Source organism: Ipomoea nil, unplaced genomic scaffold (assembly GCF_001879475.1).
Source record: "Ipomoea nil cultivar Tokyo-kokei standard unplaced genomic scaffold, Asagao_1.1 scaffold1043, whole genome shotgun sequence".
Lineage (NCBI taxonomy): Eukaryota > Viridiplantae > Streptophyta > Magnoliopsida > Solanales > Convolvulaceae > Ipomoea > Ipomoea nil.
Genome location: NW_017617471.1, coordinates 8,357,514 through 8,429,602, shown reverse-complemented (window position 1 = coordinate 8,429,602; position 72,089 = coordinate 8,357,514). Strand labels below are relative to the sequence as shown.

Genomic DNA, 72,089 nt, shown 5'->3' with positions numbered 1-72,089 from the left:
TAAATTATTTAAGTGGCAGTTTTTCCCCCTGATATATTAAATGGACATATTTACCCTTAAAATAAATATTTCATTTATTTTTCTTCTCCAACAAATTATAACCACGATTTGAAAAAATAAAATACATTAAGTGTTAAATTCAAAATATTTTAAAAATAAAAAAAAATAAAATTTTAAAAGAAAGTTTGAACCAACCGTTCAAATTGGATCCAAAATCGTGAACCGACGGTTCAAAATAAAACTCAAATCGCGATTATATATACTTATATGTGAGAGTCAATATAAATGCGGGAAAAAATATACACTATTTGCAAATATTATAATTCTAATTTAAGCTATTGCTAGTAGTTGTTCCGATTTGAACCTCCGGTTCACGGTTCAGGATCCATTTTTTTCCAGTTCACGATTTTAATAAACGGAAACCCAAATATTGGGTTATGTTATGAATCATAATCGAAATTTTTTAATTTGATTGCTATAGTGTTTGGTTCAGTTCGAACCGAACCGTGGTCATCCCTACGTATAAGTAATAATTTGGTGAAGAAGAGAAAAAAATAAAATATTTGTTTTAAGGGTAGAAATGTCCATTTAATATTATCAGGGGGAAAAACCACCACTTCTATAATAATTGAGGGGACAAATGTGAATGCATGAATAACTCAGGGGGAAAAAGTGCTATAAGCATATAACACAAGGGGAAAAAGTGTCATTTTATTGAGTCATCAGTGATAATCAAAATTATATTTAAAAAGACTAGGGAAAATGGCACTTTTTCCCCTTGAATTATATGGTTATAGCACATTTTCCCCCTGAGTTGTTCATGTAAGCACATTAGCCACCTCAATTATTTTAAAAGTGGCAGTTTCTCCCCCTGATATATAAAATTGACATTTCTACCCTTAAAGAAAACATTTTATTTATTTTTCTTCTCCAACAAATTATTGCTTATACGTAGGGATGATCACAATTCGATTTGAACTGAATCGGACACTATAGAAATCGAATTGAAAATTTCCGGTTATGACTCAGATCCAGAACCCAATATTTGGATTTCAATTTATTAAAATTATGAATCGAAAAAATTGGATCCTGAACCGTGAATCGACGTTTCAGGTCCGGTTCGCGATTTTGAACCGTCTTTATTTTAAAATTTTTATTTATTTTTTATTTTTTAAATAGTCTAAATTCAACAATAAATGTATTTTTTTTAAGTTCGGAACATGAACCTGCCGTTCCGGTTCGTGATTTTAATAAACTCTAAATATCAGGTTTCGATTCTAAATTGTAATTGACTTATTTCAATTTAGTTGCTATAGTGTCTGTTCGGTTTGAACCGAATCGTGGTCATAATTTGTTGGAGAAGAAAAATAAATAAAATATTTTAAGGGTAAAAATGTCCATTTAACATTTCAGGGGGAAAAATAGTCACTTAAATAATTCAGGGGGAAAAAGTGCTATAAGTATATAACATAAGGGGAAAAAGTGTTATTTTCCCAAAAGACTATTTAATTTAATATATACAGAGTAATTGTTAGGTCATAATTTTTACTTTCCCTTCTAACTATCTAAAATAAAACTCCTCTTTTCTGTTACTTCTTATTACAAATTGGAAATATTTATTTATAATTATATTGAAAATAATCAATTCTATTTTATATTGATTAATTTTCATATACAGACACTATATTAATTATTTACTTATTTTAATTTTTACATTGGGCATTAATTTAGTCACACAATGCTGTACTACAACTAGTTAATGAAAAAAAAAATAAATAAATAAAAATAAAACTAAACACCAAAATGATGAGCCTCTTTTCATACTGTGAAGATCAGCTCTGTAAAATGGTTAAAAGTAGAAGAAATGTTGAATAAGAAAGAAGTCTGAGATTATTGTTATGCCCAATTCAAGAATCCAAAATGTGTGAATTCTGAAATACAATGCAGGATGGATGCAACTAATACAGACACCCAGCAACCTGAATCTGGGAGGTTTGAGGTTTGAGGTTTGCCCACATAAGACAGAAGAATCATATGTTGATTCTAATTACACATTTTTACAATGTGACGACTGACGACATTATAGAGAGCGCGCCAGAAACCGATTCCAGCGTTCCCTCAATGCAGCATGCACGAGATTCTGCCCGTCTATCCCCGAGACAGCCAGAACGCCAAGGTCTAGATACACGACGATGTAATGATCTTAAACGAAAGGTTCCATCTGCACCTTCGGTAACCATCGGGAGCGATTCAGATATTGAGCTCTTTGGTGAGTGTGCGACGACTATGTATGACCTGCATTACAAACATAATCAATACTAAATTTCATAATTTTATAATTCATAGTCGTTCCCATGGTCACTCAACTGGGCTATAATGCACATGGGCCAAATCACACTAAAAGATTGAATCCAACCAAATAGCTAGTCTAACCCTTTGACCTTATAAACCCATATATCTTAAACTTATTTTATCAATGTGACTCTTAACAGGGAGGAAAACGCCACAATGAAGCAAATTGTGTACCTCTAAAATGCAAAGCGAACAACTTGCAAGGCTAGATTTGAAGCCCGCCACTCGAGTAGCAGTACTGCTGTTCTTAGTCCTGCTGCAGTCTAGGAGTACCTTCAAAACCCGTAGAAAAATAAATTATTGGAAAATATCATTTGGGGTAAGGAAAACGGCGACTTGTATAAATATTATCAATCACCTTGATCAATCCTCTCACCCAGCGTTTTGGTCAGAGCCGCTACCTTGCATGAATTGAGGAGAATGAGTAGGTAGTAAAAACTGCGGTTGAGGCGCAACAGGCATCGCAACACCTAACATTACCAAAAATAATTCCCTCATGTTAGATACTTACAAATTGTAAATCATCAATTTATTTATTTTGGTCAGACCACGAGGTGTCCTGAGCAGACCCTAACTGTAGGAGGCACTTTTAAGCCCATACCATACTCAGACTAATCCCCGTTCGCACCGGGTCGGCCCAATTCAGGGGCAAAGTGCTGGCCAGATTGGTTTTTCCAGACAAGAGGCGGTCCGAACTCCCGACCTCTCTTAAGGGACGAGAGTGCACAGCCACTCACGCCAACCAAGCTGGTTCAAGTGGAAGTTTTTTGTTTTTCGGGACATCTTGATCAAATGCGGGAAATAATTGGACACCAACATAACAACGTTCATATAAAGAGATTCTACATTTCTACCTGTAGGATACGGTGCTTGAATAGTTGGAAGGGAAGAATTCGTTACTGGACTGACATTGGGTGCACCAAACTGCACGACCTGGTGGCCAGGCATTGCGTAACCATGTAACGGTGTATAACTTTGACTTCCCGGAACAGCCTGGCCGAGCTGGTTGTAAGGGAACACGGGTGTGTTAACAGCTCCGGGTACATATATCGGAACGTACTGCTGACCTCCATAAGCATTGTAAACGCCCTGAGACAAATATTGTCAGAAAAAGGTAAGATTCAAAAATACGTTGTAATCCTAAGAAGAAACCAGAACTTATAACACTTATGTGCAGTGCTGCTGACCTGAGGATAAATATAATCTCCGCCATATGTTGTGTACCTGCATTAATAATATCGAGGTAATAACATCTTCAAAGGTTAAGGTGTCGCAATAAATAGTTTGAATATGATTCAAGCATGTATATTATCCTCTATATTCAATTAGAGGAAATATTCTAGCACATAGGTTATCAAGAAGGTCTTAAGGCTAACCCAATGGGGTAGCTCAAGTAGCAAATGAGCTCTCTTTGTGGGGAAGAATTTCGGGTTACCCCGGGTCTGATTCCCACAAGTGACGATTCCCCTTGGGCCAGCTCCTGTGCCCCTCGGAGCGAGGGGGGATTAGTCGGGTGGACCTGGACTGTAAGACGTCCAGAGAAAGACCCGGAACACCCCGTGGTGCTCTAAAGCAACAGTTTTTTTTGTCGGTCATCACTCGAGAAAACTCATGCAGTAACAAATCTTAAAAATTCAATTAAGGTTAATCGGGTTGGTGCTTAATAAGACTATTGAATAACACGTCCTAAATATGACTAGGAAAATTGCATACATCATGCACAATAGCTTACCCGTAAGGAGAATATATAACGCCTTGTTGGTAGCCATAAGGCACAGCTTGCTGGTGGCTAAAGTTTCCAACATATGCCCCCCGTGTTGCTGGAAGGCTTCCAGGATAAGGAGCGGGTATCCTTACACGTCCTTAAGTGAGGATAAGGGTAAAAACACACAGACAAAATAAGTTATAACTCACAATAGATCAAAAAAGTCGGGCAAAAGAAACACACGAGCCAAAGTAGGATAAAGAATCTTCTATTCATATACAAAAGTTAGCAACGATTCGATTGCCCCCATCTTAGTCACAAACAATCTTCCCAAGCATGCAAAAACAATACGGTCCAACAAGGAGTTATGCATAAACAAGAGTACATAAGAAAACTATACAATCCTATTGTCATTGTCAATAGGAAGCATGTTAGTTAACACGAGAGATTGGAATCAATATGTATTGTGAAATCCAATTCGTTTGATTATTCTCCCGGTAAATACTAAATTACTAAAACTTACAACAATAGACTATGCTATGGATTTTCGAGTCTTTGATACGAGAAAAAAACAGTGATGCCTAATTTAGTGATAGAGCGTGTAGCAGAAGCGAGGAATCTTACCAAAAGGCAGAGCAGGGCGGGGTCGTCCTAGAGAAGCCAAATTACAATTTGCCCGCCTCCCATCAATAATTGGAGTTGGATCAGCACATGCTTTCCTAGCTGACTCGGGGTCCCGGAAGGTCACCTAAACCCTCCATACAAATACCATTTGGAAACTATGTCATTCAATTATCGTACCCATTCACAACTCCACAATACTTCCTCCTAAAGCCATATTATGATTGAATGAATGTACCCACAAGAAAATGGACATTGTACAGTGAAAAACCAAGTAACCTTTACTTCTTTTTTTCTTAAAAGTAAATTTAGAACGGATTAATACACATTTAACAAGATTCCAAGAGCAAGTTATTCCATTAGATCCTCAAAAGATAACATAAAGATTAAAACTTTGAAGAAGAAAAAGGCTGAGAAGAAGAATGGAAGACTCACAAAGCCGTAGCCTTTGGATCGGCCAGTATTCTTATCAGTGATGACAACAGCTTCGAGGATATCACCGAACTGCTCAAAGTATCGTTTCATGGTTTCGCTCTGAGTTTCCCAGGCCAGTCCTCCAACAAACACCTTAGTGAAAGTGGTGTCCCCAAAGGGGAAATTTAAGTGGTGAAATCCGCCGCCGCCGCCGCCGGCGGAGGTGGAACCCGAACCCGGAACCGGTGGCTGCTGCTGATGATGTTGATGCTGGTACGCCATCACCACCGCCGGGCTTTTAGCTACAGGCACAAGATATATACAGAGAGAGAGAGAGAGAGAAAGCAAGAGAAGATTCAGAGAAGAAAAGGGTATTAATTTGAAGTGATACTAAAGTTTTTGATCCAATGAAAAGTCCAACCCCCCCATATTAACACCAAACAAAAAACCCCCCCTAGAAATGATCTGGAATGGTAAAGCCCATAAAAATTTCTCAAGAAATAAATCAAGAATTCGAACAGGGAAAGACAGAAGCACGAGGATCAAGAAAAATAGAAGGAGAAAAAGGAAAACAGGACAGGAAAACCACAAGGGAAAAAGGAAACCCTAGAATTGAGGCTGAAAAAGCAAGGAGTAGGTCAAAAGAGGGAGTGGGGTAAGCTCGTGGTGGCAGTGGGGGGTGGGGGGGTGTAATCAACTCTACAACACAGCAGAATAATTTGAAGAGTGTAGGGAAAAGGTAAACAAACAAGCACATGAACAGGCAAAGCAAAAAAAAAAAAAAAAAAAAAACAAAGAAAAAAACAGAGTAACAAAGTTGTATTTACAGTCTTTACAGAGGTAAGAGAAAAGGTTTGATGAGTGTTTTTTGGGATCCTAAGAAGAGGAATAGTAAAGCAGGATGAGAGGGAGGGGGAGGAAGAAGAAAGAAGAAAAGAGTCATCATTCTCATCTCCGCTACAGCAATAGAAGAAGAAGGTGCAGTCTCTATCTAATCCACTCTCAAAAACTTAACGGAAAAAAAAGGGATGTATAGTTGTATACCATGTAAATGTCATACGGAGTATTAAATAATACACAATTTAATTAGTATCCTATAAATATAACATAATTTTTTTTTTGAAAACCAATATAACATAATTTAATTATTCGAGTGTAGAAAAAAAGACGCGAGCCTTTTTTACATTTAAAGAAGTTTAGAATAAGTGTCAAATATGTCACTGGACTTATTAATTTTATATAATTAAGTGATTGAACTTAAAAAGTGTGTAATTATACAACCAAACAAACAAATTTTGTGTAATTAGAGTAACTTTATGATTTCTTTTAATATAGCTTAAGTTGAAAACATTTTAATCTTTCATCGTAGCACATATCGTGTAATTAATATGATCAAAGTTTAAGGGAAATTTTTTGAAAAATGTGACATATTTTATAATGTTTAATGGTCTAATTGTACATTTTTAAGTTTTGCGGCCCAATAGGACAAAAATGATAAGAACACCCATATCAATGGATATTTTGTGATTTTTGGAAGAGTGTAAGATGATGTGGATGAAAGAGAAGCATGAGAGGGAATGAATTTTATCTTCCTCTAGTGAAGGGTTATTTGTGGACCCCAAGGAGAGAGAAAAATTTTAACAAATCTGCAAAAGAGCGCGTTTCGCGCACTGATTGCGTCGCACTAGCTGACGCGTAAATTGCGAGGCACTTTTTTTCCTTTGCCGTTAGACTTCAGTTTTTTTTCTCTTTCCCTCCTCTCTCTCCTAGTGACTCCTAAAAAACTGTGGAAAAAAAATAAATATGGATGCTCTGAGTTTAGTTGTATACTTAACACTTTTTTTCAAGAAATTCATTATCATTAGAGCATCAGAGAGAGAGAGAGAGAGAGAGAGAGAGAGAGAGAGAGAGAGAGAGAGAGAGAGAGAGAGAGAGAGAGAGAGAGAGAGAGAGGGGGGGGGAATATTTTTTTTTTTTAAAAGAAAGCAACCGTAAAAAGGTCAGTTTGAAATAAGTGTCAAATATGTCATTGAACTTATTGATTTTGTACAATTAAGTGACTGAACTTAAAAAGTGTGTAATTATACCATCAAACAAATAAAATTTGTGTAATTAGAGCATTTTTATGATTTCTTTTAATGCAACTTAAGTTGAAAATATTTCAATCTTTTATCACAATACATATTGTGTAATTAATATGTTCGAATTAAAAAAAAAAATTGAAATATGTTTCAATTGTACATATTTTACAATGTTTAATGGTGTAATTGTACATTTTTAAGTTCTGCGGCCCAATAGAACAAAAATGATAAGAGCATCCGTATCAATGGATATTTTGTGTTTTTGGAACAATGCAAGATGATGTGGATGAAGAAGAAGTGTGAGAGAGAATGAATTTTATCTTCCTCCAAGTGAAGGGTTATTTGTGAATTGTGGACCCCAAGGAGAGAAGTTTTTTTAAAAATCTGCAAAAGAGCGCGTTTCGCGCATTGATTGCGTCGCGCTAGCTGACGCGTAAATTGCTAGGCACTTTTTTCCTTTGACGTCAGACTTCAGCTTTTTTTATTTTCTTTTTCCTTTTTTCTTTTTTCTTTTTTCTCTTTCCCTCCTCACTCTCCTAGTGGCTCTTAAAAAACTGTGAAAAAATTAACTGATATGGATGCTCTAAGGGTATCATCAATAGTGGGATTTTTGTAAGTGTGATTTGTAAAAAGAAAATGGATGATGAGGTAAAATTAAATAATAAATAAAAAACGAAATGTCAGCCAAACAAAATAATAATAATAATAATAATAATAATAATAATAATAATAATAATAATAATAATAATAATAATAATAATAAAAGACTCTAAAAGCGCCAGACTAGGCACTTGTTTACCTTGCACGCAGGCCAGGCAGAGAAGCAAGGAAATATGGTGGGACCCACAATTTCTAAAAAAATCAAGGGCTTCCTGCAACATCACCACCTCTCACCTGTAAAAAACTTGTAAAATCCCCCTAATAGGAATGCTCTAAGTTTAGTCGTATACTTAACATTTTTTTCAAAAAATTCATTATCATTAGAGCATCTCCAATTGTTTAGTTTTTACACAATATTTTAGGAAGCCATGTATGATAGAGAGAAAGAGAGATGGAAGAGAAAAAGAAAGGGAAAAACAACATTTGACAATTTTATTTTTATTTTTTATTTTTCTAAAGGAAAGTAACGGTATAAAGGTCAGAGTGGCCGCCAGATGGTGCTGGAGCAAGTAGTGCTCTCCAATCACGCTCCTACACGTATTTTTTTTTTTAATTCTCCTACAAAAATCAAAGACTTTAGAAGAGAAGTCAAAATAATCTCTCTTCTCACCCTCTCTCTTCCACATCGGTCATGCTTCATCAAAAACTACACCAAAATCCACTTATGGGCTTACTCTAACATAAAAACATAATTTAATTATAAATATTGTGTTTTATAATATGAAAATACAGAGATATATCCTATAACAAAGACTATCCTATGCCTGAGTAATAGCATCTAAGTATAACTATTGTAGACTAGTCTATTACCACACAAATACAATCATATACTATAAAGGGAAAAGGGTCAAATAAGCCAACGAACTTTAGTTTAAAAGTCAATTAGGCCCCTAAACTTTTTAAATGTGCAATTACACCCATCAACAATTCATTTAAGTGCAATGAAGCCCAAAAACAAGTTAATGACCTGCTATCACAGGTCATTAGGGTTCAAGTCACTTTCCGACGAATTTTTCAACAAAAAAATGTGATCAACAACCGACCCAGATTTGCCAAAAATTTCGCCGGTTACTTCTTTTGTCGAAAATTTCGCCGGTCACTTTTTTTTTGCCGAAAAATTCGCCGAAAGGTGGCCTAAACCCTAATGACCTGTGATAGCAGGTCATTAATTTGTTTTTGGGCTTCATTGCACTTAAATGAATTGTTGATGGGTGTAATTGCACATTTAAAAAGTTTAGGGGCCTAATTGACTTTTAAGCTAAAGTTCGAGGGTCTATTTGACCCTTTTCCCTACTATAAATAATAATATGGAAATAATAGCTATACTAATATAGTAAATTACGGAGTATCTCTTTAATGAATCATCACTACTCTTTGTATTTTATAAATAACATTTGTATTTTTTTGTTTTTATAAATATTTAGTTTAGTAATAAGGTGCCATTGGTTTCAATGTTTAGGATTCAAATTTTATTTTTAATTTTTATTGATGGCTTAAATGTAAACGGGTAAAATAATAACACAAGAAAATGAAAGATGTCTGCACCGGGTTTTGTATTGATTACCTTTAAATTGTTATTGCAAACAGAATGTGTGTTTTGTGCATGGAAGCACATAATGATGCCTTTATTAATACAAATTTATAAACGTATACTCCGTAATAGTTACAACATACTGAGGCAATAACCACTCAGTCGTTTAGTGGGTATTAGGCCATCATTATTCCTGAAAATCCCTCTCATCACTCTCTAAAATGAGTCACACTTTCACATCATCAAATTTACAAATTATTTACTATTTATTCTATATCTCTGTAAATTTCTCTCACTTTAAAAAATAATCACACTTTCATTTTATATTATATAATAATAATAATAATAATAATAATAATAATAATAATAATAATAATAATAATAATAAAGAATTTTTTTTTAAAAAGTATGATTTTACGGCAGCTTTTGTTGCCAAAAGGCAACAAAAACTGCCTGTTGTAAAATTAAAATACAAAAAAATTGTTGTTGACAACTTTTTATGTACTTAGCAAACTTGCTATACACCTAAGATTATCGATAAAAAAAAAAAAAAAAATTTATGCAGTATGCCAATTCATCTTGCAAATGGATACGTTCGCCAGAATATGTTAGTCTTAACTCTATGTTCATTGTTCAGTAATCGATCTTAGTTTTTTGAACTTGGCAACAACTTACAATAGTGTTTTTTTTTTTTTTTTTTTTTTTTTTTTTTTTTTTTTTTTTTGGTTCTCCACTTGCTATGTTAACTAAGGTTTATGGGTCAAAATCCACAAAGGTCTGAACGTATTAGGCCAACCCTAATATTGGCTAAGCTTTGGACCTTAACACGAATTTTCTACTCATTTTTTAAAAGTTTTTTACCTATTGTCTAATTATTATCTCATTATATCTGCATAGGGTTTAATTTCTGCGTGGACATGTAAATCTGCACCACTAAGTATGCATGAATGCACCACCATATATTTAGAAATGTATCAAGGTGTGATGCACTTTTAGGGTGCGTTTGTGCATTTCACCCTAGTGCATTTATGAACACGTGATGGTGCATTCATGCATACCTAATTGTACAGATTTGCGCACTTGAAGGTCTGTCCATATTTGATCAATATATATATATATATATATATATATATATATATATATATATATATATATATATATATATATATATATATATATATATATATATATATATATATATATATATATATGAATTTTCGTGCGGTTGGCTACATGAGGTGGCGTTGTGAGATGAAATGAGAATCATTGATCTTGTCAAGATCAACATCCAGGATTTTAACAAGAATTTAAAAAAAAATGCGGTGACAATTTGATCTTTTTGTATCTAGGTCAAATTTAAGGTGCATAGTTTTTGTGTTTAAGGTGCGTGGTTTTTGTGCTCTGTGTTTAAGGTGCGTCAGTTGTTGAAACTTAAGTGCGTCAATCTAAAGTTTTAACTGCGTGATTTTTTCTTCTTAAATTGTGTGATTTGTGTGCTTAAAGTGCGTCAATTGTTAAAACTTAAGGTGCGTCGGCCTAAGTTCATCAATACCATATTGAAAAATTCATTTTAATTTGTCATACACTCATATGACATCACAAAATACCCTAAAAAAAAAATTAAAAACAACTCTTATTTCTTAAAATATAACTTTACATGCACTTATGCCACTTGTGTTACTAATAAAATTTGTCATTATTATGATACTCTTATGAATCTTATAATTAACAACGTTAACCTTTTAAATTAAAATGCTTTTTTTTTTTGAACAAATACTGCAATATATAAGATCAGAGCAAATACAACTATGACTCTATCATACACTCCATATTAAATGCTATCAATTTGAAGTGTGGAGGATAATCGAGTGTCGTCAACTTTTTAGTTAATGCTTGACAAGCAAATCCTGGTATAACTTAATTGATATTTGCACACAAGATTAAGTGCAAATAAGATTTCCAATGGCTAATGATGGGTTGTGGGTGTATTGGGTGAAAACAATGGCGGAGCCACAATGGGGGCAGCTGCCCCCACTCTCCATCCAGTCCTATTTATATATATTGTATGTATATATTTCTTGTATGTACATAGTTAACTTATAAATATTAAATTTACATAAATTTAACTAAAGAATGAGTTAGTTTAGATGGTAAGATATTTAGTTTTCCTAATTCTAATTGAATTTTTTTATTTGTAACATTATTTTTTTTTAATCTCATATTATAATATTTTTTTGAAACATCTCATATTATAATATTAATAATGATATTAGGGATTATACTATGTTTTCTATTATATTTCACCCTACTGACAAAAATTTCTGGATCCGCACATGGGTAAAAAAGAGATTGGCGGGCGTGACACGTGAGAAAGGCAAGCTACGCATAAGCATTTGTACTTTGTCCTAACATTGTATTAGCTGTGGATGGACCACTCTATGTAATAAGGAATTTGGATGATGATATTTTGTGACTATGGAGTCAAAAAAAAACACGAATAGTTTGATCATTCGAATACGATAATGTTTGGATTCCAAACAGGTAAGCTAGCATGGGATGTTTGATTTAGATTATATATCATGTAATCTCGATACTGTTGATGTTTGAATGTTATATATTTACATTTAGTTTTTGGATAGTATTTTAAATACTGTGAAATTTTAGATATAATAATTTATTTCTTAAGATTGTGTTTTGGGTTATATGGTGAAAAGTCTCATAAAATTTTAAATAATATAATGTAAGTTAAGATTGTGTTTTGGGTTATATGTTTAAAAGTCTCATAAAATTTTAAATAATATAATGTAAGTTAATCAAATGTGATGTAAACCGTAGTTTGATAAGAAGATTAGATATTGTAAGGAAGTTTAGTCACTTAAATACTTAATAAGATATAACTTGAATCAAACGTATTTAATACTTGGCATGCATGCTCGTGATGTGAACCATGGCTTATTCGTGTGATGGTAAGGTTAAGTTTATTGTTGACTATTGTCTTAAGATTAATGAGGAAAAGATAAGGTGCAGGAGATTGTTTAGGTATTCGGATAGAGCTTGGATTGCGGGATTTGCATATAATATAAATGTTTGTGAAGCGGAAGAGAATGAAACTTGGGTTGTGATAATGGTCGGGGTTACAAATTGCATGGGAAAAGGACATCAATTAACTTGTGTGAAGTGCAATTCACCATGAGAAGTAAATTGGTTAAATGGACATAAAGGGAAAGATATAATGTGGGGGGCGATTATTAATCTATTGAAAGAGAGTGTAGATTATTGATGAGAATATACTAGGATATTCAATTGGAGCATATTAGTAAGAGCAACTAATCTATTTTCTTATCAAAACTTCTATTTTGTATGCCTATTGGTTGCATGTAATCGAGAGATCTTTCCTTCATCTTTGAAAGATCGTGTAAGAGAATTTGTTAGGTGTCATACATCCTAGAAGGGTCATAGTTCCCATGCTATTTATGATCGGATTGCCCTGTAGACTGTAGTAGATAAAAAAAATACATGTAACATTTTTTTTTGAATGCGAATACATGTAACATTTATTTTAATTAAATCATATGAATTAAAAGCATTAGTTTAAAACTAATCTGATCAACACTTTGTGTTGTAATTAAGCCAGTTTGATGCGAACGTGAATTAGTCTGACTATAATACAGATAAAATTTAACTAGATTATTTACATTCAATATAATCAATATATGTGTAGTATGAAAAATAATGGAAAATTCTATTCACACCCCCCTTTTTACTATTTGCACCACCTATATAATAGGTCAAACCACTTTATAGGTGGTGCTAACTAAAAAATGCTATTTACACCCCATCATTTAATGTGGTCAAAAGTCTAATATTTATTTTATATTTATTTTTATTTTACAATCAAATTATTAATTAAAAAAAAAAAAAAAAACTTGTCGTCACCTTCTCCGGTGAGAAGGCAGCCCAGTGGGTCGCCTTCTCCGGTGAGAAGGCAACCCAGGTAGAAATCTGCCTGGGTCTCCTTCTCCGGTGAGAAGGCGACCCACTGGGCTGCCTTCTCACCGGAGAAGGTGAGTATTTTTTTTATTTTTTTTATTTTTTATTAATTAATTAAATTTTAATCAAAGTATTAAATGCAAGTTTGACAAGGTGGTGCAAATAGCATAATACACATAAACTAACATAATACACATAAACTCATAACATAATACATATAAATTCATAACACAATACCGATAAACTCTTAATTTAATACACATAAACTCTTAACATAATACACATAAAATCTTAACATAAAAAACAACATCGTTTTGGGCAGGGCGCACGATATAACAATTGTCTTAATAGGGGTTTTCGCCTCTATATTACAAGAACGAAGATGGAAAAAATTTTTGAAAAATGAAGATAGGGTCCTAGGGATGAGTAATATGTGTAATTTTAGAACGGGGACGAGCATAGGATACCCGTCCCCACCTCATCTGTCCCGAATAATTATTATAAGGTGGAATGAAGGAATTAGGGAAAAAAATTGTAATTTGGTGAAAAAAAATAATAATGTGGAAATAAAGTAGGAATTCAAATTACATTGTTTGGTATGGAGGAATAAAATTATTGAGAATGAAAAGGGAAAAAGTTGAGTAGTTATGTTGTGCATCCGTATGCACCATGCATGGTGCATACGGATACAAAAACGACGTCGTTTTATTAAAAACGCGCATCTCCCCTTAAAAAAAAAATTCAGGTTCGATTCTCAGCAACAACATTATGTTGTTCATTCATTCTGGAATTTTAATTCATAGATTATGGAATTTTAGTTCATTGATTCTGGAATTATAGTTCATCGATTCTGAAATTTTAGTTCATAGATTCTGGAATTTTAGTTCATTCATTTTGGAATTTTTAGTTCATAGATTAGATTATGGAATTTTAGTTCATCGATTATGGAATTATAGTTCATTGATTATGGAATTTTAGTTTATATATTGTTGCTGGGAATCAAACATGAGTTTTTTATTTTAAAGGGGAGATGCGTGTTTTTAATAAAACGACGTCGTTTTTGCATCCGTATGCACCATGCATGGTGCATACGGATGCACAGCATAATTTGCCGAAAAAGTTATATAGAGACTAAAATGTCTGTTGTGTAATAATAATATAATAATAATCAAGAGTAAAAAAAAGTCTTTTCTTTATTTTTTTCCTTTCCTTTTCCCATTGAATTGCAATTCATATGTGGAAGGGTATGATTTGCAATTAAGTGGGATTGCAATCTCCTTCAATCAAACACGGTAATTCGGGTGGCCAAAGAATTATGTTGTAATTGAACTATAACTTCATCCAATCAAACACCCACAACATGTTATTCACATTTTCACAAATGATGAACCTAGTGTATAAAGTTTATGAACCCAATTTATCCATCTTAGTAACAAGTCAATTTTTACATTTGCTCTCTTAAGTTTAAAGGTTACTAAATGGATATTTAACCGTATGACAAAATCTTGAACAAAATTAATAATCAAGGGACTCATTTATTGTCAAATTCAAAGTCAATGATAAAAATTGAAAAATATCAATAGTATCACAATAATAACTCTTACATACATACATATAATAATATCACAATAATCAATGACTAAAAATAAAATTTAAAATTTTTTCCCTCTCAAAAGTCACTATGATCAGCACTTTGCCTTATATTTGGGCCCCGGTACGAACTAGGATTTTTTTTTGAATGCTATTGACTCTATTACAATGTAGTATATGTTCATAAATACATTCTCAACCTACTGAAGCACAAAGAGCTAATAACATCTCCACTAAGGATTGAACTCACAACTTTCACATGAGAATCCAACTCGGTGCGAACTAGAATTAATCTGAGTATGACACGGATTTAAAGATACCTCCTACAATTAAGATATGCTCAGTGATAAAAAAAAAAAAAAAAAAAAAAAAAAAAAAACTCATTATCAACACAAAAAGCGTTATACAATAATTATGGCTTTATTTCACTGGTGCGGGTAAATCATCCTTCCTAGTTCCTGCTCTACCTGTATTTTCACTATACTTTCTGATACAGTCGGAGATCGTCGATAGATTGATAAACCTAGCTAGTAGAAACCCAGATTTGAATCCGGTGGGCGTTCGTTGTTTCCACCCTACCCAATTCTAATCTAGGCGGGCTGTATTGGATAGCAAGACAAGGATTCGTGAGGGAAGTAATCAGTTCACATCGCCCGAAGTCTTTAAATGGATAGTGGGTGGAGGAGGACGTTGGGGAACGTGAGGTCCTTCTTCGGCAACTTGACCGGAGGTTTAAGGGGAGGTTCCAATTTGGCATCGTGGGTCGTCGCCGGAACCCTTGCTTACTATCTCTGGGTCAAGCCTGCTCAGGAGCTCAAGCGAGAGCAAGAGGAAAGGGCTGCGCTCGCCGCTGCCTCTGATCGTTATCGTTACGTTGAGAAACGGAAACCAATCCCAGATCCTCAGGTAAATCTCCCCGCCCTTCTTTCTTCTACCCTATAATCAAATCCTTCTATGATTTCTTTACAATAATTTTGCCTTTTCGCAGGAAACTGGATTGATATATGGTAACAAGAATAGAACTAATAAACCTTCCCAGGAATGACTTGGGAGCGATTGATTGCGTCCGCCTGTAAGTTAGTTTTGTTAGAGGGCTAATCAGCTGATAATTTTGTGTTCCTCGAGAGAGTTACATTTACTTGTGCAATCTTTACATTGAACTGCTGCTGCTATATATATATATATATAATATATGCATCCTTCTTGGAAAATAAAGCTTCAAAAGCAATGATAGAAATTATATAAGTCTTTGCTCTTTGTTGATTCAATTTTGTACTATCTCAGATAATGTCAAAACACCTTTGTTATATATATTCCCCGAGAAATAGGATTTTTTTTTTTTTTTTTTTTCTGGAGATTGATTGCTTATATGAATGACTGTTTCTATGCTATGTGATGCCTTTAGACTAGTTTTAATTGTTATGTGAATTGTTCTTTGATGTGTGACCAATTCTATTTTGAACTGTTGGAATGGTGTGAAAAGAACTCATGCATGGTGGGAGGTATTGTAGAAAATTTGATTATTTTGAGTTTGGTTTCGAGGACTATGCTAAGTATAAATACCCAAAATATGGTTAATAAAATAACACTTTGCAACTTAAAGTGAGGCTTTATAGTTCTGGAACTATGAACTACACAATTTAGGATGCAAGCTAATATGATCAACATATTATACTCATTGCCATTGTTTTCTGGAGCTAAAGCTAAGGTTGTACTTCCTATAGTCAGGTTGTAAGTAGGTAATTGTGGATTGCATGTTATAATGGGAAAAAGCAATGCCAAAAGAGCGGGCAAGATGGCAATGGCCCAGAAGAATTGGCCTGAGATGACAATGATCATTCGGTGGTTTGTGTGCATTATTTGGAATCATGGGGGCTAGCTATTTGCTATTTTGATAGCTGCTTAGTAGGATGTAAAATGTTATACCAAAGCTTTGCATTACTATCCTGATATTACTAAGGGTGTGAAAATTTTAGTGAAAAATTGGTTAACGAACTGATGAAATTTGGTTTGGCTTCTTTTTTTTTTTGTTTAATTGAAATATTTAGGTCTGATCAATGATTTGAGAGTTTTCAAAATTTAGTGATTGGTTAATTCGGTTTGACAATTTGATTAACCAATTGAACTTATCAGTTAACTGAAATTCTTAATATATGTATATATATTGATAATATAGTCCAATCCAAATAAATATATATTAGTAATATAAACCAAAATTATTGGTAATGTGAAATTATGAATTAATGTACTAAAACATATCAATTCCGGTATTAGCTGGCCATTTGCTAAAATGTTGATTCCTGCTAGGATTGTTTTCTTGCTTTTATTAATGTGTGCGTCTGTGCGATATTGAGCTATCCCTGATTCCCTGGTCGCATTGGGCCTATGCATGCTACATGCACGGGGGCTGTTCAGACATGATTGGATCACGTGGTATTGGATGCTTCTTGATTGTTGGGTTACTGCTGTTTGCTGGACTGCTATTAGGATTTCATTGAGCAACATGGTGTATTGTTACATTTTGTTATACTTGTCTAGGATTTTAGCTAGGAATTGGATAGATAGTGGAGTGAATTCCTACATCCTTTTATTATACTTGGCACTTATGATGGGTTAATTTTAGGTTTGTTTGTAAGAAAGCGTTTGTTCCTCTTTCCAGCATAGTCTCAAAGGAACTTGCTGGTGCTTCCATTTTATACTATTGTTTGCAGAAATGAAATAGATTTTCTTAAAAAATAATTACTTGTTGAAATTTTATTTATAGTTTTAAGGGTCTTTAAAAAAATTATTTTGACCAATATTATTTCAGTTTGTTGAAAAACAAAGGGTTGTGTTTGTTTATGCATAGTTGCTTAGTTAAAAGTTATGTGTCTGTATATATATGTACTATGTTTCTTCATTAGAAACATAGAATTATAGAAATATACTGTAACCTTTTAGTATTATAATACATTGTCTCATTCTTTGATTCTTCATCTTTGTTTCTGCCTAACTGGTGGGTAGTTGTTATTCTCCACCTGCCAGACCTTTTGATCTTTCAAATTCAACATGGTATTAGAGCCTATGTTTCCTAGGCTATTTTCCTTCCAATTTCCAGCAACACCTATTTTTCGGCGTAAACACTAAACAAGAGTCCGTGACTGTCTCTTGTTTATGAATAGGTGCTTAATTAAGAGTTATGTGTCTGTATATATATGTACTATGTTTCTCCACATAATTCTAGAAATATATTGTAACCTTTTAGTACTATAATACATTGTCTCATTCTTTGATTCTTCATCTTTGCTTTTGCCGAACTGGCAGGTGGTTGTTATTCTTCACCTGCCAGACCTTTCAATATGTCAAATTCAACACAGTTAATCGTTAGGGCTGATTATTATTAGGAATTTATCTGATATCCTTCTAGTGCTGTTCTGTTTATGCAGTGAAGAAAGAGCCTTAAAATGTAGTCTTCAATTGTTTATATTCATTTGTACTATACATCTAGCAATCAAAGCCTCAAAGTAACGGCTGTAACGCTGTCTCTAAGGTTGTAGCTTCCATTACAATGATAGAATCTATATACTGAAACTGAAAGATCTTAGTTTGAACACATAGTTATGTGTCTGAATCTTGTAAGATGTTTCATAAGAAGCTAGGTTGCTTTCAGTATTTATCCTTTTGGTGAATTAACATCCCATTCACCTTTATGTGGACCACCCACCTCATCTAGTTCAGCATACATGTCCTTGGGCACATTTTAACTGGTCGACCAATTTAACATAAGTTGATTACTTTGCTTTGATAGTAGCCGCTAGTCGACCAATTTAACATAAGTTGATTACTTTGCTTTGATAATAGCCGCAGCTGCTGGGCACTATTTTGCAAGTATTTGGGAGCCCATGAGTTGAGACATTCCACAATTTGCCTCTTTCACCAAGTTTTCAGGGCCTTTGGAATTAAGGCACATCCCGTGATTAACCTCCTTTAAGAGCCTTGGGATTATGATGCAATTTTTTTTAGTTCAGCATATGCAAATTATTGTGTGGACTATGGTTCACACAGTGCTGTGTAAACTATATAAAAAAATATTTTTAATATACTAAAAATACATTATTTATATTCTGAATGAATGTACATTATTTGATAGAATGTTCCACACAATACAAGGAATGTATTGTGTGGACCATGGTCAACACAATAATGATTGTTCAGCATATAACCCAAATTTCAATTTAGTTTGGATCCACTGCACCTACCTACCAATCACTTATCTAATCTCATTTAGTAAATTTACCAAACAGCTTCACGTTAAAAACATGATCAATTATGTAATGAAGTTTGGAGCAATGCAAAAAGTTGGCCGGCATTTTGTGAAGTAGGTCAAACATGTGTACAAAGTAACATGGTTACTAGCAAAAATCACTAAGCATTTTCTTAAAATAAAATAATACTACAAACCAATGAAAAAAATCAATGACTAAACAAGACAATAGGACACTTGTTTCAACTCATCAGATTGAGGGAAATGAGGTGCTTGGTAAATATCTGTTAATTGATTGGGTTAGTGAGTTTAACTAGTTTATAATAATAGTTGATTGTTTAAAGATGTTTGGTAAATTAGTTGATAACAGATTACATGCAAAATGACTTTCACAAAAAGATAATTGAAAAAGTTGCTTTGAACAGCTTTTGAATTTTAGCATTTTGGAGCAAAAAATTGTTACAAAAAGTTAATTAATCAAACACTCATATTGATTGTTTAACAAAGTCAAACAGCTAATAGTAATCAAACAAGTCAAAATTAACTAATAAACTAACTATATTATCAAATAGCACCCACCGAAATCTCAAACCTCCATAGTTAAGCAAGAAAGTAAGTAGAAGTTGATAATATTTTGGTGTGACAATATAATATTTCTAGACAGTGCTTTTAGGGCTCTATTGTTTGGTAAGAAGCCAGAAAACCTCTGGGCCGGTTTTGAACTATCACTATGCAATAACCAAGATCAGAGTATGCAGCAAACAGTAAGTTTGAAACACCACATCTATAAATAAGGTACATTCAATATATAAATAAGGAATAAGGGTCAAATAGGTCATCCAACTACACACCAAAATGCAATTAGGCCACCCAATTAAAAAAAGTTACAATTAGATCTCTAAATTACACAAATTAGTACAATTTCACCAAAAATGACTTGTTTACCTGTTGTGTCGATTACAGAATTAAAAATAATTTTTAATCGTTTATTTTAATAATTTTAAATAATAAATTATTTTAAAATTAAAAAAAAAAAAAACAGTCGGAGAAGGTCTCCGTCCAGCCATGGAGAACCCTTCGTCTCCATGGCTGGCCGGAGACGAAGGGCTTCGTCTCCTGGCTGGACAGAGACGAACGGTTCTCCGTCTCCGGCCAGCCAGGAGCAGGGGTGTAAAAATCTATCTAGGCGCCCGCCTAGGCGTTAGGCGCCTCTAGACCGTGGCGATTATCCCCTAGGCGCCTAGGTTACCGGCCGCCTAGGCATCCGCCTAGCGCCTAACTCGGCCGATTTGGCCGCTTAGCGTCTAAGTTAGTCGAGTTAACTCGTCCATTTCAGTCGAGTTAACCTGATCGGCTCGGCCTATTTTTTTTATTATATATATGTGTGTGTGTGCGCGCGCGCATACATATATATAATATGACATATATACACTCGTAGACTAGTTTGATACTTTGAATCTTTGGATGATTGAAGTATTTGAGTATTTCATATTTGAGTATTTTTAATTTTTAATATTGTTTTAATGTTTTTTTTTTTTTTGAAAACCATTATTTTGATGTTATGACTTATGAATTATCATTAATTCATTTATTTGGATGTGTTATTTGATTAAATGTTGAAAATAAACTCATTAAAATTGTCAAACTGCAAGTCTACCACTGTTTTTTTGGCGCCCGCCTAGTGCCGCCTAGACCGCCTAGGCGCTAGGCGCTGTCCGGACGCCCGACTAGCGCCTAGTGCCTACTGCAACCATGACCAGGAGACGAAGGGAGCCCTTCATCTCCGGCCAGCTATGGAGACGAAGGGAGCCCTTCATCTCCGGCCAACCATGGAGACGAAGGGTTCTCCATGGCTTGCCGGAGACCCCTTCGTCTCTGTTTTTTTTTTTTTTTTTTTTTTTTTTTTTTTTTTTTTTAATTATTATTTTTTAAATTTTAAAATAATTTTTTATTTTAAATTATTAAAATAAAAGTTAAAAAATTATTTTTTAATTTGGTAACCGACACGTTAGCGTATCAACAGGTAAACAAGTCATTTTTGGTGAAATTGCATAAATTTGTGTAGTTCAGGGACCTAATTGTAGTTTTTTTTTGAGTTGGGTGGCCTAATTGCATGTTGGTGTGTAGTTGGATAGCCTATTTGACCCTTATTCCTATAAATAATGTACTTTTAGTATATTAAAAATGTATATTGTATTTAAAAAAAGTACATTATTTGAGTACTAAAAGTACATTATTTTATATAATGTACAGTCAGTATACAAATAATGTACTTTTAGTATAATAAACATGTACTTTTTGTTATGGTGCACATAGTAATGTGTGGACCATGGTCCACAACAATTTGCCGCTATTTTCTACTAGAGACGTCAAACGCTAATTATTTTGTGGACCCGGGTGTAATGTTCACAATTTACCTTTTAAAAATTCACAATTTATATATTACGAACACACAATGTTAACATATATGTAATTGACTACCTTGTTTTGTATTCACAAATCACAATTTCCTTTCAAATACTGCAGTCACACAGAATTAACAGATTAGGATTTGATGACCATGTATTGTATTCACAAATTTCCTTCTACTTGTGTAAAAAAAAAATCTCTTATACAATTGTTATGTGTTTTGACTTAGAAACACAATTTATATTCTAGAAGTTCACGATTTCAATACTAAAAATACACAATTTGCAACGTGGGCCCTGGTCCATGGTATTAACAACTCGATGTCAAACAAGCCAACCAATTCAGTTTTGGGCTCATTAGATAGGCTCAACTAAAACTTTTGACATTTTTAAATTAACAATATAAACTTTAAATTTCGATAAGCTAGCACATTTACACTAATAAATATAAATTTATACATCATTCAATCAATATAAACTCTCATTTTTAAATTGTAACTAAAAATAATTAATATATTTATACTATAATGTAATAATTAAAGTAAGTTTTTTTTTCTTTATTATTTATTTTCATACAAAATATTTTATTTTGTAATATTAAAATTTTATTTACAAATTTAATAAAAATTACTTAAACATGAGTTTACATATAAATTATCTACATATATATTTTGTTTCGCACCCCTTGTACATCAAAGAATAGCATTAAGTGGTTTGCGCTATCGAGCTAGCCCACTAAATTTTGGGCTATCCGTTTGGGTCATCAGACTTATAAGTTGTAGACTTATCAGGTCAGTCTATCAATTCTTGGCTAAAGTTTGTGTCGCAAATTATGCTGTGGAAACGTGTTCACCATACTTGGTGAACATGGTCCCAAACGACATCGTTTTTACCGAAAAAATAAATAAATTTAGTTAATGTGCTGTTAACGGCGTTTTGCATTCTATGTGCAGATTATGAATTTACATTTATTAAATTATGAATTTTCTGTTATGAGATTATGAATTTACAGGTATGTAATTATGACTTTTCTGTACATTCATAATCTCATAACAGAAAATTCATAATCTCATAATAGAAAAACATTTATTAAATTATGAATTTTCTGTTATGAGATTATGAATTTACAGTTATGTAATTATGAATTTTTTGTACATTCATAATCTCATAATAGAAAATTCATAATCTCATAACAGAAAATTCATAATTTCATAACTGTACATTCATAAATTCATGCCTGCACATTCATAATTTATGAGTGTTGAAGAAACTTGCGCGAAGAGGAAGTGAAACCGTAAATGTGAATATGAAGAAGAAAAGTCGCGCTGTTAAAAAAAAAAAAAAAGAAAAAAAAAAGAGGAAAAAAAGAAAGAAAGATTGGTGGAAGATAACGGTGCCCGTAGGCACTGTTATCGTTTGGGACCGTATTCACCATGGATGATAAACACAGTTCCATGACATAACGATTGAGTTTGTGTGTCCAATTTTACTTAGTATGCCACTTACATAAGGTACAAGAATGACCTATTTAGTGACTTGTTGAAGATGTAAACTGATGCCTTGGCTTAAACATTTCACTCAAAAGTGAAATTACTTAAGTACGCACGATTGTACATGTAATCTTGTATTATTACTGTAATAGAGTCAGTAGCATTTAAAAAAAAAAAAAAAAAATCTCCCCCAACGGATGGGAGACACAAAATCTCATTTATGAGAAGTATTGATGGAAGCGAAGATACTTGGACTAGTTTTAGGAGATGATTTTCTTTATGTTTTAGAAAATTAATTTGTAATTAGTACTCTGAGAAGTTTATTTTCCATATTTAGTTTGAGTCCTTAATTGGTAGTTTGAGATTTATAAATACCCTAAAAATGGCTAATAAGGACACATTAATCATTATTCAAAAAGTCATAACAATATCCTATTCTTTCGAGTTCTTATGAGCATTATACACTTTGTTTTCAACCGGTTGTGTTAGCCAGCCCTTAATTGCACTAATCGTAAAACCAACACCTTTATTACTAATTTTTGTTTTTTTTTTGGAAAATGATATTTTTCCTCTTGAATTATATGCTTATAATACTTTTTCTCTCTAAACTATTCATGTATTCACATTAGTCCTTTCAATTATTATAAAAGTGGTGATTTCCCTCTGATATATTAAATAGACATTTCTACCCTTAAAATAAATATTTTATTTATTTATCATCTTTAACAAATTATTCCTTATACGTAAGGGTGACTACGGTTCGATTCGAACTGAACCGAACACTATAACAATCAAATCGAAATTTTTCGGTTATGATTCAGAACCAGAACCCAATATTTGGGTTTCAGTTTATTAAAATCGTAAACTGAAAAAAATGGATCCTAAACCGTGAACCAGAGTTTAGAATCAGAAGACCTACAAGCATTAATTTAAAATTAGAATTATAATATTTGCAAATAGTGTATGTTCTTTTTCACATTTATTCTGATTCTCACATATAAGTATATATAACAGCGATTTGATTTCGATTTTGAACTATCGATTCACGATTTCAGATCCAATTTGAACTGCTGGTTCAAACTTTCTTTTAATTTTTTTTAAATATTCTAAATTAAACAATTGATGTATTTTATTTTTTCAATTTAGAACATGAACTGACAATTTCGATTCGCAATTTTAATAAACTCTAAATATCGGGTTCCAGTTCTAAAATATCATCAGAACCTTTTTGTTTGGTTGCTATAGTCTGTTTGGTTTGAACCAAATCTTGGTTATAATTTGTTGGAAAAAACGATAAATATGTCCATTTAACATATCAGAAGGAAAAACTGCTACTTACATAATTCAGAGGAAAGAAGTACTATAAATATATAACACATTGAGAAAAAAGTGTCATTTTCTCTTGATTTATTTTCATAAGTTTTATAAGGTAAATCATTACACAGTTAATGATGAAATCATCAATGTTAACGTCAATTAGTCACCAAATTATTAATCGAGAGCTGAATTGAAATATAACACCATATATACTTACATTGAGTACATACTAAACTAAGAATCAACTCTTATGACATTATATCACTACGGTAATTAAATATAAAATTATTTTGAATTAAATTAACGTTCACACAATATCATAAACCAATTGAGCTAGAGAGTTACTTAATTAGGTCAGATGTCAAATCGTGGAAATTAGGACACGATGGACGGACAGTGTTATACTTTGATGAGCTTAAAAAAGAAAAAAAGAAAAAGAAAAAAATGATTCTTTGATGGAGAAGACGACAAAGGGAACACTGGGGCAAGCTGCTGACTAGGCAGGCCACCTCTTCTATCAGTATCATATAAATGATCAAACCTCATCTCAATCATAAACTTCATTTCGTTTAATTAACCTTTCAATTAAGTAATCAATAATTAACCTCGCCTACCGGAATCTATGGGATTAATTAGTTAGTGATAAGATTTAATTATTCTTCCCAAAAGGTTGAATTCCCGACCCGATAAAGGTAAAACATGATAACTCAACTGAACCAATGAGGCTAGATATTTGCTTACTGTGCACAATTAGCAACTCACTTTGAGAGGTTGCTCCCACACTGTTGCTGATGAAACTCGATCCCTGATCATTCTTCCCAAACTTTACCCCTATGACCAGTTGAACTGTCCATACAGGCAAGATTTAATTATTCTAATCCTATCATTCTTACATAAAGTTTTATCTTTTTAGTTAAATTTTTTGTGATATTTCATTTAAACCATTTTGTATTAATTAATCGATGATGTTAGCATATTCATTTTTGTTGTCATTATATTGGAGTGTAGCATCAATGACTTTGTGGTCTAGTGACATAAAGTAATTCTTCTAATTAGGAGGTTATGTATTCGAGCTTTAGTAGGGTAATATTAACTCTTTGTGTTTCAATAGATTTAAATACTACATTATAATAGACATTAAAAAAAATTGGTTTTGAATAATACGGAGTAGATTGCTTCAAAAACCAAGTCTAACTTTTCGGTTTAATTTGATCTTAAAATGAGGACGAAGCATTTCGTTTCGTTTTACTTAGTAGATATGTCAAATACAAATGTTTAATTTTATTTGGAGACATTAAACCAAATTAAATGCTAAATCATTTAAGTAGTGAAATATTATATTGCCCATTGCAAAGGTTTGATAAATTCAAAACTAAGATTGCTTTAAAAATATAATTGAAAATAAAAATTATTGATGATTAAATTAATAAAGGTTGTTACCATGGCACTAGGTAGTATCTTGTGCTTTCTTTTAACTCTTAAACAATTATTATGCTTATCCCTTAATTGTGGCATAATCAACTGGGGTCCATTTTTTCGGCTGGCTTTAATCTTAAAGACTTCAACCAAACTGAGTTTTAATATATAGTTTATTTTAGTATGACAGAGTTAATTAATTGAATTAACATAAAAAATTATAAGGAAGAAAATAATGAAATAAGAATAAGGATTGATAGTAGTGAATGACTGCAAACTACCATGTAATGTGATGTCATCATGGTTATTATTTCAAATAAGTGGTTATAAATTTGAACTCTAGTGGTGAGGGTTTAGTTTTTTTGGGCTGAAAATCTATATTTTGAGAAAGTATAGAACAAACACTACTTTGTAAATAGAAAATGTTTGTATTGCATGCATAAAATAATTTTAGTACAAAAAAAATAATTTTAGATTCTTTTAGCTTAATTGTTTGACCACTATTAGTTATTTGATTTGGTTAAGGCAAATTATATTATGCACCGCACGTTTTTTTTTAAATGAAAATAAACAGTGTTAGTTTCCGCCGTTTCGCACCCTTTTGCAAAAAGTAACTCTGTTATTCAGTGTCATTTTGTATACACTGTAGTTTCAGTTCAACACAACTACAGTTTCATTTCGATATAACTATAGTTTCATTCGATATTTATAGACTCAAATATGTGAAAATGTTATTTAATTTTATTTTATATACACTATAGTTTCATTAAAACACAACTACATGATCATTTTTGATATAATTACAGCTTCATTGTACAATATATACTCAAATATGTGAAATGTTATTCAGTTTCATTTTATATACACTGCCGTTTCATTTCACTATAACTACAGTATCATTTTGATATAACTGCAGTGTCGGTTTAGATATACTATAGTGTCAGTTGGTGTTTAATACACCAAACAAGCGGACTCCGTTAACTCTAACGGCGGGCCGTTTCTTTACTTAAAGAAACGGCGCCGTTTTTTACCGCGGTGCACATGCACCGCGGTCTATAATATAACGACTGTTTGGTTAAACAACCCATCTGAATGTTTGGTTAATTAGTTTTTGCATGTTTGATCACAAAAAGTTGCTTAAAGCAGCTTTTTCGATTAGCTTTGTGAGAAAGTCATTTTGCATGTATGCATCTATCAGCTAACAACTTATTTACCAAACATCTTTCTACAATCCGCTAATGCTATTAACTAGTCAAACTTACTAACACAATAAGCTAATAGCTATTTACCAAATACCCAAAACGAAACATTCAATATTTTGAAGTAAAAGCAAAATGGCTTTTAAAGTCAATGGACCAAAAGTATAACATTTTTTAAAATCAAACACCATGAATGAGAAAATTCTTAAAATTAAATGAAAGATATATTCTATTTCAATTAAAAACTTAAACTTAAAGAGTGAAGTTATATATTTTTTTATTTTATATATGTTATCTTCATCGTCCCTCTCGAATTTGTGAAGTGATTTTTTTATTTTTTATTTTTAAATTGACCAATCAATGCATAGACATATTCTATTTGTTGAATAGACAAAAATTAAGACCTTTCACCCACGCTAATATCAAAGTATATATTGTGCTTTATCTTAAATAAAAAATATTGTTCCATTTTTTATTGCATTATATAAATATATATGTGAATCATGGCTCGCCGCTGGTGTTCTCTAAAGAATTATTATTTGTGTGAGGATCTATTAAAACTTTTATTATTGCAAAGTTTTTATATTATTAAAAGAGAATAATTAATTAGTTTTTATTAGATAATTAAGCACATACTAGATTTCCTGATTGGTGGAAAAGTCTCAGTGAAATCTTGGTCGCACTGGTAACCATATGTATAATATTACATTATTAATAATATTATTTTAAAAAATGGATAAAATATACAACACTGACCATGATACCTAATCTCCTAATAATTAGTAAAAATAAAAAAAGAATTTTACTTGTACTATAATTTATATCTTTTAGATATACTATTTATATTTAATCTTCAATTCTTTTCTTCTAAGTTTGAACCTATTTTTAAATCATTGAGTATTTAATAATTAGAAAATACTATGAATCTATTTGACTCACTTAGCTGAAAAGTTAAAAGTTGAAAAGCTAATAGCTAATAAGTTAATTAATTAAAATTAAAATGTTTGGTAAAATTAATTATTGAATTAGTTGATAAGTATGAATGTATTTTAAATATACTATCTATGTATCTTGTACTCTTTTTTTTTGGTCTAGTTTTATCCCACGTGATTTTTCTAGCAAGTTTTTAACGAGGCAAGATCATGGACAAATAATGTTTAAGGGGGATGTTATAAATATTAATGGTGGACATTATTTTGTAACGTTTGTAACAGACATATTAATGTCTTATTATGTATGTCATTATTATTTTATTATATATATATATATATATATATATATATATATATATATGTGTGTGTGTGTGTGTGTGTGTGTGTGTGTGTGTGTACCCCATTTGTAAAGTTGATGCTAGTAAAATGGAATCCTTCTTCTCGCAAATACGTAAAATGGAATCCTGACTCTCCTTTCTCCCCTATGTCTTGTTCTACATTTACTATCTTTATATTACTGATCCAATCCTGCAACTCACCGATTAGGAGCTAAAGACCAACGGGCACAAACAACAAATTACAACAAAAAAGACATAAAATGATAAACTAAAATATTAGGATTTTGATTAATGAAAGATAGATGGTGAGATTTTTGTAAATTAATAAAGATTAAAAAAAAAAAGAAAAAAAGTTAAAAAGTCAAGAGTTTATTTTGAAACACTATTCCAAGTAACGTTTCAAAATAAACTAATAGCTAGCTACGTACGAACTTTTGTACTTTCAGTTTTAAGCGAGTTTTAAGTTATATTATGCCAAGCATGGCCTATTATTAACTTAAGTTAAGCTATTGTTGAATTATATACGAGAGATCCCTCATGACCTATATTACAAAACAAGTAAGACAAGATAACAATTTAGCGACAACTTTTAATTTTTACATGCAATTTATACAAATATTTCATTATTTTGTTGTAATATTAACCAATTCTTGATACCAGGATTATGTGGTCTAATGGTATCTAGGTTGGACTTCCATTTGGAAGGTTGTAAGTTCGAGCTTTAATGGAGGCGTTATTAGCTCTTTGTGTTTCAGTAAGTTGAGAAAGTATATGAACAGATACTACAATCTAATAGAGCTAATAGCATTCAAAAAAAAAAAAAAAAATTAACCAATTCTTGATTGCTAAATTAACCATTTTTTTAATATACTAGGGAACCCCAGTGTTGAAATAACCCAAGTGTCATTATTATATTGAATTAAATCCCTTTACGGTCTCACAAATCCCTCCTCGATCAGAACACATAATTTCAGTATATAACCATTTCTAATGTGTAATCTTGTAGACGGGTAGTGTGTAGTATGCTAGACTTCATATATTTTTAATTCAATGAGTACACTTTAAAAATTATTTTTTATTTACTAATTATTTATTTTGAGTGTATAATATATCAAATTTATCCTCTTAACAAGAAGAATCTGAATCCATTTCAACCCGACATGATCAGAAGTGAACCATGCTCAAATTAATACCTGAAAATGATCACTTAAAATGTCAATTTATATTAATTTTCTCTACAGGATTTAAGTTGGTGAAAGAATAGAGCTTTCATTATGTAGTGGAGCTTGATGTGGTGTCAATACCCACCAAATTACATGAATGGTGAAGGAATTTTGGGGGAGGGAGTGCCTCCTCTTTTGTTGGGTAGAAAGAATCTTACTAGTAATGGATGATTTTAATAAGAGGGTGACTTACACCCCCATTAACTAAAGAGAGTGATTAATGTGTTGATTATTTGACAAATTTAAAAACAATCTTAATAAGGATTTTTGGAGAGTTTTTTATGGGTCAATGTCAAGTTGGTAGGGAGAGAAATAAGAGAGAGAACGGATGATGTAGTTGTAGTATATATATATATATATATATATATATATATATATATATATATATATATATTTTTTTTTTTTGGAGACTCACGAGGAGAAGAAGAAAAAAAGCTCTGTTTGACTGTACGTTGGCGTGTTAATCTTGTTGTTTTGTTTTGTTTTTATTTTTGTTTTTTCATTTCCCTTTCATTTTCGTTCTTACTTGGCCTGAAAAAATTAAGCAAAAAAATAAAAAAAAAACTCCACTATTGGAATTGGAATTGCTCTAAAACAACTAAATGGTTAAAAATGAGCTATATTTTAATTAAAAAGTGTTGTACGTTGGGAAAATGATAATTTTAGTCAATTAATTATGCCTAAATTGTAGATTCGGTCCATAAATTATTGGACTACAATTTAGACATAATTAATGGACTAAAATAGACATTTTCCCTATTATGTTATGGAATCTTATATTACACTTATTCTATTTTCATTTATGGTATATATATAAGGTAGTAGCACTCATCCAAATCCGGGTGTTAATTTTTGTTTGGATGTATAAATTAAAGGGCGGAAAGAAAGAAAAGAAAGGGTTGATGGGAATGCCAAAATCAAGACATATGATGCCATTAATGGAGCGTCAATGTCACTTCATGCCCACAACTAACATCCATCTTTTTCATATCTGACGCTGGAATTCAAGTATTCCCCGTCCACTCAATCTCTTATTATTTCTCATTCACTTGCCCAACCACAAACAAATCAATAAAAACTTTTTACTTTAAAAACTAAAACAAATGGAAAGAATAATTCAACAATAAACTATATATATACACATTAGACTAGTATTTTTTTTATGCGCGATGCGCAAAAAATAGGTGCTCAATATTAATACATTATATTAAAATTTTAAATTTATTTAGATTTTATATATTTAAATTATTCTAAATAATAATAATAATAATAATCATAATAATGTAAATCATTTTTATAAATTTGATATTTATATTTATGTAATAATTAACATATAACTCAAATATTTAATGTGTATATATTATTATTAATGAAGAAGATAAGAAAATATATGGCGGATGCATGTGTATGGTAACAATAGTGGAAAAGATAACGGAAGTTATAACGGTAGGTGTATGTTTGTCCAAAATATTTTAATGTTCAACCTTTATAGCATAATGTGCAAAAAAACTTAACGGAAAAAATGGACATAAATTAAGGGTATAACTTTCATTCACACTTATTATGTTTATATATATATATATATATATATATATATATATATATATATATATATATATATATAAACATTTTTGTTGATAGGCCATAGATATTGCTTCGTTTTTTGGAAGGAAAAACAACACTTTTTTTGTTGAATTATATGCAATGTTTTTTTTTCTTGAATTATTTATGTATCCATATTAACCCACTCAATTATTTTAAAAGTGAGAATTTTCTCCCCGGTCTTTATATAAAAATGAACATTTTTACCCTTAAAAATAAGGATTAAATAAGTATTCCATTTATTTTTCTTCTCCAACAAATTATAACTTATATATGTTGGAACAAAAAAATACAAAAAAAAAAAAAAGAAAGAAAGAAAACACCATTTGCAAATGTTCTAATTATAATTTTAAACTAATACTAGCAAAGACGTACTTAAACACAAATAATTCATTAATGCTAAATCAGCTTTAATGAATTATTTGTGTTTAACTCTTAATTCTGTTACTACTTACTGTCATTAGTTTAAAATTATAATTATAATATTTGTATATGATGTCTGTTTTTCGCATTTATTTTAATTTTTAAATTTAAGCAATAATAATTTGTTAGAAAAAAAAATAAATAAAATACTTGTCTACCCTTATTTTTAAGAGTAAAAATATCTATTTAATAGAAATAGGAAAACAATAATCATCACTTTTAAAATAGTTGAGAGAGCTAATATTAATACATAAATAATTTAGAAGGTAAAAGTGATATAACCATATAATTTAGAGAAAAAAATATATTTTTTTTAAAATGAATTATAAATTTGTATTCTATTATAGTAAATAATAATATAGGAAGACAATATATTCTTAAAGAATACACTATAGAATTTTTTGGAAGAATATAATTTGTGGGTGGGGAGCTCCATGCATATATAATGTGTATGAAGAGAAGACAAAGTTGTGGTGCTTTATTGTCCCTATTTTATGAGGACAGCCCCCCTCTAAATCTGCCGGATTTTCACATCTCAACTCTCAAGAATCTAACAAAGACTGAAAGGGAGAGAAATGGGGAAAAGGTGAGAGACTGAGAGGCCAAATTAAAGAAAAATTCTCATCCCTTAACATATTTTTATTCCAAAATTGTTGCCTTTTTCCTTCTTTAAAAAAAAAATAAAAAATTCTTGACTTTTGCATGATTACTCATTGTAATTTTTAATTGTTTTTTATTAATATCATATTTTTGTTATTTATTAAAAGAATTGTACCATTCTGTCCAAGAGAATTGAAGGAAAAGATTTCCAGCGAAATTTATTTTAATTAGTGCACATGCCTCCAAAAATAAATAAATATGGAGTATATAAATTTATTTTAGATTGTTCAATTAATTAAGTTGTACTTTGATATTTTTTATTATTTATTTAATTTAATATTTTTTGTATGTCAATAATGAACTATACATGTAATCGTGACAAAATTACAAATTATATTTATAAAAGTGCATAACTTATGACTAAGAAATAACTTTGACAATTTGAAAACCAATGATATAATTTTTCTTTTCATTGAAATATATTGGTCCTGTTTGGTAACATAATTAACTTATCAACCAATTTTAACTTTTCTTTTTTGAATGCTATTGACTCTATTATAATGTAGTATCTGTTCATAACTACTTTCTCAATCTATTGAAGTACAAAGAGCCAATAACGCCTCCACTGAGGCTCAAACTCACAACCCCTCATACGGGAGTCCAATCCGGGTGCCATTTGAGCACAAGGTGCTTGGCATCAACCAATTTTAACTTATTTGACCATTTATTATAAGCTGTTTGATTGGGCTAAACATCCAATATAAATATTTGATTAATTTGTTTTTTTGTAACATCTTATTGTTCCAAAACACTAAAATTCAAAAAGTTGTTCAAAACAATTTTTTCGATCAATTGAGAAAGCCATTTTGTATGTAGCTAATTTACCAAACATGTTTCTACAATAAACTAATACTATCAACTAGTCAGATCTACTAACCCGATCAGACAAACAGCTAACAACTATTAGATATTTACCAAACAAACCACCATAAACACAAACACAGTATGTTGTTAAGACTTCATGTGTTAAAAATCTTTTGATCTGCGTGCTAACTGGAGTTTTCCGGCATCGTGATACCATTATGGTAAAAGTAATTTTTCATCCCGATTTACTAGAGTTTTTTTTTTTTTTTTTTATTTTATTAATTCTTTTTGTTTAAAAATAAAGGAATATAAAACAAAGATATAATATATTACTTTTTGTTACACAACCCAATTATATCATTAAAATATTTCTATAAAGTATTAAGAAATATTGTATTTTTGTCCTTAAAGTATACAATAATTGTAGAATTCGTCTCTAATTGTTGGTCATGCTCACTTTTTGTCCCTAAGTTATTATTGGCGACTTGGCGTTGCACTTTTCATCACTTTACTAACAAAACATTAGGGACAAAATTTGAAACTTTAGAATAACTCATGGACAAAAAGTGATTACGAAAAGTTAATAAAAAAAAAGAAAAATACAACCCAATGATAATTATGGGGCGAAAAGTAAACACGACTAACACTTAGAGATGAATTCTACAATTTTTCTATAGCTTAAGGATGAAAAGTACAATTTTCTCTAAATATTATAATTAGGGACATTAAAGATTAATTAAGCACTAAGTGATGAACAAATTGTGAAATGATAAATGTGTTGGAAATGCTTCTTTCTTTCATTTATGGGAAAATTTATTGCCGTTATTTGAATGTGTACTTTGGATTAGACTCACCTTGTGACCATAGTCAACAAAAGGTTACAATTAATAACATAAATCAATTTAATTTATTCATAACTTACAAACTCAAATCAAGAAAATCAATAAACAATTACTACTAAGAGTCAAATATAAAATTTTATGATTACTAACCCAACTCTCTGACTAACTTGATTGCCTCAGCAAAAATGTATCATTCTAATTGTGTTAATGGTGAATGCAAGTTAAAATAATTTACAAGTTTTGATGTGTTTTATGAAAAAACATCTATCTCATGGATTTTGGGTACTGGGAATCTAGGATGCTTTATCTATGTATGTCACAATGTATCATTTAATTATAATCAATTATGAAATGACTTATATTTAGGGACGAATGTATAGTACAATCTGATTTGACACTTACTCTTCTATCAAAATCATATTGTGCTAAAACAAAACTTGTTGTACTTGTCTTATGAACAAGATTATTTTATGACTTCTACTACATACTCCCAAAATTCTACTCCCTCATTTATACTTTTTGAGGTAGCAAATCAGGATGGTTATTTTCATCATGTGGGTCCACAGAAAAATGTCTACATCAAAAACATGTGAGAAGGAGTACAAGTTGAGAGTTTAAAATGGGAGTACACCAAGTATTTTACTTATTAAATTTTTGATTGTCTAAATTGTAATAAGTTTGAACTCAAGTTGAATCGTGGAAGTGGGTCTTTATTCTACCATAACCCGCGACCATCTCTATTTTTTCTTCATTAAAAAAAAAATATACCCAACAAAATAATTTTTTCGCACTTTTAGTCCCACGAATATTGTGACACTAACAATGTTGATTCATAAATTTTAAAATTTGTATAATTAGTCTACGAATATCAATTTCTTAGCGCAAAGGGTCCTTCCGGTAAAACTCCGTTAATTTTTCACCAGAAAAATTATTTCCCCTTTATAGCAAGGGTATAATGGTCTTGTCCTTTTGCGTAGATTTCACTGGAATGATCATTTACGCTAAGAAATTGATACTTATGGACAAATTATGCAAATTTTGAAAGTTATAGATCAACATTGTTTGTGCCACAATACTTGTGGGACCAAAAGTGTTAAAAATTCTAAAGAGAAAACGTAGTGGTAAAAGGAAAAGACCATTGTACACATGCTATAAAGGAGAAATAATTTTTTCGGTGATAGGAATTTCATCGGAATGACCATTTGCGCTAAGAAATTGATACTTGTAGGCTAATTATGCAAATTTTAATTTTGTTAATGCCACAATACTCGTTGAGCCAAAAGTACGAAAAACTCCAACAAAATTATTTGAGAAGTTTGCTTTAATTTTTTAAGGTTGAATTATTTAGGAATAAGGTTCAAATAAACCATTGAAGTAGGCATAAAAATGCAATTAGACTACTGAACTAAAAAAAAAAAAAAGTTACAATTAAGTCATCGAATGACTTAAAATGATGCAATTGTACCAAATAACATGTTACTTTCCTTTGTCACATATTACCTTATTTACGTGGCATTAATTTTAACTATTTAATTATACAAACTTGAAAAAAAAAAAACAAAAAAAAAAAAAACCACGCAGGCTGCCAGTTTCAACCACAGAAATCGGTCTCCGTTCAAAGACCAAAGATCCAAATCCATAGAGACGAAGAAGCATCTTCGTCCCCATGGATCTGGAGATGATGAAGATCAATGGACACTGACCTTTTGTCTCCAATGATCTTCATCTCTATATCTATGGAGATTGTGATGCTTCTTTGTCTCCATGGATAGATCAAGGTGTTTAGATCCATGGAGACGAAGAAGCATCTTCGTCTCCATTGATCTGGAGATTGTTGGTCTCCAATCAGGGACTGATTGAAAGAAGTCTGTGTGACTGTCTTTATTTTTCTTTTCAATAATAAAATAAGTTAAATTAGTGCTATGTGAGTAAGATAACGGGTGACAAAGTAAAGTAATATGTTATTTGGTATAATTGTATCTTTTTAAATTATTCGATGATTGAATTATAATTTTTTTTTTAATTTAATGATCCAATTACATTTTTGTATCTACTTCAATAACTTATTTGAACCTTATTCCAATTATTTATTCATTGAATTGATTCATAGTACAAGCACATAGATATTAGGAATAAAAAAAATGATGATTGAAATAGACCAAGTACCGATGTCCCGACAGCATCCACGTGGTCTGACAAGGTGTCCATGCTCACGCTCCCTGTTTTTGACTGCACGTGACTGCCACCTCTCTATACCCTTCTCGGCGATCCTCTATCTATCTGCAATTCTGCATGCTCATCTAATCCCATGCCGCCAGTAAAAGCTCATACATATACATACATACATACACATATACACACACAAAATGTCAAAATTCTTCATCCACAAGCCCCCGCCCCAGTCCTCTTTGGGTATATCATATATGCTCTCTCCATTAATCCATTCAACTCACATTCCACGTGTCTAACTTATACTACTATCGCCTGCATATATGCCACTTCCATCTTCATTTATGCTCTAACGAACTAAAGTTTCACACATACACATATATATAGTAAATTTATATGGTTGGTAAAAAGCTAAGGTTGAATTTGGCACCTGTATGTCTAGTTATAGTTTGTTATTGTTGATATCAATATTGATAAATTCTATTATGCTTAGATAGTTGTTTAACATATAACTCAAACCTGATATATATGATATGTCCAATTGTGCCGAGCATTATTGTTAACTTTGGTGTTTATAAAATTATTATAACGATATCAAATATACTTGCATGATTGTATAGGCCGGTACTGTTGATTTTACGGCTTAGGGCAACTGGACAGCGGACTAACACTACCGTAAAAGTACTAAATAAAGTAGAATATTTGAGAGAAAAGTGGAGCAAAGTAACGAATACTTGTATTAAAATCAGAACTAATCTTTTACACTACTGTGACCTTAGAGGGTATTTATGAAAGGAACTTGGGCTTTGAAAAAGGCAAAGAAGAAGAAACTAACTAATTCAGACTTAAGAACGCTTCCAGAGCTGCTAGGTTAGCTTCCTAATGAGAAAAAGGAAGATACCCCGCCACTAAAGGAAAGAATCTTCGCAAAATCTTCATCTACCGCCACTAGACGTGGCACCCAGTCGGGAGAACCGACAGACTGCCTAGTCTAATGACTCGACCGAGTCGACTGACGAGCTGAACTAGGGGTAGACGAGCCTTAAGCCGATGGGGTTCTTTCTCGTTATACTTCTAAGTGTTTTAGACGCATCCACCTGACCGCCTAGGGGCACGCCTGACTGGGTACCCTATTAGGGTATCCATCACTAGTCCCTCACTTTCTTGAGACCTAGCTGTGCGACATCTTGAGAAAGTAAAATTCACAAGTGTAGTTCTCGAGAATCTGAGGGCGGATGAGTGCCGACTGGATTCTTCTTCAACTGTCAATCTTGCAGTGTAGCTGAGTGCAAGGTCGCAGTCAATCGGGTTGATGTTGAGACCGTCCACATCGCTAGCTTCCCGATCATCCTGACCGGTTCCCTTTTTCCTGACTGGTTCCGCAAAAGGTACGGTTAATGAGGTGCAATAATTACGTCTCTTCGTTTCCCGTCGTTTATGTTTTCGATAAGGTACCCCCTCGTAACCGTCTTCTCAGATGTTACATATGTATGCCGGCCGACCGGTGAGTGAAACATGTCACAATCTGGGCAGCCGCGCTGACCTTTCTTATAAATACTTCACAACTTCCCCCCTCTTTTCCTTTCAATTTCACCTCATTCCCTAACAGATTTCCAGGAGACCTCTCCTTCTTTCCTCTTCCGCGACCCAGCGTTTTCCTCCGGCCAACCCTTCTGCCCAGTGTCAGTTTCCGTCCAGTATCCGGCCATCTTCCCTTCGTCTTTCTAAGGTTAGCCCTCTTTTCCTTCCTATTCTTCAATGTTGTCCTCCCAAACCCCCATTTCCTCTCTTTCCGGCCGTCATCTAACCTAAAAATATGAAAACAAATGAAAGAAATTAACTAGGATTCGTCTAGGGGTCGGAAACGAGACACAAGGGTAGCTACACGGGTTGAGACACGAGCGTGTAGGTGCTCGTGCTAAAAATAGAAAGAAAATCAATTTGGAGAGCAGTGGTATGGTGCACGGGCTGAGACACGAGCGTGTTGTCGCCCGTGCATTCTAACATCTTCCTTAGTATTTTTGACCATTTTAACATCAGAATTAGGCTTGATGGTCCGCATGAAAGATGTAGCCCATTGAGTTGGCTTTCCAATGACGCATGAATCACTTGATTTGGACATACTAAGCAGTGGACATGTGCGAAAATTACAATATCTTGCCGTTTTGTTCCACTTTTGCCTTGATTTGCCTAAATGATCAAAGCCATTGAAAATACCACTATTTGGCTCTCCTGCCCCATTTCCTTAACTTTTCATTGACTCCCTTTGACTTTTAAATGCATCCAAAATGCTCTAAAAATCATTTAATTCATCACAATCATCAATAATTATAACTAAACACACAAATGAATCAAATAAATAAGGAAACTTTGAGTAAAATTATAACAAATGGCAAGCAAAATAAACTTAAATGCAAGATATACAAATATGAACAATTAGACACTTATCATTTATCAGTAGTATACATAAAAATAAACATTCGATATACTAAAAATGAATATTCAATATATTAAAATTAAAGATTAAATATCTAAAAGTAAAACTTACGTTAATGGTCTATCTTCTAATTAAGATGGATTATGATGAATGATATAATAATGGATCTAGAGTGCATGCTCATATTTGCTTTTCTATGATTACATCAAACAGTACAGTCCCAATCAAGCCAAATGGATTTCCTTATAGCATCAATCAATAATGTAAATTCCGTTGGAGTGATTATAATACATTTCTTTCATAAAATTCACTTCCAAATTAGTTTAGCACTACTTGATTGTTTTTTTTTTTTTTTCTTTTAAAGATTATTGAGTGAATTCATTTTCAACACTATACAATCAACTAATTCACGAACAACCATGAAATAAATATAAAGAGTTTTAATTTGTTATTATTATATCAAGAAATGGAAATTAAAACTTAAATTCTACAAAGAAAATAACATTATTATTTTCCATTCCATCATAATTTCTCCTAGTAAATTAAATACGCTATTCTCTAGGCTTTAACAAGAGCGCACTTCAGACTGCGGATTTTCCCATAAATCAAAAGTATGTTATCCTCTTATTATTGCTATCGTGTTATTACTCTCCATCGTATATATAAAAATTTTACGTCCTTAATTTTACTACAATGCCTCTTTAATTTTAAAATTAAAAAATAAAATAAAAACATAAAGTAAGAGTATTTTAATCATATCGAAACACCAACACACATTTTTATTTAATAAGGTTGACATGGTGGCATGAAAGTTACAAAAATAATATTGTAGAAATATGGTATTGGTTAACCAATAAGTGAATAAATGAAAATTGATGCATATATTTACATGTTCATAGTATATTGCATGTTTCATTTTCTTTTATACATAAAATAAAATATTGAGCTAATCGATTCAGCATTCACATAAAGTTGACTAGCTATATATATATATATATATATATATATATATATATATATATATATATATATATATATATATATATATATATATATATATATATATATATATATATATATGTTTAAACTACTTTTGACCAATGTTAAACGAGTTGAGTGAGATGGTGATGATCTGACTTTTAAGGACTGCCAATAGTTTCTCCACAATTATAAAGTGGAAAATAATGTGTGTATAAATGCGCAGAAATATTTTGACATGTATAATTAGGGTTTTGTTTTGTTTTGTTTTTTTTCTTGGTAATATTTTTTTATATTGACAATTTTTTTTGGATGTACCTAGGGATTCCACCGTTGCACACAATGATTAATCTCCTCGCTGAATTGTATGCATCTCTTTTTTGGGTGGGATAACTGGCTTGGAGACCAGATTTAAGGTTGCTCCATACCCAAAATCGAGGATCGAACTCTTGACCTTTGGTTAATGATGAATGAGTCCTTCCGAGTTTTTTTATATTAACAATATTAAAGTCTCCTTTGACCTTAGGAAGCTTATTATTCACTGGTATCAAAATTAAACATTTAATTACCATTACACTAAAAGTTATAACTTGTAGAAAATGTGTAAAAAGTTATAACTTGTAGAAAATGTGTAAATTTATTTTCTTATACTTGTATAGTTGTTATACATTTGGCTATTGTTAAAGCAAGAATTAGGTAATTAATACACACTAATTAACATCAATACATCATATTGCTTATCATCCTTTATTAAATTATATACTCCTCCATCCCAAATTATAGACTTGATTCACCATATAGTAAAATTAACTTAACTCAAGTTGTTAAGTATATAATATATTAAATATAAATGTGCAGTTCAATTATTAATTTATATTTTTAATTGAGATAGAATACATCTTTAATTTTAAGATTAAGAGTTTCAACATCACATTAGACAATTGAAATAAAAGCAAAGTCTAAGTTGTAAAGATAGGGATTATATTCCATATGCTTCCTTCATTCACCCATCACCGATACTACTTGCGTTTTCGGCAATTCTCAGATGCTGTCAAAATTACTTTTTAAATTTGTTTTTTTAAAAAAAAAAAAAAATTAATTATTATTCGTCTCATCTTATTTGTTAAGAAACCACTGCACTGCAAAACAATAAATATATATAATCAAAAGACTCGATCACTAAAAGTTTATTTTAAATTTATAAAAACGTATTTATATGTCTATGAAATAAAATAAAAGAAAAATCTCTCAGCTCGTACATAATATATACGTAAGATGAGTAATTAAGGTTTTTGTTGAATATTATTATTATATTAATCACAGGGCCCGGCAAAGAATGATCCTTTTGTTGATTGGATGGGTTTGTGTTTTCTGTACAAAGCCGAGTTGGGAAGCATTACCGGATAAAGATTTGACATTGGAATGTCTTAAGAAAATTCTAAAATGTGATTATTATAAATAAAATTACTCTAATAATATTTTTATAAAATGTAAAAGTAAAATTATTATTTTATTTTATTTATAAAAGTATAATCATTTTTAAATTTTATTTATGGCAGTGGACATTCAAATTACTCGTTGTAGATTTTTTTTTCAGAATATTTTTCTCTTGGCTACCATTTCTTACTTTCTCTTGTCTGAACTTATGTTTATAATTAATTAACTTGGTTACTATACATGCTTAAATCAAGCTCACCAACTTCATCCATTCTTCTCCTTCTTCAGATTTCTCTCTCTCTCTCTCTCTCTCTCTCTCTCCTTCTTCTCTTTAGACTGCCGGGTCAACAGAAACGGTGGATCTGTGTATGTTTATTTATATGTGGTTGTTCGATGGATCTATGATGACGTGTTTTAAGGTTTTCTTGGAGGATTAGAAACCCAGTTTTGCTAGCTGCTTCAATTCTTCTTCTTCTTCCTTGAATTTGTTGATTACTTGGGATGAAGCTGAGAGATCGATCTTGTTCAGATAATCAGATCGATCCATCTACAAAGTGCGCTGATCGAGAGGTTATTTAGTCGGCCGGCCGGCGAGCTAATTAATCCGGCCTCATCGTATATATATATAGTGGTAAGTTGACTAAGAAGCTAAAGCTGGCTAACAACAACAAGTGGTGGGAGAGAATAGATGCCGGGATGGGCAGTAGCGGAGGCGGTGGCGGTGGCGGGGGGTTTAATCATCATCATCATCAGACTCCTCCTCCTCCCGGTTTCGTTCACCAGCTCTTTAGTACGCCTGAGCTTCAGTTGCACCACCAATCTAATTTCTCTCAGCATCTACCCTCCGCCGCCGCCGCCGCCGCCTTGCCTACAACCCCTACCTCCGATTCCTCCGACCAGAAGGAAGTGAAATCGGATAATGATGCGGCGGGTACAAGCTCCGGCGGAGGGGGAGGAGGAGGAGGAGGAGGTGGGTCTACCTCGAGCCGTCGCCCTCGAGGCCGTCCGCCGGGGTCGAAGAACAAGCCGAAGCCGCCCATCATTGTGACCCGAGACAGCCCTAATGCCCTGCGGTCTCACGTGCTGGAAATCTCCGCCGCCGCCGACATCCTCGACAGCGTCACCAGCTACGCGCGGCGGAGGGGGAGGGGCGTCTGCGTGCTCAGCGGGAGCGGCACCGTCACTAACGTCACCTTGCGTCAGCCGTCCTCGCCCGCCGGGAGTGTGGTCACGCTCCACGGCCGCTTCGAGATCCTGTCGCTCTCCGGAACGGTCCTCCCGCCGCCCGCGCCGCCCGGCGCGGGCGGCCTGTCGATATTTTTGTCAGGGGGACAGGGGCAGGTCGTGGGCGGGACCGTGGTGGGCCCCCTCATGGCTTCCGGCCCGGTAGTGCTCATGGCTGCCACGTTCGCCAATGCGGTTTTCGAACGCCTCCCTCTGGAGGAGGAAGCCGAGGGAGGCGCAGGCAATGCCACCGCCGCCGCAGCTGGGCAGCAGGTTCAGTCCTCCACCGCCGCGTCACAAACATCCGGCGTCACAGGAGGCGGCGAAGGCGGAGGAGGAACGTCATTCGGAAACACACAACCGCCGCCGCCGCCAACCAATTACCCGTTTTCAGCAGAAGTATTCGGATGGGCTGGAAACACCGCCGCCGCGGCAAGACCACCTCAATTTTAACGAGAGATCAATGGGGATAAGGTTGGATACATTAATCTTGCACTTGTTTATTCATCTTGTGCTCCATCACATTAAGATTTCAACATTCAAACTATGGAGCAATCTTAAATCTTCCAACAATCAGTTGTTTTTCCGGCCTTAAATCTTCAGACAATCAGTTGTTTCGTCCTCAAAAGTAGCCTTAAATCTCCAGACAACTCAGTAATTTCGTCCTCAAAAGTAACCTTAAATCTCCAGACAACCAGTTGTTTTGTCCAGAGAAGTATCTAAAATTCAGCAAAAAAATTAGCGACTACTGTTCAACCGAAGATACTTTGGTTACACCAAAAAAATTGTTTTTGTTGCATAAACTAAGCTGTGAATTGCTTGTATCGGATATATATACATTTTCTCAACTCCAGTAAGTGCTTTAATTTATTATATATTCAATCCATCCACCAAACTAATTAAGATCAAAATTGAATAATAATATTAATAATATTTACAAATGTATTATATATATTCCTTATGAATCATGGGATATGATCCTTTATATGACTTAGAAGGTAAGTCAGTATGAGGCAGCAATAGCACTAGTGTTAGGTTTAATCTGCAAATTTCAACATTTCATGTACATATATATATCTATCATTAACGTTTGCAAATTTCAATCTTTTAAGGTTCTATGGTCTCTTTATGTTTCTTCTCCATCATTACAAGCTATATATGAAGCACTTGAAATGGTAAATTTATGCATCACTCATTGTTCTTGCATGTGTTAAAATGATGAACAACTTTTATCCAATTCAAACCCATTATGTATATGTACAAGGAAAGGATTTTTTGCTATTGCTTCAAAGAGAAGTTTGCAAGTAGAGAAAATAATATATATATATATATATAATCAGGATGATATGATATGATATGATGTATCTCTGTAATTAACTGTGTATGTGCGTGTGTTAGTTCGTGCGCGTGGTTTAACTCAACATGTAATTATTGGATGTTGAAGTTTACATTTCAATTAATGTATTGAAATGAGATAATATATATTTTGTGAGAAAGTGTATTATCATTTTATGGTTTGGCCTACACTTTTTTACAAGTAGTGATGTTTTTTGTCTTTGTAATAATATATTTTTAATGGATTTCTTGTTTGTAATTTGAATAGTAACAGCTAGAAAATTAAATACTATAGTAACTCATTATGCACACTGCAGTTTAAGCCTTGCTTGTATGTTAAATTTGTATTCATTCTTATCCTTAGAAGTGAAGTTTAATTAGCTAATGTAAATAGTAGTTAAATTAGGGTTTGGAGCTAGTTACAATTTGATTTGATTTTTTTCTTTATTTTTTCCCTAAGAATTATTTTTTAATTGAAGTTAAAAGAGATTTAATAATTGGATAGTGAACTCAGCAGTTTGGAACAATCGGTAAATGAACTATTAATGTATCATAAGGTGAACTTCACTTAGAGCGTCCTTTTAGACCACGGCTAAGGGTTTTCTCTTAAATCAAAGTATTTGAACATTGAGTTATAATTAAGTGAATGTTGTGAACAGCTAAGCTAATTTATGATGAGTAGGTTAGAAATTTGAGCTGTTTTTTTTTCTTTTGTATAATGTAATGTATACACAAATTCCTTTACTTCTGTCCTATAACTTCAGGTTTAGTTTGTCATACATTTCAATCTCAATTCATTTAGATCGATATGAATAAATCATCATTTTGTTTTACTAGAGGACAAGTAGTGTTGGGGGTAATATATATGTTTTCTAATTTTTCTATAAATTTTTTAAAAATCATATTAATAAACACACTATAACATACAACACATTTAGTTTAGAAAATGAATTTTGAAAGAATTAAAAATCTTATTTTATTGGGAATGAAATAGGTAAAAAATAATAATAATAAATTTTAAGAATTATATTGTACCTCAGGTGTTTAATGGGATTATATTAAATGATTAATGAATAAAAATGAATAAGTAATGCCTATTTATGAATTAACAAAAAATTTGACTAGTGGGTTAATTGCGCCCCTCGCTATTTATCTCCGTAGTGACTCTGGGAATGGATCATGCATATGGGCTTATGATTAGTCTAACGAAACTAAGATCACCTAATATAAGTTTTTTTTTTTTAAGTATATTTTCATAAATGCTATTATATTCAAAGCTTATTTAATGAATTAAATGAACTGTAAACCGACAGTCACTAACTAAAGGTATACACAAGATAAACCCGGCCACTTATCCTAACCGGTATAGGGTGACAAGATCAGAAGGTAAATCAACATAGGTTGTTTATCATTGATTAGTTTACACCAAGAAACTCAATAATTAAGTTGCTTCCACTAAAGTTCAGACTTTGGGGGTGTTTGGTAAATAGCTGTTTGCTGATCGTATTAGTAGATTTGACTAGTTGATAGCATTAGTTAATTGTAGAAAAATATTTGGTAAATTAATTGTAGCTGATAGCTTATTACATGCAAAATTATTTTCTAAAAAAAAAAAAAGAAAAAAAAAAAACTTCTTTGAACAGCTTTTTGAATTTTAGCATCTTGAAGCAATAAGCTACTGCGAACAACTAATTAATCAAATTCATATTGATTATTTAACCATATCAAACCGCTAATAATGGTCAAATAAGTTAAAATTGGCTCATACGTTAACTATGTTATCTTTAAATTTTTATAATTACCAAACTAATTAACCATCTTGTCAATTTGATAGAAGTCTCCCTAAAAAGTTTAAATTTAAAGCAAGCAAAGCATTATATTGTAGTAATTAATAATGCAATTAAAAAGAGTGTTCCTGCTGGCTGCTTCTTCTCTAGTCACTCCAGCGAATTGAAAGAAGAATCTGTGTTTTATTTAGCAAATTAAATTAAAGGGGAAACCCTACAACCTAACCTACTTACTGTCAACTTCATAATACCTGAAATTCTGAGAATAAAGGACACTTCACTTTCCGCCAACCCACAAAACACTGCATTATATTGGTTGAAAACTGAGCTCCAACTAAACTCACAATATAATGGAACAAAGAATTTCTTCCTGCATCTGCAATCACTCTAACTTATTTTTATATATGTATTTCTTCCTAGTTAAAGATAATATATAGTACAATTAAAACAGTATCTTATGACACTATATATATATATATATATATATATATATATATATATATATATATATATATATATATATATATTTCCAATTTGACATTCTTTAATTTAAAATTGCATTATACAAAGTCACTAAACTCAAAATAAATAATTAAAGAAAATACTATTTTAGAGGCCCGTACTGATTATATAATATATAAAATATAGAACATTTGGGTGGATGTAATCACAGTGACTCAGTAGTTCAACAGACAGTGTCAAATACCCCATAGTATTACTACCAAATTTAACTATTTATCTCTTCTCTCAAATATTGTTTACTAAACTAGTAACTAAGCCCGTGCGAGCTAGCTAGTCTGCAAAAGCTATGAAGGATGATGGGTTTGTCTGCAATTTAGGTGTCTTAATTAAATTAAATTAAAGCAAATTATAGAAGAAAAAAAAAAAAAACTGAAGCTTGAAACTGGGAATTCCATTTTCCAAGACCCTAACTTTATCATATTTTGCTCAACCGACAAAATAAAAGACATGTATTGCATATATGCTCCTTCCCCAGAAAGAAGACTTGACTCAACCACAATTAAAGCAACAAATTAAAACCCAAAGTTTACTTCAATTCCTGCATGCACTGCACTCACTTTCTTTCATTTCTGATCTTGCTGTCTTCTTCAATTCCTTTTCATTTCTGTATTTAATACTGTAATAACTCAACTATCATTGCCCCAAATACTACCAATTAGGGTTGGGGTTCAACATTTTTGGAAGAATAATTAAGCTAAATCCATGCGGGCAACGTAACAACTCAACTATCCTAACTACCTCTAGTTCATGACTTAATCACTTTGCAGATCAGTAAATGTAATGTCGAATTAAACTTGTGGCAAACAAGTTTATGTCATTATCAGTAGGCAGTACATATTTATTTTTAATGTATTATATATAAGTTCCCTATATTTTAATACAAATTCATTTTTAAATTTTAATACATTACATATCACTTTTGTATATTAAAAATAACATGTATCTGGATCCATTTTGTAAGATGAACTTTGGTCCCAGATATATACAAATCTATACTATTAATAAAAATAAAATCCTTCATTTTAACTTCCCGTCCAAAATAGTTCTATACTAATTAAGATTTGGCGTAATATTGTAAAATAGTATAATACAATTTCTAATAGAATATTCTAAAAAAAAAAAAAAAACAATTTCTAATAGAATATATTGTTTCCTACTTTCATATCGGTACTACAATTTTACATTAAAATTCTTATTCTAATATTGTAAAATAGTGTAATACAATTCTTAATATAATATATTATTTCCTACTTTCCTATTTTTACTACAACTAGTATTTTCACCCGTGCGATGCACAGAATGGAATTGTTGTAATATATTAAGAATATTTAAATCAATATATAATTATTTAAGAGTTAATTTCACCCGAGGTCGCTTATCTTTCCTGACAATTCTAAATTTAATCCTAGACTAAAGTTATTAATTATTACGATTTATTCTATGTTATAATTCTTACGTTAATATTATTATTAACATTAATTACTTTTAGATATTATTATTACAACTTATATTATTATTATTATATTATTATTACTATTAGTTTTTTTCAAGTACTGTTAGTATATAATGGTCGTGAGGCACAATAATAATATAACCATAATTAAATATTTTTGTATTGTATTCCGTGTGTCACAATAATAATATAACAATAATTAAATATTCTTCAATACTATATTCTTCTAGGATTTCTATTACCATCATTAATTATTCCATAATTTACCATAATTAAATAATTTGACCAATTATAAAGAAAGATTATTAAATAATGTAAAGGACAATTTTTTAATTAAAAATTGTAATAATTCATTAATAAAACATAGGGTTCTCATAGTTTTTTCTTAGAAACTATTTAATAAAGTATTTTTTTTTTAGAAATTGGTGGGCCAAACCGCCTACGGCTGTTTGCGGTGGATAGATCTCGTAAAATATGCGATTTCAAAAAAACATTTGTCCAAAACAGACAACCGAGTCAAAAGTTATGTCATGCCAAACTTTTGACACTTTACAACTTAAAAAAAAAAAAAAAATTAAACGGCGGTTTAGACGGCGAGGCGGTCGCGGAGGAGGCCGATTCCGGCCTTCCTCGCCGCGGACAGCGACGCGATTTTTGCAATATATAGTATAGATATAGATTAGAATAGGAATAGTATTACGCAATTTTATAATATTATAATAGAATTTTAACGCAGAATTATTGTACGAATGGGAAAGTAGAAATCAATATATTTTATTAGGAAGAGAGATTTTTTAGGAATTGGGCGGGAAGTTAAAATTTCAAGATTTTGTTTTTATATATAAAATAGATTGTATTACACTATTTTATAATATTAGAATAGAATTTTAACGCAGAATTATTGTACGAATGGGAAAGTCGAAATCAATATATTTTATTAGGAAGAGAGATTTTTTAGGAATTGGGCGGAAAGTTAAAATTTCAGGATTTTATTTTTATATATAGTATAGATTGTATTACACTATTTTATAATATTAGAATAGAATTTTAATGCAGAACTATTGTACGAATGGGAAAGTCGAAATCAATATATTTTATTAGGAAGAGAAATTTTTTAGGAATTGGGCGGGAAGTTAAAATTTTAGGATTTTGTTTATATATATAGTATAGATTGTATTACACTATTTTATAATATTAGAATAGAATTTTAACGCAGAACTTTGTACGAATGGGAAAGTCGAAATCAATATATTTTATTAGGAAGAGAGATTTTTTAGGAATTGGGCGGGATGTTAAAATTTCAAGATTTTGTTTTTATATATAAAATAGATTGTATTACACTAATTTATAATATTAGAATAGAATTTTAACGCAGAATTATTGTAAGAATGGGAAGTCGAAATCAATATATCTAGAGAGATTTTTTAGGAATTGGGCGGGAAGTTAAAATTTTAGGATTTTGTTTTTATATATAGTGTAGATTGTATTACACTATTTTATAATATTAGAATAGAATTTTAACGCAGAACTATTGTACGAATGGGAATGTAGAAATCAATATATTTTATTAGGAAGAGAGATGTTTTAGGAATTGGGCGGGAAGTTAAAATTTTAGGATTTTGTTTTTATATATAGTATAGATTCTACATTAAAATTTCTATTCGTAATACAATACAACAATATTAAAATTGAAAATTTATATAAAAAAAAAAAATACTCCGTATCATGTAACTATATTAGATTGAAAATATTATAAAATATTGTAGAAAAATTTTACATGTCAATCATTATAAATCAGAAGGCATGATAACATTTCTTTACAGATAAAATTATTCCGCCACTACTCCAATTCAACAATATTATTCCTATTCCTATTCAACAATATTATTCCGTCACTACTCCAATTAGTATAAAAACGCAAATCGAATCCTCCTCATAATACTTGCGAATTTGCAAATTATAAACAACAATACTTAGGTTTGTGTAATCTATCTATATTACTAATAAAAACAAAATCGCACTTTAAAAACTTCCCGCCAAAATTACCTCCCAAGCTATTACTATATAAAACCTAATAATTATTATGGTAAATAAAAGCTCAATAAATGTAACAAATTTTATATACATATTTTTATACTTTAAGGTATAATAATATAATTGCACAATATTAGTATATTTACCTAATAATTATTATGGTAATTAAAGAATTGATTAATAATAATTATATTAATTAAGTTAATAATTACACAAATATTAATATAATTACAATTAAACATGGGTCGTCATATATATTATTTCTAATAATTACAATTATTTCATTCAGTTTAGATATGAAGAGGATGAAAAAATAAATGCGATAGGGTGGAAAGGAATATACTTAAAAGATATAAAAGTATAATTCCACGGATATTAGTATAATTGCCTAATAATAATTGTCTAATAATTATTATTATGATAATTAAGCTAAACATGGACCGTTGTATAAATTTTATAATAATTATAATTAAATTATTTCTCCTCTTTTCCATATTTATTTTTGTAATAATATAATTACATAAATCATATTGCATATCGATTTTTTAAGATAATTGTAGACAAACGAGTCATATATTATTCAATTAATTGAGTGATACTTTTGGACTAATCTTATAATTAAATAAATGTACACTTTCAAATATTAGAATTATTTATAATTCCATCTTTAATTTTATTATCTAAATATTTAATAAAAAAATTTAAAACATAATCGATCCAATCCATTTCATCAACTGCACTATATAATATTCGTTGTTATACTTTTTATATTTGTACATTATTGTTGACCCAAAACGTTGGAAAATGATTAAAAAACTAGAGAGAACTGCCCAACAAACACTCATTTCACCAAAAAAAAAAAAAAAATAGTCATTCAATAGCGCTATCAAAACGCTTCAAAAAACACTTCTAAATTATGTCCAAGTAGTCTTCAACCATTGACGACAAAGACAGGCAGTGCATAACGTGCAGCTTGATGTTGAAGGTCGTTTAAAGGTTACCAATTAAGGGGTTTAACAAGTAACCTAGTTAACTTGGTTTACAATTAGTGTGAAAAGATAACTTTCACTTGTATTCCAATATCATTGAAATCTCCTTGTGTTGGTAGAAGAGTTGGATAGGAAGTTCCCAAACCACTATAAAAAGTCTTCTATTGCGATTGAAACTAAGAAATCATCAATTTACTATTCAACAAAAAGAACAGCAGAAGCTAAAGGCCTTGAAAAAAGCAGCGTCAAACCAAAAGTTTTTCTTATGAGAAAGAAACCTCTATTCAAGAAATGTAGGATTTAAGGTTGCGTTAGATTACTAACAACAACAATAAGACAATGCATATATATCCTAGGGGGAATAAGAATTGCACCACCAACTTGCTGGTGATTTAGTAGGGGTTATATCGACTACGCCCACGTCCAATGTCACTGCTATGGCCACCGCCACCGCCACCGCCACCCCCACCACCACGCCCACTGTTGTTGCCACGCCTTCCTCCACCCGAAAACTGGCCACCGCCACCATGACCGCCTTGAGGAGCTGTTGGTAGTGTGGGTATGACTCCTGGCTGTTGCCTGTCATTAAATTGTAACGTTATTTCTCAAAATTTCTTGAGACATGCAGAGAACCATTCAGATATAGCACCGTCAGAAGATGTTCAAATTTGCAAATTACATCATATCCTATCCTATAAAGATTTAAATGGAGAAAAAATAATAATAATAAAAGCATTGAACTCCGTTTTATATGTTTACCTTTCCTTTACCCAAGAAAACTCCAAATCCAACTTGAAACTTTGAAAGAAAGAAAGAATAGAAGAACTCGAAGAGACTTCAGGGAATGTGATAAATTTGTCATATTAGATCTGATGAGTTAAATTTTATTTGTTGTTTCTTACTGTCTTTAAAATGTAAAGTTTCATCAAATCATCAGTGTCATGGAAGTCTGATCATTCATGCAAAAGCTACTACATATTTTCCTCTTCGAAACCTGCATTTATTAGGTCTATTTTAAAAAACCATTACAGCAGAATACTCGAGCTTTAGAAGAAGTATGCTTACAAGACATATCCGATCCTTCCATCAGGTAAAAGCAATGGCATCATTGCCATACCGGCTGGTGTAGCTCCCCTTCCATAAGCTAGTGGCTGCAAAGTACACAAGTACCAAAATAAAATAAACAGGTCACATTAAAAGTTTATAGTAGGAACAGCACATCATAATATTTTCACTGTTTCAATGGGCAACTTTTAACTTCAACTAACTTCTCAATAAAATGATCACCAAAAATATTATGTATCTGGAAAGAAAGGCGTCCTTGTGTCCAGCTCTCAGATATATTGAATTATACAGTGTTTATTAAATTCATGTGTGGGGGAGTTACAACCATGTAATAATGAGCAAGATTTCTTACATGGCCAATTCCTGCACCTACACCAGAATATGCTGCTCCAACCATGCCATATCCAAGACGAGGTGGATAGATCGGAAATGTGTTTCCTTTCTGTAAATTTGATCCACCAGAAGATTTTTGATCTGCCTGTGGCTTTGCAAGTGAGCAATCCAGAACTTTACCTATCAGTGCAATTGGGCATCAGGCCAAGCATGATTGAACTTGAGAATTATGGTATCAAAATATTAAAATCCAAAAGGCTGAAAGGAAAACTAAAGTACCATCTATCTCATATCTCTCTGTATTCTTCAAAGCCTTCATTGCACTTGACCTTTCAGCAAAGTGAACAAAACCATATCTGCTGTTTTCCTGTCCTGGTTTAGCAGGAGGTAGAACGACTTTGGTAATCTTTCCATGACGTTCAAATAACTCTTTCAGCTCATCCTGGGTAACATTTTTGGGCAAGTTCTTTACATATACTGCTTTAACCTGTAGGATAGCAAATCCTTTGTCAACAACTTTGACCATGCATGAGTATGTTTCTCCTTGCAAATAACAAGTCTAATTCAGATCAAACCAGGAGGCCACTTTTAACACGGCAAATGAATAAGAGTACCAGATTACTTTAGAAAATCACACAAATGAATGAGGCTGTATAACTCGAGATTTTCTTCAACATATCAAATGAATGAAGCTGCCTAAATACAGCAAATTCACACTTGTGAATTCAACACAGACCTAAAATCAGGTAGGCACTTAAGTCAGCATGAAACTGTAACTCAGAGGAGAATGAGGGAGCTCTTCCTGAGGCAACTAGAACATTCACAATAAATAGACAATGAAAGTAAGAGCTTGACCAATTATGAAATTATATTGAATGGTCACAGCATCCAATATAGTTTGCAACTCCAGTGGATATTTCAAATAAGAAAAAAGGTAACTCATATAGGCAACCTGAGAAGAAGTAGAAGAATCTGCATTCCTTGGGTCAGCCCAGCTAACAGTTGGAGAACTATCATCAAGCTTAAAATTTGGATTTGACATCTTCTGTCTTGAATACTCAGCACACGCATTATTGTAGTACTCAATGAATGCAAATCCACGGTTTCGGCTCGAATTCTGTTGATCCTGCATGAGAGAAGAATTTAAGTAACTTGATGAAAACTGGTTTACCTCAAATAGAAGAAAAAGTTTGAATGCCTTAATACAATAATAGAGGGAAACAACAAGATAAGAGAGCATACAGACCTTCAACAATTCTACTTTAATAACTCCAGGCCCAACCTTGTTTACCACCTTCTTCATCTCTTCCTCCCCCCAGTTTCTAGGAACATTACCAATGAATAATCGATGCTTTGCTTGAGCTGGAGAACACTTTACCTTTCTTCCCTGATAAAAGAGTAGAGTTTTTAAAATGTAAGACAAGAGAAACATAGCTTAGTGGGGAAAGACTCAGGATTTTCAGTTTACAGTATCAGAAAATCAACATAAAATACACATACAGCACAACTGAGAACATCATCTCTGGAAATTTTATGAAAAATGATGGATTAGTAAATAGTGAAGAGTAGGTAAGCAGAAAGTTACATTGTGCACACCTTTAGTTCAGTATTATTAAGCTCCTTAATGGCGGTAGAAGCTAGTTCCTTCGTTCTGAAAGTGACAAAAGCATACCCCTTGTTCTGATTTGCTTCTTTTCCCTTCATCATTCTCAACTGTGTTTCATTCACATCAACAATCTAAGTTTGGCAAGAAAACATAGCACATGTAATAGATTGGAAAAGGATTACCTCTGTAATTTTTCCTATTGACTCACAAAATTGCCTCACATCACCTTCTGAAACATCCCGAGTAATACCACCTATATACACCTCTGATCCATGAGGAGGCAGCGCAAGAAGCTCAGTACGTCTTTTCTGCTCATCATCTTCCTCTTCAGGATCAACTTCCGGTCCCTCATCATCAGAGCCCTTTTCTTCACCAACATCACTTCCCTCTTCCTCTTCTTCCACCTCCTCCTCTACCTCTTCTACTTCCTCTTCCACTTCTTCTTCTACTTCTTCATATTCAATCTCTTCCTCTTCTTCATTGTCTTCATCAAGCTCAACCTGCTCTTCAGTCTCAACAGGCTTCTCAGGTTCACTCAATTTAGAAGCTGTGGCACTAGTTCTTTTCATCGGCATCTTAAAAATCTAGTAAGACAAGATGGCGCTGCAACTCTGATGGAAGCACTGAAGCAAGAAGCATTTGCAAAAGAAAGAAGAAAATTGTGGAAAGGTGGAAACCAAAATAAAGGACAAGAGGATTGCCAGTGTAAGAATCTCAATTGACTTTGATCCATGAGATAAGGCCCAAGAAGATTCATGTGATCAATCAAAGTAAAAGGCTGGCCAACTACAGTGCCAATACAAACAAAGGCAGGCAAGAGAGAATGCTGAATGATTACAAGAGGATGGTATTGTCCAACAAGTTTGAAAAAAAAAAAAATGAAGCAATGAATTTCAAGAAATGTAGGGATTGCTGTAAGGATGGTCTAAATGACAATTAGACCAATGCATTCACACAAAAAAAAAAAAATACAAAAAAAAAAAAAAAAAAAAGAAGAGAAAACATAAATTAATGAGTGATGGAGACACAGGAGATGAAATTTGAAGGAGGTAATCGTTAAGCACACATGAAAATATTATAGATTATCCACAGAAGTGAGTAGATAGCAAGTTGGGCTTGGTCATCAAGAAACTACCCTATGGCCCGACCCATTATAATTCAATCCAGTTTGAAATAAATGACCTTCCTGCAGTAAATTAATGCACATTCTGTGAATGTACTGATTAAAGAGCCACCCTAACGCATTTTACAAAACCATTTTTCATATTAGACATTTTCTAGCCCTAGATAAGTAATGGAACTTTGACAGCAAGAAGCATGTGAGCAAATGCTTTCATAAACAAAAGATATGAATATATTACCACTGAGTTTAAAATCAATAAGATAAAGTAAAGAAGGTAAAATTAATCTAAGCAAATGAAACAATTGTTTCAAGAATGAAGCACATAAAGCAGCAAAATGCAACCATCACTTGTTTGCTGCAGTACTCTTAATTTATAATGAACTCACAGGTGCAAGATACACATACATAGTTGTGTCCTCAAGAATTCCCAATTTTATAATCCCAATTTATTTCCAATATCTGCAAAATCCCAGACTGGAATGAGCTGAAGAATGCAGCATCTTCTCCAAGTTAGTAATCACAACCATGTGAGAGAAGACATAAGAAGTAGTAGACACAAAACCACGAATATGTCAATTTGACTCTGATATGCCATAAGCATCTACATCACTAAACTACCGTTATCATTTTATGCTGCAAAAATATTTAATAACAGATGTCCATTACTTTCTCAGTTTCTCCAGCAAGTTAAGCAAAATTTCTAATCTAGAATCCACAATACTTGACAATTACTCAGTGCTCATCACTCTATTACAAGAATTTCTGTTATCTTTAGTTTTGTTTGTCCAATAAACTAAAAATGAATCTCTTTGTCCTCAGTAGTCAGTCCTCCATGGTGTTAACTAAACCTACAGGAATTAGTATTCTTCATAAGAAAACCCAAGTATGACTCATTTCATATTACAATAATTTCTGTCACCTTTCTTTTTGTTTTTCCAAAGAAAATTATTCTAAAGCTGAGTCTCTTTGTCCTCAGTCCTCGCCAGAATTCACTAAACCCACAGGAATTAGTATTCTTTAAAAGTAAACCCAACTACCCAAGTATGACTCGTTTCATCAATACACCAAGTTAAGCTTTGGAAAAAAAAAAAAAAAAAAAGCACTTGGAAAAACGACCAGAACTACTGTCTGAGCTCCAATCCATCAATAATGCTAAACAAACCTGCAAACCTACTACCACAGAGAAACACAAACAAATACACAAAATGATTTATATATGCAATATTCTTCCAATATGAGCTTTTACTTTTGCTAGAGAACGAGAATTACCGGCGAAGTATTCATATTTAATAAATAAAGTGATGATCAAATTTATTTCGAATTTACAAATACACCAAAAACTCATTCAGGTCCTTCATTATTCGCCAAAACGAAGTATTCACAAATGATAATATATACATACACCGAATTCCATAGTAATAGACAACGTTAAAAATTCTCCGAGAAATCGAAAATTTATATAACAAGGATGAATGAAATGCGAATTAATTTAAGTCAAATGAATTAGAAGAGGATATTAGTAAACGAGAATTACCGGCGAGTGAACTGATGATCACCTTGTGACCTTGTCCCTGCAATGGTGGCAATTAGGGTTCCTGATGATGATTTAGGGGATTTTTAGTGGTGAAAGTGCACTATGACGAATTACTCCCAACTTTCCCTGTCCGGATTTGTTGTTTTGCCAATAGCTTGAAGGTTATTTTCGTCATACAAAATTTCTCCACTTAAACTTGAGGTTCGGTCTATTTCTTCTGTTTTCACTTCTAAAGGGGATAATATAATTGAAAACATTGCTAAGAATATATAAATCACTATATCATACATTGGAGCATTTTGGATTTAGCTTCTTTCTTTAATTTTTTAAGAAATTGGACTAGCTCGACATCCCAATACATACTAAAATTATGAGTGTCAAACTGTCAACCGAAACTCACGAGTCAACCCTAAATCGTTTTGCGGTAGAGCAGCTCAAGCGTAAAAAAAAAAATTATGCGACTTGACCCGCGCGAGTTGACAGGCTAAATGGACTTTCAATAAAAAGAATTTTAAAATATATATATATATATATATATATATATATATATATATATATATATATATATATATATATCATTAAAAAACTAAAATATTATAATTTTTTTTTTAATTTTGAAGTTGGCTTGTTGGCTAGCCCCCACAAGTTAGGGTTAAAAATTTTTAGCCCCAATGCTTCATGTGACACAAGGGTTTTCTAACGAATTTTTAACAATACATGATTAAAGGGAAGTGTTATAAAGATTTTAATATGGACATTATGACCAACAATGTTTTTGTAACGGTCATTCTTTTAATTACCCTCCTTTAATTGTTGTATTATATATTTGTAAGAATTGACTGAATAAATGACTCTCTGATCTTGAATTTCTCTATTCTGTATTTACATTTTCTTGTTTATTCTATCTTCACAATATCATATGCAAGTTCATCGATTATGAATTAACAGGCTAACGGGCACAATAAGTTACTCCGTATAACATATTTCATCTTGTTACAATATTGAAATAATGAAAACCATCAAGCATGTTTAAAATGCTATTGATTGATTCTTAAAATTAACCTCCTTACAACAAAACATAATATCAATTATTTTTTCAAACATGAATACATCACAATCTTTATATTATTCTATTAATTAAATGCAAAATTCACTACATAAGCACAACATAAATTCATAAGACTGACCAAACAAATGCACTTGATTCATTGAACAACGCAAACTCATACAATTCAACCGAAAATGACATGTTTACCTGAAAACATACTAACATGGCAGTTTTTTAATTTAAAAATAATTTTAAAAAGCCCCTTCGCCTCTGCCGAAGACGAAAGGGGCCGATTTGTCTCGGGTCATCACCCTGGCCATGGAGACAAAGGGGTTGGCTTCTTCTCGGCCCGTCTCCCTGGCCATGGAAACGGCCTGAGATGAAAGGGGCGTTTTTAAAAAAAAAATATTTTATTTAATTTTTTTAAAAAAATTCGGTAACCGCCACGTCAACATATTTTCAGGTAAATAAGTCATTTTGAATTGAATTATATGAGTTTGCATTGCTTATGGACCTAATTACATTTTTTTTAGTCCGATTGCAAGACGATGGCTCAATTGTAATTTGATGTGCAGGTGACATTATGCCATGGAACCGTGTTCACCATTCATGGTGAACACAGTTCCAACGGTGTTAGTAAACCGTTATTTTTTTTTTCTTAATTAATTGCGTGACTTTTCTTCTTTATTTTCACATTTTGCAGTTTCACTTTAATGTGAGGTGAACAAAGATTTCGGACATTCATAAATTATGAATTCATGCCTGCACATTCGCTTTGGAACCATGCCTACACATTCCCGTCCGAAATCACGGACATTCATAAATTATGAATCCATGCCTGCACATTCATTTTGGAACCATGCCTACACATTCACTTTGGAACCATGAGATTATGAATTTTCTGTTATAAGATTATGAATTTTCTGTTATGAGATTATGAATTTTCAGTTATGAGATTATGAATTTTCTGTTATGCGATTATGAATTTTCTGTTATGAGATTATGAATTTTCATTACATTCATAATTTCGGACATTCATAAATTATGAATTCATGCCTGCACATTCACTTTGGAACCATGCCTACATATTCCCGTCCGAAATCACGGACATTCATAAATTATGAATCCATGCCTGCACATTCACTTTGGAACCATGCCTACACATTCACTTTGGAACCATGAGATTATGAATTTTCTGTTATAAGATTATGAATTTTCTGTTATGAGATTATGAATTTTCAGTTGTGAGATTATGAATTTTCTGTTATGAGATTATGAATTTTCATAAAATTCATAATCTCATAACAGAAAATTCATAATTTGATCAAACGCGCGCCGTTAACTCCACATCCGCGATTTTTATTTTTTTTTTGCCTAAAAACGACGTCGTTTTGTCTTGTGTTTACCATTCTCGGTGAACACGATTCCATGACATAATTTGCGGTGAGTGACCTATTTGGCCTTACTTCTAAAATTAATTTTACAGGAGATTATACCTAGCCACACAAATTTTTGTGATGGTGGGACCGTCGGATTATTGATTTGGTGGAGCAACTATTGATTTGATCTAATAACTAACTAGTACAACAGAATTAATGGGGTGATGGACTTTTGGACTAGTACATACTACATAGCCAATTTTCATTACTAAATGTAGCAATTGCATATTCCACAATATTCCAATTAGAAGTATGGATCTTGTGATAAGTTTTTAGTTACGAATTAACAATAGAATTTTTCGTTGTTAAATTTAGTTATGGAACATTCTGTCTTTACTCTTGTTAGAAATATGACTTTGTGATTAGCTTTTAGTTAATAGAAAGTCCATTTTTATTTATTTTTTTAAATATAATATTCCTATCAAATTTTATATACCACATGTTTAATTTCTAACACATAACACAATAAACCAATTTAATTGGAAAATAGAAATAAATATAAAAACCCACTAAATAAAAACAAAAACAAAAGTATATCATCAAGTGTATAAACTATATATATACACAAAAGTTTAATTAAAAAGCTATCAAATATATAAAGATACATATAGTCAACGTGTCCTCTAAATCAGCATCAATAGTGCTAATTAGTACAATCAGTAGTAGTTGGAAGAAATATAAAATGAAGGGTGTGGGGGCCCTTAGGGTTGTGGTTCGGCCTTTTGGAAGAAGAAATATAAAATGAAATAGCACTCCATGAGAGTGCAGGTCATGTGACTGATATGAAGCTTAATATACTATAGAGTTTAAAAATATGACTTAACAGGATCGTTTCGTTACTATTTAAAAAAATAAATAAAAGGAAAAATACCAACAACTTAACAAGTTTGAGGCATTGATATATAGCTATGGAAAGTCTACTATTCTAGAGAACAATAGGGGCCGAAGTAGAGATGAGGGAAGTCTTCAGTAGGTAAAGTTGCCCCTCAAGTATTGAGTGGATTCATTTTCCTTTCTCTTTGGATATGTGCAAAAAAGGAGACACTTTCCGTTGCCAGGAATCGAACCCGGGTCTCTCGGGTGAGAGCCGAGTATCCTAACCGCCTAGACTACAACGGAATTTGAGTTCAATGTTTTACTCTTTTTATAATACCTTTCAAAGTCTTTTGTCATTTTCTTTCTCAACAAATTCCACTTCTCTATTTCTCTTCTGTCTCCGAAATCTGATCTCTTCCCCTTCTGATTTCTTAATCTGTTTTTGGCACAACTTTGTTACATTTACTTTTAACATTAATCATAAAAATCTTCTCTTATAATATTTGCCAGATTTTAGTTTTATACGGTCAAACTATTTCACAAATTCATTTGTGAGACATATTGAAATTTAAACAACTGTTACATTTTTCACATAAGTATTATAATTTTCATCATAAATAAATCTTTAACTCTTTATATTGCATTTTTATTTAAAAATATTATATTTTTCATCAAAAGTATCGCATTTTTGTCATAAGCTAGTATTGCACTTTCTCTCATAAGTAACAATTAAACAATTTATCCATGATTAATATTACATTTTTTTCTCATAAATAATTATTCAACCTTGACTTTGATTTAAAGTATTACATTTTATTTGAAAAGTATTATATTTTTTCTTATAAGTAACAAATAATTTCATAATTAGTATTACATTTTCCAACATAAATATTACATTTCCATTATGACCGGACTCGTTTCACATATAGAAATTCGTGAGATGGTCTCACGAGAGACTCACTCTTGTTTGTTTAGTCTATAAATTATTTGGTGTTTTTGTTTGTATTTTTTTCCTTTTTTTTTTTTTTAAGTTAAAGAGACGATTATTACTTTAACATAAGTTTTTTTTTTTTTTTTTTAAATCACAACATTACAAACTTGTGGCTCCCTATATTAATTTCTAAAATATCTCATAGATTAGCACACGTTGTGACTTGTGGTGCTATATATATAAGCTAGTGTTTGTTTAGTCAATAATTTATGTTTTCTTTTTATTTGTATTTTTATCTCTATTTCTTTTTAACAAAATTATAGAGACAACCACTATTAATTAAACATGATTTTTTTTTAAAAAAAAAAAATCAAAACATTACAAGCTCATAGCTCCCTCTATTAATTTCTAAATATCTAGTGGTGAGTTGGTGACAAACCACACACTTATGTTGTCATGTGAACTTTGTCCAAATTCTTTACATGCATTCCCATTCACCAAATTTCTCACAAAACTAATTTGACTTTTCTCTATTTTTTAACAAAAGAAATAATATATCGGACATCTTTGGTTATTGGCGGATCCGCCGACTTTGGCATTTTGACACTTTGACGTTTTGACCAAGGTCAAAACGCCAAAGCCATTGTTTGGTTAACAGTGGTTGAAGCAGCGAATTGCTCCAAACCGCTGATTTTAGAAACGCTGCATATAGCAGCGTTTCTCTTTGGCGTTTTGGGCAAAAGCCCAAAACGCCCTTATATATTAAAAAAAAAACGTTGTTGTTAATTAAAATGAGAAGCCTCAGGCTTCATTAATAATGAAGCCTGAGGCTTCTAATTCCCTGCCCTGGGATGCAAATTGGGGCGTTGAGCTCCCCTTTTAATGAGGGAGCTCAACGCCCTTTTTTTTAAAAAAATTTATTGTCGATTGTCGATGTGGGATCAGATTTGATCCCACATCACATTTTTCTTTATTATTATTATTATTATTAATTAATTAATTAATTAATTAATAATAATAATAATAATAATAATAATTATTATTATTATTATTATTATTATTATATGTATACCCTTTTGGTCATTTTACATGTTAACCACTAATCTAAACCGCTAATTTTACCAAACATCTTTTTACAGACCGCTGATATAATCCGCTGGTCAAACCCACTAACATAATCCGCTATTTGTTAACCGCTAATACAATCCGCTAACGCTAACCGCTAACCGCTATTTGCCAAACAAGGCCATCATCTAATTTTATTGTAAGATTTTTCCCCACACACAGGGTTTCACGGGATCATGGTCCAAAAATGGCGTTGTTTCCTTACTTAAAGAAACGATGGTTGTTATATTTAACAAAAATCTCGTATTTGTGATGTGCTCAAAATAAAATGAAACTACGGTCAAAGCCGGTTTTTAGATTTTTGTGGCCTCATTCTGGTAAATAAATGAGGCCCTACCAAAATCACAATATTTAAAATCAATATCGTATTTTTTTTTTCTAATAATAAGGTGGTAAAATGTTGATGTGCGCAAAGAAAAAAACAAAAAACATATTATGGAATAAATTACAACAATAATAATAGTGTACACAACTCCCAATGCAAAAACAACATGTTCAAAGTTGGAACAACACTCAAGTTTTAAACCTCTAACCTCCAAGTTGAAATCCAATAAGCACATGTTTTTACCATTCCTTCATGGAGCCTTTTAAGTTTAATTGAAAACTTTTAGTTTTTATTTCTAAACTAGCTAGGTAAAAATTAAATATTGGAGATGTTCAAAGTTGGAGCAACACTCAAGTTTTAAACTTCTGATCTCCAAGTTGATATACAATAAACACATATTCCTTCCATTCCTCCATGGAGCCTTTTAAGTTTGATTGAAAACTTTTTGTTTTTATTTCTAAATTAGCTAGGTAAAAATTAAATATTGAACCCTCTAAAATTTGGGGGCCCTGTGCGGTAGCCTAGCTTGCACAGCCTAAAATTCGGCCCTGACTACAGTGTATCTAAAATGAGACTGGATAATATGTCTCACATATTGAGTATATATATTATCAAATGAAACTGTAGTTGAATTGAAATGATACTTTAGTTGTGCTGAAATGAAACTACAGTATGTATAAAATCAAACTGACTAACATGTCTCACATATTGAGTGTATATTGTCAAATGAAACTGTAGTTGAATTGAAATGATACTCTAGTTGTGCTGAAATGAAACTACAGTATGTATAAAATGAAACTGAATAACATGTCTCACATATTGAGTGTATATTGTTGAATGAAATTATAGTTATATCAAAATGATACTTTAACTGTGTTGTAATGAAACTATAGTGTATATAAAATGAAACTGAATAACAATTTCACATATTTGAGTGTATATTGTCCAATTAAACCGTAGTTGAATTAGAATTATACTTTAGTGATGTTGTAATAAGACTGCAGCGTGTATAAAATGAAATTCATAAGGTCTCACGTATTAAGTATATAATGTTAAATGAAACTGTAGTTGAAACAAAATGATATTTTAGTTGTGACGAAATGAAGCTACAATGTACATAAAATGAAACCGAATATGTCATACAAACATAAGTAATTAGATGGCACCCTTTAGGACCATGGTCCACAGTAAAATTTGCCTATTAGTAGTTGGGTTGAAACACTATACTCTGAACTCATTTAGAGCATCCCCAATAGGTTTTTTTTTTTAATGGTTTTTTAAATAGTAAAAAATTAGAGGGTTGGTTTTTATCAAATGTGGAGAGTGATTTTTTGTTGGATTTTCCTCATGCAATGAATGGTTTTTATGGGTCCGCCAGGAGAGAGAAAAGGAAAAACAAAGGCAGATGGTTGCGTGTGGAGCGCAAAAATCGCGCCCATTAGAGCTTTTTAAAACTTTTTTTTTAATTGTTGTCCATCCTTTTTATTTTTTCCTTTTTTTCCATTTTTTCTTGCCCTCATCTCTCTATCTCTCTTTCCTAATTTGCACCTTTAATTGTGTTCGTTCGTTAAGATTTTATTAATGTTAGCGAACACATTCATGATTTCATGGTCATAATTTGATTGTGAACAAAAAATAGTCTATATTCAGGAACAATAACTTAATAAACAACATAGCAACTATAAAATTAACACAAAACTGAAGTAGTATCTTAAAATTTAAAAATAAAATAAATTACACTTAAATGAGCATGTTTGTGAACCGTCTTAAACAAACACTAAATAAGTATGTTCGTGAATATTATTAAACGAACACTAACGAATGTGTTCACAAGCTCTTAACAAACGAGCATTCAAATGTTCAAACTCTGTTTGTTTATTAAGCTATATCTAAAATTTATTTATTTATGTTCCTTTACCTTAATAAACGTACATAAACGAACGGTTATCGAACACAAACGCGAAAAATTTACCAAAAACTTTGTTTGCTAATCCCTCATTGAGTGGTAATATTACAAGTAAATTGGTAAACTTATACAATTTTTATAGTGTTTGACAATTTAACTACACTTTTTTTTTTTTTTTTTTTTTTTTTTTTTAAGTCTAGTGATCTAAATGCTCATTGATGAAGCAAGCTATCTTATTATTTGCGAAAATTATATTCTTAGTTTGATGTATTCATGTTTGTGAGTGATAGGATTGAAACTTTCAAAATAATGTTTGGTTCAAAAAAATAAATTTTGAGGAAATATAAATATTGTTCCATAAAGAATAGAAGAAATAAATAATAGAATATGAATCTTATTCCATTTTTTATTTGCTTCATGAATTGTTTTACACTGATTAGTTTAAAAAATAAAAATGAAATACATATTTAAAAAAGAAAAATAGAAATACCCTTGTACCCCATGCAATGTTGCAAAGTTTACCCTATAGTGTTGCTAAATGTTAAGTGCACCTTAAAATTCGAGTTGTTTATCAAAATGTCATTATTGTGTTTTTTTCCCTCTTTATTTTAAAGTTAGATCTAAACTCCAGATAGACAACTGTAATTAATTCTTAATTTTCTCTTACGAACAAGTTCTCATGTGTGTGTGTGTGTGTCTGTATGATTAATTGAGAGCCAAACCTTAAATAAGAATCGCAAACCAATTCTAACGGGGCGTTTGGTTGGAGGGAGGGAATTACATGGGAAAGGAATTGTAATTTCATGGGAGATGAATTACTGGGAATAAAGTGAGAATTTAAATTCCAGTGCTTGGTTTACAGGAATAAAATTACTGGGAATTTCAATTCCAATGTTTAGTATACATGAGAATTGAAAGGGAATAAGTAGTATAAAGTTCAAATTAAAATACCCATTGTTGTTGTCAGACATCAATTTTAGGTTAAAAAAGGGGAGGGTAATTTTGTCTCATCATTATCTTTTTCCTTCCTAAAATCCATGGAATTAAAATCCCAAAGGGGGCATAGGATTTTAATTCCATGAAAATGAGGGAATTGCAATTTCTTCCAACCAAACTAAGGAATTTAGTGGCATTTGGAAATAGGTGAGAATTAAGTGAGAATGAAATTTAAATTCTCTCCAACTAAACGCCCTGTAAGTGCAATTGTTAATATGTAATGATGCGATGCACCATTAGATATCAACAATCGCACTTGCAGTTATTGCATGATACACTTCCAAAATCTAATTTTGATGAGTGCATGTTTACATATCAACGATTACAATTGTAGTTATTGTTCGTTACACGTTCATAATTCTCACTTGAACTATGGTTCTCACTAGAACCTACCCGTGTGTGTGTGTGTGTTTGCGCGCGCACGTGTGCGTGCGCGTCTTTGTGTGTGTGTGTGTGTAACTATGTATATATATAGTCTGACTCCTATAAAAATAAAATTTTCCATTAGAAGTGTGACTCAATATACATTAATCAATTGCTTTTTGTATGAACTTAGTTATTCTAGTTGCTTAATTGAAAAAATTATTCAATTAATTTTGAAGTAAATATTTTTAGGCATCTTTAGTGGTTTAAGTTTTCTTGTAAATTATTATTACACAGTTTTTGGGCGAGTCCCCTGGCTAATTAGGAAAAAAATATTTAAAATAATTAAATAAAAATTGTCAATCAAACTTTCAAAGTGTGCAACAAACTTAAGTAGAAGACATGATTTTTTCTTGTCTAACCAAAAATTCAAATTAGCATAACGACTCAAATACTATCTCTCCTCCCTTCCCTCTTCCAAATCAACACCTTCCTTAAAATTTTATTTGTTACTTCCCAAAGGTGATATGAGCAATGCAGTCTAGATTTCACAAGATAAAACGAATTTCTATTTAGAATTTGAGTACTCAACTATTAAATCACAGCAAACAACCCAATGGTAGAACACCGGAATTTTCTAAGGAGGAAGAACATAAGTTTTAGAGTGATTGGGTTCAACATGAAAAGAAATTTTTCGAGTGTATATAAATCCATATGCTCAACGACAATATTTATAAGAGATGTGACCAAAATTAATATTAAACATCACATTAACGTTGATTCAAATTCAATACATAATCTTTATAACACACCAATTAATCTGATTAACACAGCCATTATAACACAGCGATTACAAATGCTAATTTTTCAAAATTAAAATCTATCATGTATTTTTGTGTTGTTTCAATTGACTATTGTTTTATTAGCTGTCCGAAAATCCAATACGATTTGTCATTTAATTGTGGAGAAGAATGAAAAAAGTCCCAAAAGATGAAGCTCACATACGCTGTTATAGTCATCCAATTTTTTTCAGACAAATCGTGGCGACCCAATCACCACATGAGCAAAGTTCATCACAGCTTCTAAGGATGCACCAGCCGGGAATCGAACCCGGGTCTGTACCGTGGCAGGGTACTATTCTACCACTAGACCACTGGTGCCTCTTGGTTTAGGCTACTCATATTTTTATATTAATTTACTTATTTGCCTTCAATTTTTGATACCATCATTTGCTTCTTTTTGGCACCAAGAATAACACAAATTTGTTCCTATATACGCTTGGTGGAGAGAAAACATTACACCCTTATTTTAACAAAAAAATCATTTCAAGCAAGCTATTTTTCAAATATATATAGTTTAAAGTTCTTTTGATATTTATTAGATCTACATAATTTATTTATTTATTTTTGAATAAATTTTAAAGAACTAAATTTCATGACTTAGATGCATAGTTTAAGAATAAAATCAATATTTTTTCAACATCATTGCAGTAACTCTTACACAATCAATTAACACTTATTCGTGAGAATAATTGTCCAATGTAAATGTCTAATATTAAAATAAATTAAATAAGTAATAAAATAGTTGTAGTATTTAACTATATTTGTAATAAAAATTAGCACTTATCTACATTATAATAACATAAATAAAAGGAACAACGCTCAAATATACTCTTAAACTTTAAAAAAGTTGCAATTGAATACTGCAATTCTTCAATTTGATTCAATTGAATTGATAATTTGTTAAATTGATGCAATTAGATTAATTGATCGGTAAAATTCAAAGTGATAACCAGTGACTAGATTTTTTTGAAAAACAATTAAAAATAATTTTTTTTAAATAATAATTTCCAACTTCTCCTTGACAAAGAAGTTGGCAATTTTCCTCGTCTAGTTGGACAAAGTAACAAGTTGTCCAACTAGACGAAGAAGCCATGTCTAACTTGTTCGTCCGCTAGTAATAGAGAAGCCACTAACTTCTTAAATTAGTTTGTTTTGTTAATATAATTTTTAATTTAATTTATTTATTGTGCCGACGTTTTTACAAGTTACTTTTAGGAAATCGACTATTTAGTTTAATTGCATCAAATTGACAAGTTAATGCTTTTAATTGCTTTGGTGTCAATTTTGTCCTAAACAGCTTTGGTGTCATAAAGTAGTCCCAAACTTTTGTGTTATGGTTCAATATTATCCTCCGTTTGTTAATCCGCCAAAAGGACGTTAAGTATAGGAATAATTTAGCAATTTCAATTTTAGGTTGAATTTTCCCACAAATTGATTTCTTTTGTTTATACATTTCATCATTTACTCATCAAACCCAATCTGTTGTATTTGGCCCTGATATTGATTTGGTGGGTGGCAATAGTGCAATACTCAAAATGAGAGTTTTATGGGCTTGAGTGATGTCAAACAATATATTGTGGGAAAATGAGAGCTCCAATATTGCCGCATCGCCCAGTTCATGGGCAATTGTGTGGACCATGAATTATTAAGTAAATGGAATTTATTATAAATTGAAATGGTTCATTCAATAATTTAGAGTGAATTCCATTTTTGGTCCTACTGTTATAGGGACGTTTTTAATTTTAGTTCACTTTAATTTTTTTGTCACTTTATAACCACTATTATTGAATGTGTTTCACTTTTAGTCCCACTGTTAGTATTTTCATCAAGAGGCCGTGTAATCTAGAGGTATTTTGAACTTTCTTCTCATCCAAGACTATGTTTGATCAAAGAAATGAGAACATTAAACCTAAAACCTAAGAAACCCCGCAGGTCCATGTTGGAACGAACGAAACAATGTAGCTTTGGCTTCCCATTATCGTTGTTCGAAGAGCCATCTTCGAATATCGGAGGAGGAGGACGACGAAGCGCCTGGATTAAAAGAGAAGAGACAAACATAAAAAGACCAAAATACCCTTGGAATATGCGGCCTCTTGACGAAAATATTAACGGTGAACTAAAAGTGGAACACATTCAATAACAGTGGTTGTAAAGTGACAAAAAAAAAATTAAAGTGGACTGAAATTGGAAACGCTCCTATAACAGTAGGACCAAAAATAGAATTCACTCAATAATTTATTTCGGGTTTGATCTTTCGACAATAATAATATCATCACTCATAGTATTTAATATATAGTTTTTTCTCACTTTTAATATATATTCAACTTATAAGAAAAGAAATTACAATTATCGTCCTTAAATTCTTGAGTAACTGTTTTTTTTTAAGCCTCTTGAGTAATTGTTATTTTCTTCCATATATATAATTATTGCTTGACATTTTATACTCATCCTGGGCCGATGAAATGCAAAACTCTATTTGAATTTCAATTGCGTTGCTTCAAGCTATGCTACTTCAATGGAAATTATATATAGACTACCAAACTTTGAGGAAAGAAATTTTTATTAAGAACTAAGAAGAAAATATATCTAATTGGACTACTATGAATTCAAAAAAAAAAAAATAAAAACAACTTTTGATGGTCATTGGATATTCCAAAAAGAAAAGTATACCCTTACATATTATAAATTGGACAAGATTCCCTTACAAAAATTACTATAATTTTTGTTAATGACGCGACACTTATAGGAATTAATTTCCTAGATTATCATTTGGAGTTACGCATGCACATGAGTCTAGTCTAATGGGTTTGATTTGATTATGTATTGTCGTCTTGATATAAAGGAAACACAAATCATAAAATACTGCAACTAATATGCATGGCACGTGCGACAAAGGTGGAATTCCAGTGGGTGCATGCCATCATATCGCTCATCCTCCTTGTGCTTTTACAGTTGTTTTAAATACACGAATTAAGACACCATCTCTACTGGAATAGCTAGGGATTGCACGAATTTTGTTAATGAATTCAGGTCCTTCATGGCATCCACGCACATTCCAAGTGCGATTTTCTGTGATAAAGTCGGCAACTTTGGCGTTGTACCGCCTATTCGGGATGTCCATGTTCGTTTCCAATCCAAGGGGTTTGTTGCTAACCCACCAATTCGATCAAAAATTGAGGGATTCCCCACTACCTACTCTCCACCTTGCTCCGGTTTCGATAATGGACCTCCCTTTGATGATGCTCCGCCATCCCCATGAAGCATTTGGAGGTGTAGCTGCCCAACAAAAATTACCATTGTGTACTGTGGTGGATCCAAAAATTGTTTCCAATGCAGGCGAAATACATTAATACAAAAGAGATAGTTTGATAAAAAATGAAACACTTAAAAGTATAGACATAAATATTGTTGGATATGGGCGAAACAAAACACATTAAAATTTTCATAAAAAATCTTTGTCTGTGTTGAAAAGAAAAGCCTATTGGTAAGATGAAACATAATTAAAAATTGAGTTAATCACCGAAATGGTCCCTTGACTATTGCAAAATACCAATTTAGTCCTTGACTATTTTTTTTAACCAATTAAGTCCATCAACTTTAAAAATTTTAACCAATTTGGTCCTCCATTTGTTTGACCGTTAGTCAACCGTTAACTTGGGACCAAATTGGTAATTTCGCTATAGTCAAGGGATCATTTTGGTAATTAACTTTAGGGGTGGGCAATTCGGTTTAGTTTTCACGAACTGAATCGTACCAAACCGAACCGAACTAATTTGGTTAGGTAATATACCGAACAACCGAACGTATTGGATTCTTGTATACCGAACGATTCGATAAAAAATTGATCCGAATTGTTCGGTAAAAAATTGAACTGAACCGAATATCGTTTGATTTTTTTAATATATAATAACAAATAAATAAATAAAAAGTAAATCCAAGTCCCTTACTGCTTGCTCTGCCGTTCAGCTCATATTCTCACAGATATCTCTCGTAAATGTTTTATTTGATTTCTTTATGGTTTGTTATCAAAAGTTTTATATTATGTGTTATGGTGTTTACATAGTCCATATCCAGAGTCTAATATATAAAAAAAAATAGCAATCCAAAGTTCAAACAGTATTCGGTTCGGTTCGGTTTTTACCAAACAAATTTAGTTCGGTTCGAGTTTTTACCGAACCGTTCGGTATACAAGAATCTATTACCGTTCGGTTGTTTGGTATATTACCGAATCTAACTAGTTTGGTACGGTTCGGTTCGAGAAAACTGAACCGAATTGTCCACCCTTAAAGTTAATTACCAAAATGGTCCCTTGACTATAGCAAATTACCAATTTGGTCCCAAGTTAACGGTTGACTAATGGTCAAACAAACAGAGGACCAAATTGATTAAGATTTTTAAAGTTGGGGAACTTAATTGGTCAAAAAAAATAGTCAACGACCAAATTGATAATTTCGCTATAGACAATGGACCATTTCGTTAATTTTTTTTTTTTGAATGCTACTAGCTCTATTACATTGTAGTATCTGTTCATATACTTTCTCAACCTACTGAAACACAAAGAGCTAATAACGCCTCCACTGAGGCTCGAACTTATAACCTTCCAAATGGAAGTCCAACCCGGGTACCATTAGACCACATAGTCCTGGTGACCATTTCGTTAATTAACTCTTAATAATCTCACTATTAATTAATATTTAAAAGTCATAAAAAATCTTTGTCGATGTTGGAAAGAAAAGCCTATTGGTAAGTGTGCTTAAATTTGCATTAGGATTTGAACCATAACCTAACTAAAGATTAAACACATGCCTTGCCAACTAACCTAACCATCTCTTGTTACTTTTTATCTATTTTATTATATTTATACTAAAACTTGTACAATATATATACATATATACATACAAGGATTATACATGGAGGGGGGGGGAGGGGGGGGGGAGGGAGGGCAGCTGCCCCCACTGTAGATCCGCCACTGATTGTGTATGTATTTATGCGTGCAAGCACTTACCCAAAGTTTCCTAGGATTGTTAATGATTTGCCAGACCAGTTTGGACAGGAGAGCCAGGTTGAAGTCTTTTGCCATCCTCAAGCCTAGACCTCCAGAATCTCGGGGCTTGCAGGCCTCCTTCCAGTTGATGGGATGAATTTTTTTCTTAGTCTCATTCGAACCCCAAAGGATCGAAAGTCCCTGCAAATGTTATCTATGTTGTTGCACCTACCTGTAGGTAGGGCCATGGTCTGCATGGTGTAAACTGGTACCGTGGATAGAGCCGATTGAACAAGGATTCTCCTACCAGTTAGGCTAAGAGAATCTGATTTCCAATTAGCCAACTGTTTTCTCATATTGTCCACGATATAAGAGAAGTGGTGTTTGAACACCCGGTATGCCCGCTTTTGAAGAATAAGGATACCAAGATACTTTCAATTCCCAGGTTTTCAGTAATCGAGATATGGGCAATGTCTCCAATCCTTCGTTTTAACCTGTTGGGCATATTAAGAGAGCGGAAAATGAAAGATTTAGAGAGGTTAATGTTGAAACCTCACCAGCGGGAGAATCTATTCAGGCATTCCATGATGGTAGCTGTTTGTGCTTCAGACGCCTCTCCGAAGAGTATTAAATCATTGATGAAGAAAATGTGGGATACACCGATTCCTCCTCTCGAGATGTGTACCGGTTTCCACCTTTTATATATATATATATATATATATATATATATATATATATATATATATATATTTATTTATTTATTTATTAGGTATATTTGTGGTGCAAATTTGACTAATCTATTAAGTTTGGAATTTGGTCATACTAGGTTACTAGGTATTCAATTTGATTTATTACTGATCATGAATAAATGTGGCCTATAACAATGGAAAGTAAACTTTTTATTTTATCTCTATGACAGATTAAGTGGCCTGGTAGATAATGTTGAAAAAATAGCATAAAGTAACATAGAAAGTGGATATTTCGTGGTACAAATATTAATGGAGTCTACTTTTAATTTGAGTCGGGTTAAAGTGGATTCACGTTTATCGTAGTGAGATGAAGAAATTCATACATTATACGATCAAAACGGATAATGAGTGAATGAGAAATTGATTCTCAAAGTAGACCCATTTGAGTTGGAAAATGAAGATGGAAAAGCTTTAAAGAAATTTTTGTTTCACATTGATTTGGGAATTGGGTTTGCACCACTATATGTACAAGTGCCTTTTTATGGCATATTGAATTGTATAACATAGAGGCTTCTCTCGCACGCAAGGGGGTGCAAATCAAATTGTACTAACAACCTAGCGAATTCAAATTAGGTGCATGACTATCTAACTAGTATCAGATTTGGTTCTCCGAACCAAATTACCGAAAAAATAATATGTTATAAATAGAGGGGTATTTTTTTTGGTAGAGAAATAGAAGGGTATTTTAGTCAAGAATA

General features: G+C 32.0%; 4 protein-coding genes, 1 long non-coding RNA gene and 2 other non-coding genes across 10 annotated transcripts; 2 read left to right on the top strand and 5 right to left on the bottom strand.

The window, feature by feature from the left end:
- Window positions 1–1,846: 1,846 nt before the first annotated feature.
- Window positions 1,847–6,105, bottom strand: LOC109181964 (RNA-binding protein 38). Its single transcript, XM_019331951.1, has 8 exons — window positions 5,114–6,105; window positions 4,682–4,805; window positions 4,085–4,214; window positions 3,540–3,576; window positions 3,207–3,441; window positions 2,711–2,822; window positions 2,527–2,625; window positions 1,847–2,295 (listed from the first exon to the last, which is right to left on the bottom strand). The coding sequence occupies exons 1-6, from the start codon at window positions 5,372–5,374 to the stop codon at window positions 2,725–2,727; spliced, it is 885 nt and encodes a 294-aa protein (XP_019187496.1). The 5' UTR covers window positions 5,375–6,105; the 3' UTR covers window positions 1,847–2,295; window positions 2,527–2,625; window positions 2,711–2,724.
- A 9,294-nt stretch (window positions 6,106–15,399) lies between these two features.
- On the top strand, window positions 15,400–16,258 carry LOC109180885. Its single transcript, XM_019330590.1, has 2 exons — window positions 15,400–15,850; window positions 15,933–16,258. The coding sequence occupies exons 1-2, from the start codon at window positions 15,611–15,613 to the stop codon at window positions 15,987–15,989; spliced, it is 297 nt and encodes a 98-aa protein (XP_019186135.1). The 5' UTR covers window positions 15,400–15,610; the 3' UTR covers window positions 15,990–16,258.
- A 10,693-nt stretch (window positions 16,259–26,951) lies between these two features.
- LOC109181402 lies at window positions 26,952–33,122 on the bottom strand. Its single transcript, XR_002054190.1, has 4 exons — window positions 33,083–33,122; window positions 32,754–32,755; window positions 30,296–30,300; window positions 26,952–27,079 (listed from the first exon to the last, which is right to left on the bottom strand). It is a non-coding gene; the product is annotated as an uncharacterized LOC109181402 (long non-coding RNA).
- Window positions 33,123–41,326: 8,204 nt separating this feature from the next.
- LOC109180875 (AT-hook motif nuclear-localized protein 27-like) lies at window positions 41,327–42,950 on the top strand. Its single transcript, XM_019330575.1, has one exon. The coding sequence runs from the start codon at window positions 41,559–41,561 to the stop codon at window positions 42,537–42,539; it is 981 nt and encodes a 326-aa protein (XP_019186120.1). The 5' UTR covers window positions 41,327–41,558; the 3' UTR covers window positions 42,540–42,950.
- A 7,492-nt stretch (window positions 42,951–50,442) lies between these two features.
- Window positions 50,443–56,114, bottom strand: LOC109182229 (nucleolin-like). Of its 4 annotated transcripts, none has more exons than XM_019332337.1 (9): window positions 55,868–56,114; window positions 53,393–54,817; window positions 53,201–53,317; window positions 52,851–52,991; window positions 52,557–52,730; window positions 51,884–52,091; window positions 51,624–51,784; window positions 51,272–51,357; window positions 50,443–50,785 (listed from the first exon to the last, which is right to left on the bottom strand). In XM_019332337.1, exons 2-9 carry the CDS (start codon window positions 53,783–53,785, stop codon window positions 50,599–50,601), a joined length of 1,467 nt encoding a protein of 488 aa, XP_019187882.1. In that variant the 5' UTR covers window positions 53,786–54,817; window positions 55,868–56,114; the 3' UTR covers window positions 50,443–50,598. The 4 variants fall into 4 exon arrangements, with proteins under 4 accessions (XP_019187882.1, XP_019187885.1, XP_019187884.1 ...); XM_019332340.1 differs by having other exon boundaries at window positions 53,393–54,135; XM_019332339.1 differs by having other exon boundaries at window positions 53,393–53,833.
- Window positions 56,115–59,400: 3,286 nt separating this feature from the next.
- Window positions 59,401–59,473, bottom strand: TRNAE-CUC. Its single transcript has one exon. It is a non-coding gene; the product is annotated as a tRNA-Glu (tRNA).
- A 6,432-nt stretch (window positions 59,474–65,905) lies between these two features.
- TRNAG-GCC lies at window positions 65,906–65,976 on the bottom strand. The gene has a single exon. It is a non-coding gene; the product is annotated as a tRNA-Gly (tRNA).
- Between the last annotated feature and the right edge of the window lie 6,113 nt (window positions 65,977–72,089).

What these genes read in the sequence shown, in the direction of transcription:
- LOC109180885 (XM_019330590.1), top strand. Translation starts at nt 15,611, where the DNA reads ATGGATAGTGGGTGGAGGAGGACGTTGGGGAACGTGAGGTCCTTCTTC. An exon ending in AACCAATCCCAGATCCTCAG is followed by an intron (nt 15,851 to 15,932) that starts GTAAATCTCCCC and finishes GCCTTTTCGCAG; the next exon opens with GAAACTGGATTGATATATGG.
- LOC109181964 (XM_019331951.1), bottom strand. Translation starts at nt 5,374, where the DNA reads ATGGCGTACCAGCATCAACATCATCAGCAGCAGCCACCGGTTCCGGGT. An exon ending in GTTATATATTCTCCTTACGG is followed by an intron (nt 3,577 to 4,084) that starts GTAAGCTATTGT and finishes TTATTAATGCAG; the next exon opens with GTACACAACATATGGCGGAG. An exon ending in TCAAGCACCGTATCCTACAG is followed by an intron (nt 2,823 to 3,206) that starts GTAGAAATGTAG and finishes TGGTAATGTTAG; the next exon opens with GTGTTGCGATGCCTGTTGCG.
- LOC109180875 (XM_019330575.1), top strand. Translation starts at nt 41,559, where the DNA reads ATGGGCAGTAGCGGAGGCGGTGGCGGTGGCGGGGGGTTTAATCATCAT.
- LOC109182229 (XM_019332337.1), bottom strand. Translation starts at nt 53,785, where the DNA reads ATGCCGATGAAAAGAACTAGTGCCACAGCTTCTAAATTGAGTGAACCT. An exon ending in ATTCTTCTACTTCTTCTCAG is followed by an intron (nt 52,092 to 52,556) that starts GTTGCCTATATG and finishes GCTATCCTACAG; the next exon opens with GTTAAAGCAGTATATGTAAA. An exon ending in TAGGTGCAGGAATTGGCCAT is followed by an intron (nt 51,358 to 51,623) that starts GTAAGAAATCTT and finishes TGTACTTTGCAG; the next exon opens with CCACTAGCTTATGGAAGGGG.